Genomic DNA, 72,089 nt, shown 5'->3' with positions numbered 1-72,089 from the left:
TAGCTTAGTCATCCAGCGACCTCGGTGCAAATTTTAGGACTAAAAATAATATTGTGAGGTGTGAGGTATTCAGAATAGACTGAAAATGAGTGGAAATTATGGTTTTTGAGGTTAATAATACTTTGGGATCAAAATGACCCCCAAATTCTATGATTTAAGCTGTTTTTTAGTGTTTTTTGAAAAAACACCCGAATCCAAAACACACCCGAATCCGACAAAAAAAATTCGGTTAGGTTTTGCCAAAACGCGGTCGAACCCAAAACACGGCCGCGGAACCGAACCCAAAACCAAAACACAAAACCCGAAAAATTACAAGTGCACATCTCTACTTTTTACACATTGCGGCAGACAGGACCACTTTTTACACATTGCGGCAGACGGGACCCCTTTTTACACATTGCGGCAGCCAGGCCCCCTTTATACACATTGCGGCAGCCAGGACCCCTTTTTACACTTTGCGGCAGATGGGACCACTTTTTACGCATTGCGGCAGCCGGGACCCCTTTTTACACATTGCGGCAGCCAGGCCCCCTTTATACACATTGAGGCAGCCAGGACCCCTTTTTACACATTGCGGCAGATGGGACCCCTTTTTACACATTGCGGCAGCCAGGACCACTTTTAACACATTGCGGCAGACGGGACCCCTTTTTACACATTGCGGCAGATGGGACCACTTTTTACACATTGCGGCAGCCGGGACCGATTTTTACACATTGCGGCAGCCAGTCCCCCTTTTTACACATTGCGGCAGACAGGATCACTTTTTACACATTGCGGCAGACGGGACCCCTTTTTACACATTGCGGCAGCCAGGCCCCCTTCATACACATTGCGGCAGCCAGGACCCCTTTTTACACATTGCGGCAGATGGGACCACTTTTTACGCATTGCGGCAGCCGGGACCCCTTTTTACACATTGCGGCAGACGGGACCCCTTTTTACACATTGCGGCAGATGGGACCACTTTTTACGCATTGCGGCAGCCGGGACCCCTTTTTACACATTGCGGCAGCCAGGCCCCCTTTATACACATTGCGGCAGCCAGGACCCCTTTTTACACATTGCGGCAGATGGGACCCCTTTTTACACATTGCGGCAGATGGGACCCCTTTTTACACATTGCAGCAGACGGTGTCCGAGAGAGAGAGAGAGAGAGAGAGAGAGAGAGAGAGAGAGAGACATACTTACCTTCTCCCCGCTGACAGGCTCCTCGTGCAGCTTCCTCTCGGTGCAGGCAGGTGAGAAGGAGGAGGAGGGAGGGGGAGCAGAGAGCCACAGCAGCGCTATTTGATTGGTAGTAAGCGCCGCTGCAGCATCCCCCTCTCCTTCTGTATTGGCTGCCTGGCGCTGCTGTGGATGCTGGGATGCATCCCAGCATCCACAGCAGCGCCAGGCAGCCAATACAGAAGGAGAGGGGGATGCTGCAGCGGCGCTTCCCAGCATCCACAGCAGCGCCAGGCAGCCAATACAGAAGGAGAGGGGGATGCTGCAGCGGCGCTTACTACCAATCAAATAGCGCTGCTGCGGCTCTCTGCTCCCCCTCCCTCCTCCTCCGCTGCCCGGCGCTCCTGTCTTCTCTCTTTACAGTGCGGCGCACGGCGCAGTTCAGAGGCGGCATGTAATGAGTCAATTTGACTCATTACATGCCGCTGGCCGTGCGCCCCCAGGGCAACTGCGCTGTGTGCCAAGCCCCCTTGGCACACACGTAGTTACGGCCCTGATACCATAGGAGCAAAATTACCCCCAAATTCTGTTATTTTAGCCGAAAGGGCGGTTTTGGCAAAACCAATCCAGATCCAAAACACAAAACACGAAAAGTGCCCGCCCCACATCTCTAATAAATATGCTATAAACAGTGGAGCAACCTAACAAATATCTTAGAAAAGAAAATAGTTTAATTGAACTCACAGCGTTCTAAAATTAACTGAGAAATAAGAACATTATGCTGGAAACAATAAATGTTTAAATCCTAGTATTCAATTTTCATGATTAGGAAAGTTTTTTTTAAGTATATTGTATTTGATCTTGTATTTTTTGATGAAATTTATGCTTGTGATCATGATTTTCATTCTGCTCATATATGTTTTTTTATAGATGTGGCCTATTCTGTATTAGATGTGGCCTATTCTGTATTCGAATGGTTACCAGAAGAGAGAGAGAATATACCAGATTTGATGCTGAATGAACTTAATATTTCTTATAAGTCATATAGCACGTGTAGAATGTGCATGATCAAAGTGGGGAATTGTGGAATATCCAAGTGCATAAGGAATATCATTTATTTTATTAATACAATATACACGCATATTTCATAGGTATACAGCTATACCTATTATATTATAAACCCTAACCCACCATCTATTTTGTTTTCTAGGTGACCTTTATACAGACATTAGTCCACTTTTAAAATACATGTACTTTAACAGAGTTTAGCAGACTCATTGTGTGTAATAGAAATGGAATTAGCACCACATAAGGCTAACCAGCTACTAGCTGGTACCCAGGGATGGTGCTTGTGTGTTTTGCGCCCTCCCATACTTTACAAATGGACAGCGCATGTAATGCCCGCTGTAGCAGTGACGCTTACACATGTGATGCCCCCTGTAGTAGTGACACACACGTAACACCCCCTGTACCAGTGGTATCCGGACTCCAGATCGACAGCACAAAGGTCGACACACTTTAGGTCGACACCAATTGGTCGACACACATTAGGTCGACAGGGTCAAAAGGTCGACAGGGTCAAAAGGTCGACAGGAACAAGGTCGACGTGGAAAAAGGTCGACATGAGTTTTTCACGATTTTTTTCTTTTTTTGAACCTTTTCATACTTAACGATCCACGTGGACTACGATTGGAACGGTAAAGTGTGCCGAGCGAAGCGGTAGCGGAGCGAAGGCACCATGCCCGAAGCATGGCGAGTGAAACGAGCCATGCGAGGGGACGCGGTGCACTAATTCGGGTTCCCGGTCACTCTACGAAGAAAACGACACCAAAAAAACATAAAAAACTCATGTCGACCTTTTTCCATGTCGACCTTGTTCTTGTCGACCTTTGACCCTGTCGACATTTTGACCCTGTCGACCTAATGTGTGTCGACCAATTGGTGTCGATCTAAAGTGTGTCGACATTTGTGCTGTCGACACTGAGTCCCAGACCCGTACCAGTGACCCATACACACGTAATGCCCCTCTACCAGTGAGGCTTACACACGTAATGCCCCCATGTACCAGTGACTCTTACACATGTAACGCCTGCTTACCAATGACATAACACCTCCTGTAGCAGTGACACTTACATACGTAATGCTCTCTGTAGCAGTGACACTTACACATGTAATGCTCTCTGTAGCAGTGACACTTACACATGTAACACCCCCCTGTACCAGTGACACTTACACATGTAACACCCCCCTGTACCAGTGACACTTACACATGTAATGCTCTCTGTAGCAGTGACACTTACACATGTAATGCTCTCTGTAGCAGTGACACTTACACATGTAACACCCCCCTGTACCAGTGACACTTACACACGTAATGCTCTCTGTAGCAGTGACACTTACACATGTAATGCTCTCTGTAGCAGTGACACTTACACATGTAACACCCCCCTGTAGCAGTGACACTTACACATGTAATGCTCTCTGTAGCAGTGACACTTACACATGTAATGCTCTCTGTAGCAGTGACACTTACACATGTAACACCCCCCTGTACCAGTGACACTTACACATGTAATGCTCTCTGTAGCAGTGACACTTACACATGTAATGCTCTCTGTAGCAGTGACACTTACACATGTAACACCCCCCTGTACCAGTGACACTTACACACGTAATGCTCTCTGTAGCAGTGACACTTACACATGTAATGCTCTCTGTAGCAGTGACACTTACACATGTAACACCCCCCTGTACCAGTGACACTTACACATGTAATGCTCTCTGTAGCAGTGACACTTACACATGTAATGCTCTCTGTAGCAGTGACACTTACACATGTAACACCCCCCTGTACCAGTGACACTTACACATGTAATGCTCTCTGTAGCAGTGACACTTACACATGTAATGCTCTCTGTAGCAGTGACACTTACACATGTAACACCCCCCTGTACCAGTGACACTTACACACGTAATGCTCTCTGTAGCAGTGACACTTACACATGTAATGCTCTCTGTAGCAGTGACACTTACACATGTAATGCTCTCTGTAGCAGTGACACTTACACATGTAACACCCCCCTGTACCAGTGACACTTACACACGTAATGCTCTCTGTAGCAGTGACACTTACACATGTAATGCTCTCTGTAGCAGTGACACTTACACATGTAATGCTCTCTGTAGCAGTGACACTTACACATGTAACACCCCCCTGTACCAGTGACACTTACACACGTAATGCTCTCTGTAGCAGTGACACTTACACATGTAATGCTCTCTGTAGCAGTGACTCTTACACATGTAACACCCCCCTGTACAAGTGACACTTACACACGTAATGCTCTCTGTAGCAGTGACACTTACACATGTAACACCCCCCTGTACAAGTGACACTTACACACGTAATGCTCTCTGTAGCAGTGACACTTACACATGTAATGCTCTCTGTAGCAGTGACACTTACACATGTAATGCTCTCTGTAGCAGTGACACTTACACATGTAATGCTCTCTGTAGCAGTGACACTTACACATGTAATGCTCTCTGTAGCAGTGACACTTACACATGTAATGCTCTCTGTAGCAGTGACACTTACACACGTAATGCTCTCTGTAGCAGTGACACTTACACATGTAACACCCCCCTGTACCAGTGACACTTACACATGTAATGCTCTCTGTAGCAGTGACACTTACACATGTAATGCTCTCTGTAGCAGTGACACTTACACATGTAACACCCCCCTGTACCAGTGACACTTACACACGTAATGCTCTCTGTAGCAGTGACACTTACACATGTAATGCTCTCTGTAGCAGTGACACTTACACATGTAATGCTCTCTGTAGCAGTGACACTTACACATGTAATGCTCTCTGTAGCAGTGACACTTACACATGTAATGCTCTCTGTAGCAGTGACACTTACACACGTAATGCTCTCTGTAGCAGTGACACTTACACACGTAATGCTCTCTGTAGCAGTGACACTTACACATGTAACACCCCCCTGTACCAGTGACACTTACACACGTAATGCTCTCTGTAGCAGTGACACTTACACATGTAATGCTCTCTGTAGCAGTGACACTTACACATGTAATGCTCTCTGTAGCAGTGACACTTACACATGTAATGCTCTCTGTAGCAGTGACACTTACACATGTAATGCTCTCTGTAGCAGTGACACTTACACATGTAATGCTCTCTGTAGCAGTGACACTTACACATGTAATGCTCTCTGTAGCAGTGACACTTACACATGTAATGCTCTCTGTAGCAGTGACACTTACACATGTAACACCCCCCTGTACCAGTGACACTTACACATGTAATGCTCTCTGTAGCAGTGACACTTACACATGTAATGCTCTCTGTAGCAGTGACACTTACACATGTAATGCTCTCTGTAGCAGTGACACTTACACATGTAATGCTCTCTGTAGCAGTGACACTTACACATGTAATGCTCTCTGTAGCAGTGACACTTACACATGTAATGCTCTCTGTAGCAGTGACACTTACACATGTAATGCTCTCTGTAGCAGTGACACTTACACATGTAACACCCCCCTGTACCAGTGACACTTACACACGTAATGCTCTCTGTAGCAGTGACACTTACACATGTAATGCTCTCTGTAGCAGTGACACTTACACATGTAATGCTCTCTGTAGCAGTGACACTTACACATGTAATGCTCTCTGTAGCAGTGACACTTACACATGTAATGCTCTCTGTAGCAGTGACACTTACACATGTAATGCTCTCTGTAGCAGTGACACTTACACATGTAATGCTCTCTGTAGCAGTGACACTTACACATGTAATGCTCTCTGTAGCAGTGACACTTACACATGTAATGCTCTCTGTAGCAGTGACACTTACACACGTAATGCTCTCTGTAGCAGTGACACTTACACATGTAACACCCCCCTGTACCAGTGACACTTACACACGTAATGCTCTCTGTAGCAGTGACACTTACACATGTAAAGCCCCCTGTACCAGTGACTCTTACACATGTAACACCCCCCTGTACAAGTGACACTTACACACGTAATGCTCTCTGTAGCAGTGACACTTACACATGTAATGCTCTCTGTAGCAGTGACACTTACACATGTAACACCCCCCTGTACCAGTGACACTTACACACGTAATGCTCTCTGTAGCAGTGACACTTACACACGTAATGCTCTCTGTAGCAGTGACACTTACACATGTAAAGCCCCCTGTACCAGTGACTCTTACACATGTAACACCCCCCTGTACAAGTGACACTTACACACGTAATGCTCTCTGTAGCAGTGACACTTACACATGTAAAGCCCCCTGTACCAGTGACACTTACACATGTAACACCCCCCTGTACCAGTGACACTTACACATGTAAAGCCCCCTGTACCAGTGACACTTACACATGTAAAGCCCCCTGTACCAGTGACACTTACACATGTAACACCCCCCTGTACCAGTGACACTTACACATGTAAAGCCCCCTGTACCAGTGACACTTACACATGTAACACCCCCCTGTACCAGTGACACTTACACACGTAACACCCACCCTGTACCAGTGACACTTACACACGTAACACCCACCCTGTACCAGTGACACTTACACACGTAACACCCACCCTGTACCAGTGATGCTGCTTACACACGTAATGCCTCCTGTGCAAGTGGCGCTTACACACATAGCGCCCCCTATAGTAGTGATGCTTACACATGTAATGCCCCAGTACCAGTAACGCTTACACACGCAATGCCCCCTGTCAGGACTGGTTCCCCCCATATTTGAAATAGGGAAGGCAAGTGTGCCAAAAAAGGGGCGTGACACTCAATAGTACCCCAATTCAAATGACACCACGATAGTGTGCCTTACTCACATTACACAGCACAGTAATATACAGTACATTATTCACGTTATGCTACACAGTAGTACCAGGGGCGTCTGTAGAGAGGAGGGGACCCGTGGGCAGACTGCATGTTTGGGCCCCCTCCTCTCTCGTAGCTGTCACAGCTGCTGCTAGCGCTCTGAGCGCTGTAGACTCTGGCACAGTGCACAGGGGCCCGTGTGCACCGCACACACTGCACCCATTATAGATATGCCACTGAGTACTACCCCTTATACACATTATGCCACACAGTAGTGCCCTTATATATGGGAAGACGTGCACGCTCCTGGGAAAGTGGGTGTGGCCTCACAAATTTTATATTCGGATAGCAAACTATAAATATATAATCACACCCCCTACACATGCACAAACACAATTAACAGCCTTACACACAATGGGGGTCATTCCGAGTTGATTGCTCGCTGGCTAGTTTTAGCAGCCGTGCAAACGCTATGCCGGCGCCCACTGGGGAGTGTATTTTAGCTTAGCAGAAGTGTGAACGCATGTGCAACCGAGCTCTGCAAAAACAGTTTGTGCAGTTTCAGAGTAGCTCAAAACTTACTCAGCGCTTACGATCACTTCAGCCTATTCGTGTCCGGATTTGATGTCACACACCTGGCCAGCGTTCGCCCAGCCATGCCTGCGTTTTCCCTGGCACGCCTGAGTTTTTACAAACACTCCCTGAAAACGGACAGTTTACACCCAGAAACGCCCACTTACTGTCAATCACTCTGCGGCTGTCAGTGCGACTTAAATCTTCGCTAGAGCCTGTGCAAAACCACATCGCTCAATGTACCCGTACGTCGCGCATGTGCATTGTGGGGCATACGCACTGCACTGTGGGAGCATATGTGTATTTGGCACTATACTCAGAGGCATTATGTGTATCTGGCACTGCACTACTGGGGTCATTATGTGTGACTGGCACTATACTGGGGGACATCATGTGCATCTGACACTATACTTGGGTCATTATGTGTAAGGAGATATACTGTGGATAGTGGGGGTCATTCCAAGTTGATCGCTCGCTGCCGATTTTCACAGCACAGCAATGAGTGCAAAAAAATGCATTTCTGTGCATGCTCATATGACACTCATATGCCCCAACATACACACATACTTTTACTCACTCTCTTTCCATGCACTTACCTAAGGAAGTCTGCAGGCCGTAGCTGGAGCAGATCATCCTCCTGTTCAGCCTGGTCCCGTCTAGCTCTGCCCCAGTTCTGTGTAGCTCCCCCCCCTTTTAGGTCCGCGCACTGCACTGACACAGGGGAGGGGAGAGGAGCCTTCATGCTGCCGGCGCCGCTGCCTGTCAGAGAGTGATAGGCGCAGCAGCAGCCGCCAGCAGCAGTGGGACATCAGCGCAGCACAGGGATGTAGTGCAGGGAGAGTGCCTCTCCAGCCTGTCGCCTCCCTGCTCTGCATCCCTTTGCTGAGCGGCTTGTGTTGGCTCTGCTAGTACCCTGTCCTAATATGAGCGTAACATTGTACTCCAAGATGCATGAAATCAGTGGGAGTGTTATAAGAATTGGGTGTAACCATGTATTATAAACCTAAGTGAATTGCCATGTTTTCTCTGTTGATGTCTTTGACCCGGGCTGAAAGGATGCTGCCTCTCAGCCTGTATGCGGGCGTGGTCTTCTAAATAAATAATGGTTTTATAAATCTAACTTCAATTCAATCTTTTACTTAGATGCAACAAGGAAACAAATGGTTAATTATTTGGTATTTAACACTTGATATACTAAAAATGATATTCATTCAAATGAATACAGGTTCACTTACCCATAAATCCAAGGGCACAACAGAGAATGATGATGACAATGACTAGGACTGTGATGACAATGACATAGCGTGACTTCTGCACTGGGTTTTTGGTGACTTCTGTAAACATAAAATTTAAAACATTTTACATAAAATAAAAAAGACAGACAGACTTCATTGACTTTTAAAGGAAAGCTTCAGAATTGTATTCTCAGACAGTATTCATTTGGAGCATGCTCCTCTGTTTCACTAAAATTAATTTTACGGTAATAGCAGTAATCCTCATCTGAGTTTAATCTCAACTTTAACATGAAAGAAAATCAAAGTGCATAAATTAGCTCTGTAGCTATAATTTAAAACATGTTACTTTTACTGAGTGATCCAATACATAAATTAATATATGAAAACATTTTTATTCACTTTCAGTGATATCAGTGATATCAGATATTGGTATGTTTACTGAATTTAAAGCTAAAAAAATCCTAAAAAAACATTCATACTGTACCTGGTGTTGAATCTATTGCTGGCAGTTGAGTCTGAGACCGACAATTTGCTATTTCTGCATAGAGAACTGTGGATGTGCCTGGTCAAAATGACATTAAATCATTATAATTGAACATTATAACATACTGTACCTTAAAGAACATATTATACCCCTTTCACACTGACAGAGGCGGGTCACACCCTGGAATGTGTTCCGGACGCATTCCGGTACACAACCCGGGAATGTCCCCTTTCACACTACACTTAGACCTGAGATCGACCCAGCAAAGCCCTGTTTACACTGATCCTGGGAAATCGTTGCAAATACATATGTATGTCATTAGAAATGGCCTTTTTCTGGCTCACATAGATGAGGTCACAATAGTCAACAAAGGGAGGGGTGGGGCCTGCTCACAGCATTGCTGCATTCATGACCTATGGAGTACCAGTGTGTATGCCTGAGCTCGTGATTCTTTCTGCTTTGCAGATGTTTCATACAGCCAGTGACAGCATGATGCAGCTTGTCACACTGTGCAGTGTACTGCACATATATTTTATGAGGAGGAGGAGGGCGCAATGTATGGTGTAGAAGGCTGCTAGTCGTCGCCAATATTTGCGCAGGAGGAGGGCCCTCATATCATCCAGAATAAGTACCATCCTGAGACTGAACACAGGGACCAACTGATCATTTTGGTCCAGAGATCGCCGGTACGGAGTAGCCTTTATGAGGACAGTGGAAGCTTACCAGGATGATGAGTGGATGGCTAACTTCCGTGTGTCTCGTGCAACCTTTGATTACATCCTGGGCTTACTTACCCCAGCACTTGACATGCAGACCACCAGGCTTAGGAGACCCATTGGGGCACGCCGGAGGCTAGCCATTGCATTGTGATGGTATGCTACCCCAGGAGAGTACCGCACAATCTCGTGCTTGTTCGGTGTTGGGATCTCCACAGTCTGTGTCATAGTCCACCAGGTGACTCAAGCAATGGTGTCTACCTTATACAAGCGCTTCATATCTTTACCACAAGGACAGCGCTTACAGGATACCATAAAAGGATTTGTGAAGTGAGGCTATCCGCAGTGTGCAGGAGCGATGGATGGGATATACATCTCCATTATTGCCCCAAGTGACAACCATACAGACTATTTTAACAGGAAAGGCTGGCACTCCATCATATTACAGGCTGTTGTGGACCACAAATATTGGTAAGTGTTTTTTGTTTTTTTTTGGGTGGTGGGATGAGTTGCATGAGTTGTTTACAGTATAACTTTTTTAAATTTAACTCTATTTTAGTTTCCTAGATGTGTTTATTGGCTGGCCAGGACGATCTCATGACTCCCGAGTTCTTGCCAATTCTGACCTGTTCAACATCGTAGAGGAGAAGCAGGATGGCTGGCTGTACCACAAAGAGGTAAATATTTTTTTAATTATCTCCTATGTGCTGTATTTTAGCTGTAATGGTTGCATATAATTGCCTAAATAATTTTTTATCGCCATCTTATTATAGTTTTGACTGACTCCTCTGCAAAATATTCTTTTCCCCATTTTAAAACGGTATTCTAAGATCATGAATGGGGTGGAGATCCCCATTCACATCATCGGAGATGCAGCATTTACGCCACTGGATTATGATGGGCTACAACCAACAGGACCAGTTGAGCCCTGAAAAAGTAACATATACACACACCCTGAGTTTGGCAAGGATGATGGTAGAGAACGCCTTTGGCAGGTTAAAAGGAAGATGGCGTTGTTTGCGGAAGCAAAATGATGTTGACCTAAAGATCATGCCTAATGTAGTAGCTGCGTGATGTATATTGCACAACATCTGCAAACTTAAAAATTAACACTATTTCTACCTGAGTGGACTGTGCAGGACCCTGATGTTGGAAACCCTTCTGTTGGATGTGCATTCTTTGGTGCTGATGCAAACTCCACAGCAGAACAAATCTGTGACACTATTACAGCAAACCTTGCAGCACTGTTACAATAGTAGTTAAGTATTAGAAAAGTTGAGTATTAGAAAAGTCATCACAACATGTTTGGTTAATCATATTTTGTTTATTTTGTTTACCACCTTTGTGTTTTAGGTGCAATTTGTATCTCAAAAAATAAACACATTAACAGCATGTGTATATATGGTGAAACAATAGTTTCTATTTGTTCACAAACAAGGAAAACATGGGGGTATATTTACTAAGGTCCCGATTTTGACCGAGATGCCGTTTTTTCTTCAAAGTGTCATCTCGGTAATTTACTAAGCAAAAATCACGGCAGTGATGAGGGCATTCGTAATATTTTGGAAGTCCTAGGAAAAAATCACGAATCAATACACCATCGGTCAAATACGCCTGCAATTTGGTAGAAATCGGTCATTTACTAAAAAGTGCAAAACACAAAAACTGCCGACAATAGCCAAACACTGCCGTGCTGAAATACAAATCGTGAAAAAGTGCTAAAAAAAACCAGACCTGCTTTTTTATCCCGTGTTTGTATAGGCATGCAGGGATCTATGAGATCTGTGCATGTTTTTCAGTGGGAAGGGGTGGGAAATGTTTTAATTTTAAAAAAAAAAATGCGTGGGGTCCCCCCTCCTAAGCCTAACCAGCCTCGGGCTCTTTGAGCCGGCCCTGGTTGCAAAAATATGGGAAAAAAATTGACAGGGGTTCCCCCATATTTAAGCAACCAGCACCGGGCTCTGCGCCTGGTCCTGGTTCCAAAAATACGGGGGACAAAAAGCGTAGGGGTCCCCCGTATTTTTGAAACCAGCACCGGGCTCCACTAGCTGGACAGATAATGCCACAGCCGGGGGTCACTTTTATACAGTGCCTTGCGGCCGTGGCATCAAATATCCAACTAGTCACCCCTGGCCGGGGTACCCTGGGGGAGTGGAGACACCTTCAATCAAGGGGTCCCCCCCCCCAGCCACCCAAGGGCCAGGGGTGAAGCCCGAGGCTGTCCCCCACATCCAATGGGCTGCGGATGGGGGGCTGATAGCCTTTGGTGAAAGTAATGAATATTGTTTTTAGTAGAAGTACTACAAGTCCCAGCAAGCCTCCCCCGCAAGCTGGTACTTGGAGAACCACAAGTACCAGCATGCGGCGGAAAACCGGGCCCGCTGGTACCTCTAGTACTACTACTAAAAAAATACCCCAATAAAGACATTACACACACACCTTGAAAGTATAACTTTAATGCATACATACACACCACCATATACACATACTTACCTTATGTTCACACGAGGGTCGGTCCTCTTCTCCAGTAGAATCCATGGTGTACCTGTTGAAAAAATCCTACTCACCAAATCCAGTGTAGAGGGCTCCTCGGATAATCCATTTGTAATCCACGTACTTGTAAAAATAAAAAAACGGGACACCCGACCACGAACTGAAAGGGGCCCCATGTTTTCACATGGGACCCCTTTCCCCGAATGCCAGAAACCCCCTCTGACTGATGTCTAAGTGGGTTTCTTCAGCCAATCAGGGAGTGCCACGTTGTGGCACCCTCCTGATCGGCTGTGTGCTCCTGTACTGTCTGACAGGCGGCACACGGCAGTGTTACAATGTAGCGCCTATGCGCTCCATTGTAACCAATGGTGGGAACTTTGTGGTCAGCGGTGAGGTCACTTTCGGACAACCGCTGACCTCAAAGTTCCCACCATTGGTTACAATGGAGCGCATAGGCGCTACATTGTAACACTGCCGTGTGCCGCCTGTCAGACAGTACAGGAGCACACAGCCGATCAGGAGGGTGCCACAACGTGGCGCTCCCTGATTGGCTGAAGAAACCCACTTAGACATCAGTCAGAGGGGGTTTCTGGCATTCGGGGAAAGGGGTCCCATGTGAAAACATGGTGCCCCTTTCAGTTCTTGGTCGGGTGTCCCGTTTTTTTATTTTTACAAGTACGTGGATTACAAATGGATTATCCGAGGGGCCCTCTACACTGGATTTGGTGAGTAGGATTTTTTCAACAGGTACACCATGGATTCTACTGGAGAAGAGGACCGACCCTCGTGTGAACATAAGGTAAGTATGTGTATATGGTGGTGTGTATGTATGCATTAAAGTTATACTTTCAAGGTGTGTGTGTAATGTCTTTATTGGGGTATTTTTTTTAGTAGTAGTACTACAGGTACCAGCGGGCCCGGTTTTCCGCCGCATGCTTGTACTTGTGGTTCTCCAAGTACCAGCTTGCGGGGGAGGCTTGCTGGGACTTGTAGTACTGCTACTAAAAACAATATTCATTACTTTCAACAAAGGCTATCAGCCCCCCATCCGCAGCCCATTGGATGGGGGGGACAGCCTCGGGCTTCACCCCTGGCCCTTGGGTGGCTGGGGGGGGACCCCTTGATTGAAGGGGTCCCCACTCCCCCAGGGTACCCCGGCCAGGGGTGACTAGTTGGATATTTGATGCCACGGCCGCAAGGCACTGTATAAAAGTGACCCCCGGCTGTGGCATTATCTGTCCAGCTAGTTGAGCCCGGTGCTGGTTTCAAAAATACGGGGGACCCCTACGCTTTTTGTCCCCCGTATTTTTGGAACCAGGACCAGGCGCAGAGCCCGTTGCTGGTTGCTTAAATATGGGAGAACCCCTGTCAATTTTTCCCCCATATTTTTGCAACCAGGGCCGGCTCAAAGAGCCCGAGGCTGGTTTGGCTTAGGAGGGGGGACCCCCACGCAATTTTTTTTTAAAGTTTAAACATTTTTTATTTTTTTTACAAGGTGAACAATGAAGCCCTGCACGGATCTCTCAGATCCGGCTGAGATTCATTGTATTAAAGTCGGCAGTGTTTTACAAATCACTCACGTAAAACACTGCCTAAAAAAACGAATGACATCGACATCGGAAAAACCGAAAATGCAGAATACGGCAGCTTAGTAAATTAGTCGTAATCAATTCAAAAAGTTGCATATTTACACTTTCGATGTCATTCGTGATTGAACTTTGACCTCAAACGGGAAAATACGATTCTTAGTAAATTTACCCCAAGGTCTACTTATGGGGGGTAATTCCAAGTTGATCGCAGCAGGATTTTTTATAGCAATTGGGCAAAACCATGTGCACTGCAGGGGAGGCAGATATAACATGTGTAGAGAGAGTTAGATTTGGGTGGGTTATTTTGTTTCTGTGCAGGGTAAATACTGGCTGCTTTATTTTTACACTGCAAATTAGATTGCAGATTGAACACACTCCACCCAAATCTAACTCTCTCTGCACATGTTATACCTGCCTCCCCTGCAGTGCACATGGTTTTGCCCAATTGCTAACAAAAATCCTGCTGCAATCAACTTGGAATTACCCCCATGATACGCACATTTGGGTACAATGGCCCTCATTCCGAGTTGTTCGCTCGTTATTTTTCATCGCATCGCAGTGAACTTTGCTTAGTGCGCATGCGCAATATTCGCACTGCGACTGCGCCAAGTAACTTTGCTATGAAGATAGTATTTTTACTCACGGCTTTTTCTTCGCTCCGGCGATCGTAGTGTGATTGACAGGAAATGGGTGTTACTGGGCGGAAACACGGCGTTTTAGGGGCGTGTGGATGAAAACGCTACAGTTTCCGGAAAAAAACGCAGGAGTGGCTGGAGAAACGGGGGAGTGTCTGTGCGAACGCTGGGAGTGTTTATGACGTCAAACCAGGAACGACAAGCACTGAACTGATCGCACAGGCAGAGTAAGTGTGGAGCTACTCTAAAACTGCTAAGTAGTTTGTGATCGCAATATTGCGAATACTTCGGTCGCAATTTTAAGATGCTAAGATTCACTCCCAGTAGGCGTAGGCTTAGCGTGTGTAACTCTGCTAAATTCGCCTTGCGACCGATCAACTCGGAATGAGGGCCAATATGCATATAGTTTCATATAACCTTTGAATTACCAAAAAAAAAAAAAAAGCACACTGGTAGGCTTGTAGATACAATTACACCAATGTGTAGCCACAGTATTCCTGCAGTATATTACAGTATAAAATACAAAAATAAGTTTGTTTTGAGGTTTGTAGTCACTATACAAAATAAACACAACAGCCATAAGAAACCCTCACTTATCCCATACCACCTCCATCCCAAACAAAAATTGCAATAAAGTAAACCATTAGAATTAAACATAATGCACAGTTGCGCATAAACACTTTGTTATTAACCACACTGTGGTTATTTATCAACAAGTGATACATTTCACTGTGAGTGATAATTTGCTCCAGCCAATCAGCTCTCTGAGAACCGAACGCCCCCGAACTTCACTACCCGAGCCCGGATCTGAGCCCAGCTTGGGTTTTCCAGCCTGACTCGGAAACCAAAATGAGGCAAAACGTCATCAACCCACTGTTGGATTCTCGCGGGTTTTGGATTCCATATAAGGAGCTGTGCATCACCGCCATTTTCACTCCGGAATTGGAGAGTGTAACATGAGGACGTTTCTCCATCCTCCGTGTCTGTGTGGGAGGGAAAGTGGGGTGGCAATTCCAGCAGGGGCGGATCCAGGAAAAAATGACAGGGGGAGCACCTTGTGCATGCCGAAGGCGTGCGGCCCCATGAAGGTGTGCGTGGCCTCACAAGAGTGCTCCTTCTTTTTTAAATGATTACAGAGTATCTATATATATATATATATATATATATATATATATACATATATATACATCTATATATACATATATATATATATATATATATATATACATATATATATATATATATATATATACATACATATATATATATATATGAACATATGACCAAGAATAAAATATATTAAAATATTAAAATTTAGCCAGCCTTCCATTTGTGGTTATGCTGCTGGCGGGCAGTACTGTTCAATTGGAGACCGAGAGCTGGCTTCTCTCTGCCTCTCCTCCAAGGACGCAAACATAGCTACAGCCTCCGGGGCTCCACGCATCTCTCCTCCTTCTTCAGTGCAGCCTGCGGCGCGCCAATGACTGAGCCGCAGGCTTGCTGAGCCGGACAGCAATTGGACAGCTGAGCCGCCGCTCAGCTGCCCTGACTACCGCTCTTAGAGCACTCTTAGTCAGGGCAGTTGAGCGACGGCTCAGCTGTCCAATTGCTGTCCGGCTCAGCAAGCCTGCGGCTCAGTCATTGGCGTGTCGCAGGCTGCACTGAAGAAGGAGGAGGACGTCAGGGACAGGGCAGCGGTGCTGGGGAGCCGGGACACATAAGCGCAGTGCCGCAGATCGGAGTGAAGAGAGATCCGATCTGCGGCGGGGGGCCCTTTTAGATTGGGCGGCCCGGGGTACTTACCCCCAGGCCCCCCCCTTCCCCTTAATCCGGCTCTGCCGCCGCCGCTGCCAGACCCTTCATCGCGGCGGGCGCCGTCTGCGCCGTCGCTTCTTTTTAAAAGGGACTGCTATGTTGTTGTTTTTTAAAGTGCAGGACATGACAGGTGGGGCACAGGCCCGCGTGCCCCCCCTCTGGATCCGCCACTGAATTCCAGTACTGTCTTGTGCTGTCTAGTCTAGTGTAGTGTTTTATACTCCATCAGTCCAGTCACAGTGGTGGTGTTCCTCTGCTGCCATATGTCCAGTGTAGCTGTATAAGTCCAGACCAGTGGTGCTGTGTTGTGCTGCATCAGTCCAGTGGTGGTGTCTTGTGCTGCATCAGTCCAGTCACAGTGGTGGTGTCCTCTGCTGCCATATGTCCAGTGCTATTGTATAAGTCCAGTCCATTGTAGTGGTGCTGTGTTGTCCTGCATCAGTCCAGCGGTGGTGTCCCTGTGCTGCTGTATATGTCCAGTGATACTGCCGTAGAGGACCAGTGATGCTGCCGTATAAATCCAGTTGTACTGGCGTATAAATCTAGTCCAGTGATACTGCCGTATATGTCCAATAATACTGCCGTATATGTTCAGTGGTACTGCCGTGTAAATTCAGTGATACTGCCATATATGTCCAGTGGTACTGCCGTATTTATCCAGTCCTGTGGTACTGCCATAAAATTCTAGTGATGCTCCCGTATATGTCCAGTTGTACTGCAATATAAATCCAGTGGTACTGGTGTATAAATACAGTCCAGTGATACTGCTGTATATGTCCAGTGATACTGCTGTATATGTCCAGTGGTACTGCCATATAATACCAGTAATACTGCCGTATATGTCCAGTGGTACTGACGTATAAGTTCAGTGATACTGCCGTATAAATCCAGTCCAGTGGTACTGCCGTATTAGTCCAGTGGTACTGCCGTATAATTCCAGTGATACTGACATATAAATCCTGTGGTACTGCCGTATATGTCCAGTGGTACTTTTGTATAATTCCAGTGATACTGACGTATAAATCCAGTGATACTGCCGTATAAATCCAGTGGTACTGGCGTATAAATCCAATCCAGTGATACTGCCATATATGTCCAATGATACTGCCGTATATGTCCAGTGGTACTGCCGTATAAATCCAGTCCAGTGATACTGACGTACATGTCTAGTGGTACTGCCATATAATTCTAATGAAACTGCCGTATATGTCCAGTTTTACTGCCGTATAATTCTAGTGATACTGCCGTACACAGTATGTCCAGTTGTACTGTCGTATAAATCCAGTGGTACTAGTGTATAAATCCAGTCCAGTGATACTGCCAGATAAATCCAGTGGTACTGCCGTATATGTCCAGTGGTACTGCCATATAAATCCAGTCCAGTGATACTGCCATATATTTCCAGTGGTACTGACATATAATTCCAGTGGTACTGGCGTATAAATCCAGTCCAGTAATACTACCGTATATGTCCAGTGATACTGCCATATAAATCCGGTCCAGTGGTACTAACATATTAGTCCAGTGATACTGACATATAAATCCAGTGGTACTGCTGTATATGTCCAGTGGTACTGTCGTATAATTCCAGTGATACTGCCATATAATTCCAGTTGTACTGGCATATAAATTCAGTGATACTGCCATATAAATCCAGTCCAGTGCTGCTGCCATATATTTCCAGTGATACTGTCGTATAAAGCCATTCCAGTGGTACTTTCGTATAATTCCAGTGATACTGCAATATAATTCCAGTGATACTGCAGTATAATTCCAGTGGTACTGCCATATAATTCCAGTGGTACTGGCGCATAAATCCACTGGTACTGCCGTATAATTTCAGTGATAATGCCGTATGAATCCAGTGATACTGCGTATAATTGCAGTGGTACTGGCGTATAACTCCAGTGGTACTGCCGTATAAATCCAGTCCAGTGGTACTGCCGTATAAGTCCAGTGATACTGCCGTATATATCCAGTCCAGTGGTACTGCTGTATAAGTCCAGTGTTACTATCCTGTGGTGTATATTATTTACTCCAAATAAAGGGGTTATTAATATTGAATCCAACTCATTTTTACAGAGTTTGCCCTGTGTGGTGTAGGGGTATGCTCGCCTGTGCTGCATATTACTATAATAGCTCCAAATAAAAGGGTTATTATTATCCAAATTAATTTTACAGGCTTTGCCATGTGTGTGTTGGTTTAGAGGTATGCTCTCCTGTGTCACCAATATTGTGCGTGTATTACATATGGGCAAATTCCAGCACGTCCCATGTTGTTTGTGTCGCACACTTGTGTTGCTTAGCTTAGTCACACAGCAACCTTGGTGCACCTCTTTTTTTCTTTGCATCATGTGCTGTTTGGGGACTATTTTTTAAATCTGCCATCCTGTCTGACACTGCAGTGCTACTCCTAGATGCGCCAGGTGTTTGTGCCGCACACGTGTGTCGCTTAGCTTAGCCATCCAGTGACCTTGGTGCTAGTGATGAGCGAGGTTCGGTTTTACTCGGTTTTACTCGGTTCTCAAAACGGCATCTTATTGGCTATCCAAAACACGTGACATCCGTGAGCCAATAAGATGCCGTTTTGAGAACCGAGTAAAACCGAGTAAAACCGAGTAAAACCGAATCCGCTCATCACTACTTGGTGCACCTCTTTTTTTTCTTTGAATTATGTGCTGATTGGGGACTAGTTTTTGAATAGTGCTAACCTGTCTGACACTGCAGTGACACTCCTAGATGGGCCAGGTGTTTGTGCCGCACACTTGTGTCGCTTAGCTTAGTCATACAGCTATCTCAGTGCAACCTTTTGGCCTAAAACAATATTGTGAGGTGTGAGGTGTTCAGAATAGACTGGAAATGAGTGAAAATTAATGTTATTGAGGTTAATAATAATGTAGGATCAAAATTACCCCCAAATTCAGTGATCTTAGCTGTTTTTATGTTTTTTTCAAAAATCATCCAAAACCAAAACACGAAAGGGTGGTTTTGGCAAAACCAATCCAGATCCAAAACACGAGCAATGATCCAGAACCAAAACCAAAACACAAAACACGAAAAGTGTCCGTCGCACATCTCTAGTCCAAAGACATTTGCACAGATATCATAGTATTGCCACTCGATCCGGCCAGCCCCACTCTTTTCATGGTTGTTGTCATACACCTTCAAGAACTGCTTTTTCAGAGTCTTCATATTATTAACAACTTGCTGTTGCATACGGATAATTCCTCTGGCTTCAAGCAGCTTTGCAATGTTTTTATAAATAATAGCATCCTTCACTGTGGCTGTTATCTGTCTCTTTATTTCCTCCTCCCCCCTTATGCTGAGCAGCTCTCTGATCTCCTGATCTGTCCAGGTCGCCATATGTCCTGTCTCCTCTGCTTCCAGGGCTTCTCATCTTTTCTGAGCGCAAGAAAGCTCCAATGAGAGGCCTTTTAACAGTCCCATGTACTAAATACTGGGTAGGGCCCATTCACACTGCACTGCATCCCGGGACGATTCTGGATTCAACCCAGGTTTGATGCGCGTTCATGTGCAATAACCCGGGAAATATTTGTCAGTCTGAAAGGGGTATTAGAGACATACATTATAACTTGTAGAAAGAGATGAGCAGGTTCGATTCCCAGAGAACCGAATTCCCCCAAACTTCAAGTTCTGAGTCCGGATCCGAGTCCTGCTCGGGACTTCCCACGAGACTTGGAAGCCAGAACGAGGCAAAACGTCATCAACCCGCTGTCAGAATTTTTGCAGGTTTTGGATCATATAACCAGCCACACATCACTGCCATTTTCACTTTGGGCTTAGAGAGTGAGGGAGGGAGACATCTGTCCCTCTGTGGGTGGTGGCATCAGGTGGGTGGGTGGTGGCATCGGGTGTGTGCTCTGTAGGGGTGCTGCTCCTGTCACTGTGGTGTACCTGTGCTGTGTTAAGGGTGCTGTCCTGACTGTCACTGGTTTTTCATGTGCTGTTACAGCCAGGGCTGCAGCTGTACATGGGTGTTGCTGTCCTGGCTGTTACTTTGTTGTACAGGGGGCAGGAGCACTGTCCTCCTGTATGCTGTAAAAATTCATAGGTGCTGCTGTTGTTAAAATAAAAGCACACTGGTCCTGTATGCTGTGAAAATACAGGGGTGCTGGCCCAATCTTGTATGCTGTAAAAATTCAGGGGTGCTTCTGTTGTTAAAATAAATGCACACTGGTCCTGTATGCTGTAAAAATGTAGGGGTGCAGTTGTTAAAATAATATTACAATGGCCATGTATGCTGTAAAAATTCAGGGTAGCACTTGTAAAAATAAAAGCACACTGCTCCTGTATGCTGTGAAAATACAGGGGTGCTGTCTTGTATGCTGTAAACATTCAGGGGTGCAGTTGTTAAAATAAAAGCACACTGGTCCTGCATGCTGTCACAATACAGGAATGCTGGCCCAGTCTTGTATGCTGTAAAAATTCAAGGGTGCATCTATTGTTAAAATAATATTACACTGGCCCTGTATGTTGTAAAAATTCAGGGGTGCTTCTGTTGTTAAAATAATATTACACTGGTCCTGTATGCTGTAAAAATTCAGGGTTGCAGTTGTTAAAATAAAAACACACCGGTCCTGTATACTGTAAAAATACAGGGGTGCTGGCCCAGACTTGTATGCTGTAAAAATTCAGGGGTGCAGTTGTTAAAATAAAAGCACACTGGTCCTGTATGCTGTAAAAATTCAGGGGTGCTGGTACAATCTTGTATGCTGTAAAAATGTAGGGGTCCAGTTGTTAAAATAATATTACACTGGTCATGTATGCTGTAAAAATTCAGGGGTGCAGTTGTTAAAATAAAAGTACACTGGTTCAGTATGCTGTAAAAATACAGGGGTGCTGTAGTTAAAATAAAAGTACACTGGTCCTGTATGCTGTAAAAATACAGAGGTGCTGTTGTTAAAATAAAAGTACACTGGCCCTGTCTTATATGATGCAAAAATTCTGGGGTGCAGTAAAATAAATGTGCACTGGCCCTGTCTTGAATGCTGTAATAATTCTAGGGTGCAGTGAAAATCAATGTACACTGCCCCTGTCTTATATGCTGTAATAATTATAGGGTGCAGTGAAAATCAATGTACTGTATAATATGTTAAACATTAGTGGTCTGAGTATGGACCCTTGTGGTATTCCGTTGACTACTGGGGACCAGGTTGAGGACTTCCTGTTGACCACTACTTGCTGTAACCTGCTATCCAACCAGTTGCTTATCCATGTGCAAATAGTTTTTCCTAGGCCAAGCTCCTTTAATTTGATGATCAGTCTCCTGTGAAGCACTGTATCGAAGGCTTTTGCAAAATCTAGGAAGATTACATCCACTGCTTTTCCCTGGCCAAGATTATTGCTTACTTCCTCATAGAAGCTAATTAAGTTAGTCTGACATGACCTGTCCCTCACAAACCCATGCTGGTTCTTGCTAATAATCCTAGTGGTCTGTTGATACTCCTGTATGCTGTCCCTTAGAATTCCTTCCAATATTTTCCCCACTATAGACGTCAAACTAACTGGTCTGTGGTTACCCGGAAGATTTCTGGATCCCTTTTTAAATAATGGCACTACCTCAGCTATACGTTAATCCTTCGGTACCATGCCTTATCTAATTGAACTATTGAAAATCAAGTATAGGGGTAGTGCTAGTTGTGAACTAAGTTCCATAAGAACCCTCGGGTGAAGTCCATCAGGACCAGGTGATTTATTAACCTTAATTTTGCTTAGTCTCTCTCAGATTACTTCTTCATTTAAACAAGTATCTAACCATGGATCATTACTGTCACAATTGTTATGCTCTACTCCCACCATCAGTTCTTCTCTGGTGAAAACTGATTTTTTTTCAGTATTTGCGCTTTTATTTCGTCATCAGTTATCAATTCTCCAAATTCATCTTTTAATGGACCTATATTCTCCCTTTTTAACCTTTTACCATTTATGTATTTAAAAAAAAAATAGGATTGGTTTTACTCTCTGTAGCAATTTGCTTTTCATTTTCCATTTTAGATGCTCTTATTGCTTTTAAGCATTTATTAAGTGGCAGCTCAAAACAACAGCAGTGTTATACCTGTATGTCATTAGTTACATCTTCAACTGATATTCAAAATTGACTCCTGTCTCTCCTTCTCGTCAACAGGTAATTATTGCAGACCATTGCTACTTTTTTAGTAAAGATCTACTTGGTAATTATTGCAGACCATTGCTACTTTTTTAGTAAAGATCTACTTGGTAATTATTGCAGACCATTGCTACTTTTTTAGTAAAGATCTACTTGGTAATTATTGCAGACATCCCCATTGCTTCTGAGTATGCCCCCCACATTCTCCTACCCACCCGTACTAAGATCTGATCAAAATGTTATCCCAATCCTACTTCTGCCACTAGTTGCCTGCAATTGTCTTTTTTTTTTCCTTCTTCATTGCTTGCTTCCACTCCACCATGTGTTTTTCCTGTAATGTTTACCTCCACTGATTGCACACCTTTCCATTGTGCCCTACATGCAGGGTACATCATACTACTACATAAGCGTCAGTCTTCCCATATATGAACTTGGCCCTTGTATGGCTCACCTCCCACAGTGTAACCTTCAAAGTGCGCCCAACATGGCTGCCCCATATGGTACACTTGTGGATGGGATGAAAAATACATAGGCCTGATGGTTTTGATGGAACCCTACTCTGAACTGTAGGACTCTGAAATCACCTCCATTTTGTGTCATCTCTTCTAGGGGTGGACTATTCCACCCTGGGTAATCCTACGCTGAGCGCCCAAGATGGCTGCCGCACCTGGTACCTTGTGAGGGTGGAATACACAACCCTTGGAAGTTATTACCCAAAATGCCTACACCAATCCTGCATTATGCTTTCTGTGTGCTTAAGGTTTTCTTTTATGTCTGTGTGGCTGGTCTATTGCTGTATTATTTAAATCCTCTGTATCATGTGCATTGTTTTTGATATCTGTAAAGCGCCTTGAGTCTTGTTGGAGAAAGAGCGCTATATAAATAAAATTATTATTATTATTATTATTATTATTATTATTACATTCCTTGTAATACTTGAAAGACTCTTCCTTTCCATTAGATTTAAATGCTTTGAAAGCCCGCTTTTTTTATCAATTTCTGCCTTAACCTTCTTGTTAAGCCACATCGGTTTGATTTTAATACTCCTGCGTTTACTGCCCATGGGAATAAATTTATGAATATCGCTATCCAGCAGCCCCTTTAAAACATCCCACATTTCCGAAGTGTTCTTGTTATTAAACAGATCTCCCACTCTATGTCGTTAAGTGCACATCTCAGCATACTGAAATTAGCCTACCTAAAATTAAAAGTTTTGGTGGAACCCCTGTAGCTACGTTTCCTGAAACTGATGTCGAATGTGATCATATAGTGATCACTGTTACCCAAAGTCTCCCCAACTTGTAATATCCACATTATTAGTAATTACTAGATCCAAGGTAGTTTTACCCCTAGTTGGGTCCTCCACTAATTGAGACAAGTAGTGATCCTTTAACATATTTAAGAACCTGTTGCCCCTCGTTTTAGCACATAAATCATTACTCCAGTTTATATCCGGGTAATTAAAATCCCCAATCACAAGGGTGTCCCCCAATCCCGCAGCCATTTTGATTTGCTGCAAGAGTTGTTCTTCCTCATGTATGCTAATATCCAGCTGTTTGTAGCACGTGCCTATGACTAGTTTTTTTGCATCAATACCCCCACTTGAGATTTCAACCCATAGTGACTCCACATTATCACCAGTTTCCTCATAGATAACCTCCTTTAAGTATGGTTTAAGTGATGGTATAACATAAAGACATGCACCCCCTCCTCTTTTGCTTGCCCTGTCCCTCCTGAAAAGAGAATACCCTTCCAAGTTTGCAACCCAGTCGTGAGAGTCGTCCCACCATGTTTCCGTAATACTTATAATGTCATACTCAGCCTTTGATGCTAACAATTCCAATTCCCTCATTTTACCTGCTAGACTTCTGGCGTTTGCAAGCCTACATTTTAGTTTAGCGGTTCCTTTATTCATTTGTTTTTTTAAAGATATCCTATCTTTTACTAGTGCATCTCTAGAGTTACTGATACAGACTTCTCGCTCCCACTCCAACCCCACCGTACTTAGAATTGCCCACCTTACTTTTCTCTTTGATCAGCCCAATATTCCCGTCTAAATTTACCACCCTGACATAAGTATTTTCCCTTATGTCCCGTACAACGGCCCTCATTCCGAGTTGTTCGCTCGCAAGGCGATTTCAGCAGAGTTACACACGCTAAGCCGCCGCCTACTGGGAGTGAATCTAAACTACTTAAATGTGCGACCGATGTATGCGCATTATTGCGATCAAAAACGAGTTAGCAGTTTTAGAGTAACTCCAGACTTACTCTGCCTGTGCGATCAATTCAGTGCTTTTCGGCCCCGGCTGACGTCACAAACACACCCAGCGTTTGCCCAAGCACTCCCACCGTTTCTCCAGACACGCCTGCGTTTTTTCCGGAAACGGTAGCGTTTCCAGCCACACGCCCCTAAAACGCCGTTCATCCGCCCAGTAACACCCATTTCCTGTCAATCACAATGCGATCGCCGGAGCGATGAAAAAGCCGTGAGTAAAAATACTTTCTTCTTAGTAAAGTTACTTGGCGCATGCGCAGTGCGAACATTACGCATGCGCACTAAGAGAATTCTCACTGCGATGCGATGAAAAATACCGAGCGAACAACTCGGAATGAGGGCCAACATTTTCTATAGGCTGTAAAGATAACACATAATTGTTATTAATGCTTTGGTAATACCTTTCTTGATAACCTTGTTAGAACCCATGTAAATACCCTTAACGGCTGCACTTTCCCTACCCCCTTTCTCCACTCCAGTTCACATATAGCAGCAGCGTATATTGTCACTGGAATTACTGATGAGACAGGACACTACCACTGGTCTGATGCAGCACAACAGGTTGTTGTTGTTGTTGTTATAATTATTATACTGCAGCAGTGGACATATAGCAGTAGCGTATATATCGTCACTGGAATTACTGATGAGACAGGACACTACCACTGGTTTGATGCAGCACAACAGGTTGTTGTTGTGGTTGTTATTATTATACTGCAGCAGTGGACATATAGCAGCAGCGTATATATCGTCACTGGAATTACTGATGAGACAGGACACTACCACTGGTTTGATGCAGCACAACAGGTTGTTGTTATAATTATTATACTGGCGCAGTGGACGTATAGCAGCAGCGTATATCGTCACTTGTATTACTGATGAGAGAGGACACTACCACTGGTCTGCACAACACAGCACCACTTTATACAGCTACACTGGATATATGGCAGCAGAGTACACCAACACTGTGACCTGCTGGACTGATGCAGCACAATACACTGACTACACTGGACTGGTCTGCACAACACAGCACCACATTATACAGCTACCCTGGATATATGGCAGCAGAGAACACCAACACTGTGACTGACTGGCTGGACTGATGCAGCACAATACACTGACTACACTGGACTGATCTGCACAACACAGCACCACTTTATACAGCTACACTGGATATATGGCAGCAGAGAACACCGACACTGTGACTGGCTGGACTGATGCAGCACAATACACTGAGTGACTACACTGGACTGGACTGAGCCACCCCACTTTCCCGCGCCCACACAGACACTGAACACTGAGGACACGTCCTCTCTATACACTCTCTGGGACTGGAGTGAAAATGGCCGCGACGCTCGGCTCCTTATATGGAATCCAAATCCCGCGAGAATCCGACAGTGGGATGATGACGTTTTGCCGCGTTCGTGTTTCCGAGTCAGGCGGGAAAACCTGAGCCTGACTCGGATCCGAGCTCAGAAGGCAAAGTTCGGTAGGGTATGGTTCTCTGAGAACCTAACCCGCTCATCTCTAATATCTCCTATATAATAGCCCAGATCTGTGACTTTGTGATTCATTTGCTAACGCTGGGCGGAGTCACAACAGTGGGCGGAGTTAGTCAAATGAGTCACAGATCTGGCCAAATCTACAGGAGACTAGGAGCAGAAGCAGATAGTATGGGCATGGCACAGGCAGGGGTGCATACCTCCCAGCTTTCTGCAGAAGCTTTCTTCAGACAGGAGGGACACACACTCTGCGAAAAGGGGGCGTGGCTTCACGGGAGGGCACCATTTTCGTCAATGAGGGGGCATGCCCAGCGCTCTGTGAGCTGCTGGCATGCCCCCAGTGGCTGATTATGAGTCCGGGGGGGCCAGGGCACTTAAGACAGGGGAGCCCTATCTCATTGCTGTGCCTGCTGTGGGTTGGGGCGTGGCCTAATCGCGGGACGCGAGGCCACGCCCCCTTACACAAATTCCGTTGTGTTTTTTTTAATGGGATTTTGGCCCCTCAGCTAGGGGTAAATCCAGAGGAGGTGGTCGCTCCCACCTACACAGGCAGAAGAAAGCAGGGAGACTGCTGCCTCCCTGCAACACCGCAGACCTGCCAATACGCAGCAGCGTGTGCTGACTGTAGCACAATGCTGCCGTTGTTGCTGGCAGGACGGGGGGGGGGGGCTTCTGAGCTGGGACAGAGCTACTCGAGCCGGGGGGCCCCCTAAAACTGTGGGGCCAACGGTATGTACCCCCTGCCCCCCCCCCCCTTAATCCAGCTCTGCTGCTGGAACCCCTCCTTAATCCATACCCCCTGATGCCCCCTCTCCCTCTGTCTCCACTATTCACCGCTGCTCTGCTAAGCAGAACAGCGAGTACAGGAGCTTTCCAACTGACCCCCCCGTTACCGCGGGACACTGCGACCCGCGGGTGGGACAGCGGGACAGACCCAAAAAAATGGGACTGTCCCGCGAAAATCGGGGCATTTGGGAGGTATGGTGGTGTGTGAGGGGGTATGCTGTACAGACAGACGGGCACCGGCTCACTGTGTGCTTGACCCCCCCCCTCTGGCGCGGAGGAGCGTCACTTTCTGGCACACTCCACGCTTCTTATCTGCAGTTTTGAGGGGCACCTGCCGCTGTGCAGGTTCCGTACTGCCTCTGTTATCTCCAGCCCCGGCAACCCCACCGCTAGCTGCAGCGCTGCCACCCACAGTGAGGTGCGCTCAGCTCCTTCACACACTTTAGCCGGCAGGTAACGCTACAGAAGTCCGAGCTGCTTGCAGGCTCCGACCCCCTCCTCCGTCCAGCCGCAGCATCTCCTGGGGGCTAACCAGTCACTCCCAGTCTCCCCTTACCACAGTGCCCGGCAGCTGCGCGAGGTCTGCGGTGTGTGACTGAGGACGGGGGGAGGGATGCGGACGGGCAGAGGAAGCAGGACTCCAGCCTAAGAGAGTCAGCCATGCCAAGTCTCCACCAGCAGCAGATCCCAACAGGTTGGAGTGGAACAGCAACAGCCAGCAGCAGTGACTCCGGTAAGACACATCTGTCTGTCACCACTGTTTTGTCCCTAATACCAATCTCTCCCGTGCCCTGTGTTCTGTCATGTCCCTGTCACCCCTGGCCTTGCCCTGCCACCCTTATCCTGGCCCTTTCACCCTTATCCTGGCCCTGTCACCCTTATCCTGGCCCTGTCACCCTTATCCTGGCCCTTTCACCCTTATCCTGGCCCTTTCACCCTTATGCTGGCCCTGTCACCCTTATGCTGGCCCTGTTACCCTTATGCTGGCCCTGTTACCCCTATCCAGGCCCTGTTACCCCTGTGCTTGCCCTGTCAACCCTATACTGGCCCTGTCACCCCTGTCCTGTTCCTGCCACCCCTACCCTGGCCTGTCACCCCTATCCTGTCCCTGTCATTTCTGTCCTGGCCCCGTCGCCCCTGTCCTGGCCCCGTCACCCCTTTTCTGACCCTGTCACCCCTGTCCTGGCCCCGTCAACCCTGTTCTGACCCTGTCACCCCTGTCCTGGCCCTGTTACTGCATACCCTCCAACTACCTTTTTGGCAGGTACAGTACCCGCAGCGCCTCCAGACCTCTCCCCAATGCACCACACCTCCGCACCTTCCCCTCCACCCCTCCCCCACACGCTGTGCCTCCAGACCCCCTACACCACCCGCGGCTCCCACTCTTCCGCCCCTTCACCACCCACAGCACCTCCAGGCCCCCTCCACCATCCACCCCCTTTATATGTCTCCCCCCACACCTGCCCCCCTCCACCCGCAGCATCTGCAGACACCCTCCTCCATCCGCGGTCCCCCCCTCCCCCACCCCTCCCCCACCAATGGCACCACCGCACCTGCCCCTCCACCACCAGCAACACCTTCGGACCTCCTTCCCTATGCGCCGCACCACCCGTACCTGCCCCTCCCCTACCCACGGCGCCTGCGGACCCCTACCCCACCCCCGGCACTCCCGCCCCTTCCCATCCCACAGCACCTCCGGAACCCTTCACCCATCCACAACATCCCCACACCTGCCCCTCTCCCACCCATGGCACCCCTGCCCCTCCCCCACCTGCAGTGCCTCCGGACCCCTCCCCAATCTGCATCCCCCACTCCTCTGCCCCTCCCCCACCCGCAGCACCTCCCGACTCTTCCCCATCCGGGCCCCACCCCCACTTCTGCCCCCCCTCCACCTGCAGCATCTACAGACACCATCCGCAGTCCCCCCCGCACCCGCTACATTCTGTACATCGTGCCCTGCAGGTGCTGTTAACGCCGTCGCAAGGGGCTGCACCTCCTTCACCATCGCACGCCCTTTCATTGTGCAATATTTAACCACTAACAAAGGAATGCAGGTAATACTTTATATAATACAAATATTGAACCCCAGAAAGGCATGCAAGGGTTAAGGGGGCGTAGCCCCTTGCGACAGTGTGAAGAGCGCCCGTAGGGCGCGATGAAGCACCTAGTATATATATATATATATATATATATATATATATAGGGATACCGGATAGGGGTTCTAAGCGACCTTTGGTGTTTATATATGGTTAAATATAATAAATATATAAGAAGGTATGTATAATATAATATAAATTTATTTCACAACACTAAAAATAGGCTAAAATACAATGCCAATAAGAATATATTAAAAAAGCAGTTCCTAAAAATATTCTCTAAAAAATGACCAATTTCATAAAAAAGCGGATAATGTAAAATTTCTCAATAAAGTGCAAAATATCTGTGCAAATACGCTGCTTAGATATATGAAAAATAATGAGAGTCTTAACTGATATATCAGGAGGTCTCTGGGTGAAGGCCCAACGCGTTTCGTCTCTAGGACTTCTTCTCCCCATGAAGAAGTCCTAGAGACGAAATTATATTATATTATACATACCTTCTTATATTTTTATTATATTTAACCATATATAAACACCAAAGGTCGCTTAGAACCCCTATCCGGTATCCCTATTCTTTTTTTTGCGGCAAACCTACCATTGCCGCTTTCTTAGGGGACAGCTGACGCCCAAATAACTGGGAGTGTTTTTTATTTGGGAATTAGTGATACCACAAGTGGCGCGGCATTCTCTTGCTATCATATATATATATATATACTAAAGAAGTGCACCAGACACTTTTGGAGTTTTGTGTTTTGGATCTGGATGTCCGTTCATGTTTTGGATCTGGATTGGTTTTGCCAAAAGCACCCTTTTCAGGTTCTGGGTTTGAATCTGGATTTTTTGGGAAAAAAACAACAACATACAACAGCTAAAATAACAGAATTTGTTTTCTTTTTGTTCATACAGTATTACTGTATTAACGTCAAAAACATTCATTTCCACTCATTTCCAGTCTATTCTGAACACCTCACACTTCACAATATTGTTTTTAGGCTAAAAGGTTGCTGAATGACTAAGATAAGTGACAAAAGTGGGCGGCACAAACACCTGGCCCATCTAGGAGTGTCACTGCAGTGGCAGACAGGAGGGCAGATATAAAAACTAGGCCCCAAAGAGCACATGATGCAAAGAAAAAAAAGAGGTGCAAGATGGAATTGCATACCTTCCAACTTTGTCCTCCCATGAAGAGGGACACACGCTCGGCGAAGCCGCTCGCGCTCCCGAAAAGGGGCATGGCCTATGAAAAGGGGGTGTGGCTTCACGGAGGATCGCAATTGCTAGCCACGCCCCATTTTGTCACTGAGGGGGCATCCCTGCGCTCTGTGAACTGCTGGCATGCCCTCTCTCTCTCTGTCCGCACTGAATAGACGCTGTGCTCATGAGCAATGTGTCTATTCACAGCTGCTCTGCTAAGCAGGGCAGCGAGAGACAGAGCCTCCCAAATGACCCCCAGGTTGTTGTTATAATTATTATACTGGAGCAGTGGACGTATAGCAGCAGCGTATATCGTCACTGGAATTATTGATGAGACAGGACACTACCACTGGTCTGATGCAGCACAGCAGGTTGTTATAATTATTATACTGCAGCAGTGGACATATAGCAGCAGCCGCGCGCGCTCCCGAAAAGGGGCATGGCCTAAGAAAAGGGGGTGTGGCTTCACGGAGGACCCACAATTGTGAGCCACGCCCCATTTTCGGCACTGAAGGGGCGTGCCCAGCGCTATGTGAACTGCTGGCATGCCCTCTCTCTCTCTGTCCGCACTGAATAGATGCTGTGCTCATGCACAAAGCGTCTATTCACAGCTGCTCTGCTAAGCAGGCCAGCGAGAGACAGAGCCTCCCAAATGACCCCCGCGGCCCGCAGGTGGGACAGCGGGACAGTACCCAAAAAACGGGACTGTTCCGCGAAAATCGGGACAGTTGGGAGTTATGCAATTGTTCTTGGGCTCTCCCACCCACCGTCTCCCACCCACCCTTATGTTGTATAAACAGGACGTACACACTTTAACAAACCCATCATTTCAACAACAGGGTCTGCCATATGACTGTGTCAGAAATGATTGGTATGTTTGGGCCCCCACCAAAAAGAAGCAATCAATCTCTCCTTGCACAAACTGCCGTCATTCCTGTTTGTGTTTTGACTATCTCCTAGCAACCTGGAAGCCGGTTGCTACTTATGCAGCACACCTGTTTTAAATGCTTTTGTTACCTGACTCCTCCTGTGATTGGTCTCTATACCTTTCATTAGGAATTCTGCCCTGTTCCTGGAGCCGTTGATATTAATAGTTTCTGCACCTAGTGAGCACATGGTCGCTGCATGCTGTGCAGTTCTCTTTTCCTGTAACCCTGGCCTGTTTGTCTGAACTCCACATCTATTCATGAGTCCCTGTCAGTATTATGACCCGTGGCCTGTTGGATCCTGCCCAGTACCTGCCATCCTGTGTTTGCTCTGTGTCACCATCCAGCCATAGCTCTCCAGTTATTCTTGCATGGTCCTGAGCCGCTGCCTCAGTACTCAGTGTGCTATTCCTGTCATTCCTGCTCCGGGGTCCTGCTGGATTCTGCCCTGCACCTGTGTCCTGTGATTATCCCAGCTCTGTGTCCTAGCCTTGCCAAGACCATCCAGCTTACCTTCTGTGTCACCTCCAGTCTGTGTCCAGTTACAGTACGTTCCTGTGGATTCACCTTGCTGGTTCAAGTCACACCTAGTCCTGTTTCTGTGCACATCCAGCTTATGTCATAACCTCCAACATTTTACACACAAAAATCGGTACAAATTAGAAAAAGGGGCGTGGTCATGGGTAAAGGGGTGTGACCACGCCCCCTTTCCTATACTTTCAATGGAAGTTTGGAGAGTCAAAAATAGGTACAGACCATAAAAAAAGGTACTGTACCTATTAAAAAGGTACAGTTGGAAGGTATGTTATGTGTCTGTGACCACCTACTGCAGCAAAGTATATTCACACCAACCTTACCTGCATTCACAAGCCTGCAACATTTCCTGGATATCTGTGTCAGTATTCAAACTACATCTCTGTCTCTGTGTGATATTACAGTCTAGTCACTATTCACCAAGCAAGTCTCTCTGTTCAAGCTGACAGAACTTTGCTTTTAATCAACTCACACACTCACCTGGTTACTCCCAGCAGTTATCACCTCATTCATTCAGTTCCCATTGTTCCGTTACCAGTGCATATTCAATCGTGTGGCTTCCAGTTATCATACCTTGTCAGCAGGGTCGGTGCTAGGGTGTTTGGCGCCCCCCTGCAAACTATAAATTTGTGCCCTCCCATACTTTACAAAGGGACAGCGCACATAATACCCCCTGTAGTAGTGATGCTTACACACGTAACGGGTATGGGTCGTTGGGTCGACACAACTTAGGTCGACAGTCATTAGGTCGACCTAGTCCATGTCAACCGAATGACCCTGTCGACCTAGTGACCCCGTCGAACCTAATGCATGCCGCCCAATAGTGGTCGACCTAATGACTGTTGACCTAAGTGGAGTTGACCTAATGACCGTATCCCCACGTAACGCCCCCTGCACCAGTGCCACTTATACACGTAACACCCCCTGTAGCAGTGCCGCTTACACACGTAACGCCCCCTGTAGCAGTGCCGCTTACACACGTAACGCCCCCTTGTAGCAGTGCCGCTTACACACGTAACGCCCCCTGTAGCAGTGCCGCTTACACACGTAACGCCCCCTGTACCAGTGACGCTTACACACGTAACGCCCCCTGTACCAGTGATGCTTACACACGTAACGCCCCCTGTACCAGTGCCGTCTAGACACATAACGCCCCCTGTAGCAGTGCCGCTTACACACGTAACGCCCCCTGTACCAGTGCCGTCTAGACACATAACGCCCCCTGTAGCAGTGCCGCTTACACACGTAACGCCCCCTGTACCAGTGCCGTCTAGACACATAACGCCCCCTGTAGCAGTGCCGCTTACACACGTAACGCCCCCTGTACCAGTGCCGTCTAGACACATAACGCCCCCTGTAGCAGTGCCGCTTACACACGTAACGCCCCCTGTACCAGTGCCGTCTAGACACATAACGCCCCCTGTAGCAGTGCCGCTTACACACGTAACGCCCCCTGTACCAGTGCCGTCTAGACACATAACGCCCCCTGTAGCAGTGCCGCTTACACACGTAACGCCCCCTGTACCAGTGCCGTCTAGACACATAACGCCCCCTGTAGCAGTGCCGCTTACACACGTAACGCCCCCTTGTAGCAGTGCCGCTTACACACGTAACGCCCCCTGTAGCAGTGCCGCTTACACACGTAACGCCCCCTGTACCAGTGACGCTTACACACGTAACGCCCCCTGTACCAGTGATGCTTACACACGTAACGCCCCCTGTACCAGTGCCGTCTAGACACATAACGCCCCCTGTAGCAGTGCCGCTTACACACGTAACGCCCCCTGTACCAGTGCCGTCTAGACACATAACGCCCCCTGTAGCAGTGCCGCTTACACACGTAACGCCCCCTGTACCAGTGCCGTCTAGACACATAACGCCCCCTGTAGCAGTGCCGCTTACACACGTAACGCACCCTGTACCAGTGCCGTCTAGACACATAACGCCCCCTGTAGCAGTGCCGCTTACACACGTAACGCCCCCTGTACCAGTGCCGTCTAGACACATAACGTCCCCTGTAGCAGTGCCGCTTACACACGTAACGCCCCCTGTACCAGTGCCGTCTAGACACATAACGCCCCCTGTAGCAGTGCCGCTTACACACGTAACGTCCCCTGTAGCAGTGCCGCTTACACACGCAACACCCCATGTACTAGTGCCGCTTATGCACGTAATGCCCCATGTACCATTGATGCTTACACGTGTAATGCCCCCTGTACCAGTGCCAATTACACACGTAATGCCCCCCTGTACCAATAGTGCTTACACACGTAACGCCCCCTGTACCAGTGACGCTTACACACGTAACGCCCCTTGTACCATTGCCGCTTACACATGTAACGCCCCCTGTACCATTGCCGCTTACACACGTAACGCCCCCTGTACCAGTGCCGCTTACGCAAATTATGCCGCAGTCACACATACACACAGATACACACACCACACACATATATTTATATATATATACATACATACACACACACATACATACTGTACATTACACACATACTAAAGCTAAGGTTGATTCCTGCACCAGAGTATTGAAAATATCAAGTTATAACCAGCTAGAAAAGGGTTCTACAGGAAAATCCTGTATATAATTTATTTAGGCTGGAGGTGCTCCTGGAATTATGAAAAAACTTCACATGAATATGCTTTTTTGGGGACTAGCCCCATAGAGAATTCCTTTTGGAGCACTCTTTTAAATAAATTTAAGAAAATATAATGTAAAGATATGATGTATATGATTAAAACGTAACCTTTATTTCTTATTAGTATAAAATATATAAGGAGGAAAAAGGGATTATTTGTACATTACAGAAATATATATTTTTTTCTCTTTCTCTCCTTACTGGGGTCAAATGCTTTCAAAGATTCTAGACCCTAACAACACATAAATAAAACCATATGTATCCTCCTAAGAAGGGGGGGGGCAAAAAAAGAGGGCTAATGGCTTGATGTTTAATGGGGTTCACAAAAGCATAGATATTAATGGTCGCTGTTTATAATAATTGTTATAATTGATGTTATCACATTTTTCCTTGTTGTATAAAAATGAGTCCTACAGCTAGAGCAAATGCAATAGGAAATATCAAGCAATCACTTTCTCTTATGCATGTAGTGCTCCTTCAAAGTTGCTACATTTAACCAGGGGTTAAAGTGGGGGGGAACGAGGTGGAACTGAGTTCCACCACCTGTAATGGTAGGGGGAACTAGTTCCACCTCCTCCTTTGCCCTGCACAGTAATTCCAACAGAGAAACCCACCCCATCATCTGCGTCAATCGATGATACAGGCGGCACTAGTGTTTCTGATGAGCTGCAGCCACCTACTCCTTCCTCAGGTCCTGGTGCCTCCATGGTCCTCCTCCAAGAGTTCCACCACCTCACCAGGAGCACTTTAAGCCCTGCATTTAACACAATTGTACACTTGCAGCAGTATGTAATGACATTGTCATATTTAAAATTATGTCTCTGTAAAGTAGCAGTATTGTTAAGCATCCGACCATAACCCATGAATTCAATTACCACTTCATTATTAATTAATAACCCACACTTAAACCTCTTATTAGGTATGAATTCAGCTTATAAGAGAGATAATCTTTTTATAGCCCTCAGGACAATTCTAAACAATTATAAAAGTATACAGGTGTCTCTTATGCTGCAATACAATGTATCCGCATCCTCTTAAAAGAGCATCAAATTTTTTTCTTGCAGAAGTATACAAAGTATCAATTCCATATCCACAGTTAAACACATCTTATTTGTAGAGTCTGTGCACAAGCATTGGCAGCATCAATGTTTCCATTATTCAAAAAAGGCATATAATTAGAATAATATTAGTGCATACAAGAATTAGTCTCAAATTCAAAGTGAACCTTTACAGCTAATAAAGCCTATTAATCAATGGAGTGTATAGAGAAAAAAGAAAAGAGAAAATCATAAAATTAGTACAGCATATATGGCAGATCTTCCCATCTGCTGCCCTCCCTCATCATATGAGCGGAGGAAGAGTGAGAGTGGAAATACTGCAATGCTGATAGAAAAAAAGACCCCAGAGTCCCCCGTGTCTCCGTGTTCGGTGTTAGAGAGGCCCTGTTACCAGGTGCATTGCAAGGCTTCAATACGCCGCGGAGATCGAAGGGACACTTGTGAAAAAACGAGGAAAAGAAAAAGAAAAAGAAGAGTGTGATATGTGGTCAGATTCTCGATCACAGCTGTTGTAATCAAGCTGTAGAGTTCAAATTCTCTTCAATTTGAATCGTTATGCTGATATAAATACGTTAAATACCAAGACAAACTCTCTTATAGAAATTAGTACAGCATATGTAGCAGCTATTCCCATCTGCTGCCCTCCCTCATCATATGAGCGGAGGAAGAGTGAGAGTAGGAGTACTGCTATGCTGATAGAAAAACAGACCCCAGTATCCCCCGTGTCTCCGTATTCGGTGTTAGAGAGGCCTTGTTACTAGTGCGTTGCAAGGCTTCAATACGCCGCGGGGACCGGAGGGACACTTGTGAAAAGAAGAGAAGAAAAAGAGGGAAAATGTAGTATATTACCAAATCTTCGATCACAATTGTTGTAACAAAATAACGAGGTTAAGATCCTCTTCACTATTTAGATCATTATACTGGTGCAAATATGTTAATTCAATTTAGATCATTGTAGGAAAAATTGATAAATAAATAATAGAAAAGTAAATGAGCAGATTCTCTAAGGCTGCACTTGTAGTTATAATCAAAAAGAACTGCTGCGTAAAGAGGGAACAGGAGGCGTGCCTGAAATATAGGAGAGTGAAAACAGGGAGAAGGGAAAAATACAGGGGACGTTTGGAATACAAGGCCGCCGACCGCGGCTAAACTGTCAGGTGCGTCCTCCCAGTTCTCATCACGTTCTCATGTCTGGCAGCTATGTCCTTCTGATACCCAGAAAATATAGTAGTCACAGCAGCATAACTAGTCCAAGAATCAGGTGTAGATTCACCAGCCCGAAAGTACAGCGTCCTTCTGCAGAAAGGAGCTGTATGGTGATTTAGAGCAACTCCGCTAGCAGCTGGACGTACGTTTCACCTACTGGGCTTGATCACCAGGCTGGGTATCAGGAGGACATAGCTGCCAGACATGAGAACATGATGAGAACTGGGAGGACGCACCTGACAGTTTAGCCGCGGTCGGCGGCCTTGTATTCCAAACGTCCCCTGTATTTTTCCCTTCTCCCTGTTTTCACTCTCCTATATTTCAGGCACGCCTCCTGTTCCCTCTTTACGCAGCAGTTCTTTTTGATTATAACTACAAGTGCAGCCTTAGAGAATCTGCTCATTTACTTTTCTATTATTTATTTATCAATTTTTCCTACAATGATCTAAATTGAATTAACATATTTGCACCAGTATAATGATCTAAATAGTGAAGAGGATCTTAACCTCGTTATTTTGTTACAACAATTGTGATCGAAGATTTGGTAATATATTTACATTTTCCCTCTTTTTCTTCTCTTCTTTTCACAAGTGTCCCTTCGGTCCCCGCGGCGTATTGAAGCCTTGCAACGCACTAGTAACAAGGCCTCTCTAACACCGAATACGGAGACACGGGGGATACTGGGGTCTGTTTTTCTATCAGCATAGCAGTACTCCTACTCTCACTCTTCCTCCGCTCATATGATGAGGGAGGGCAGCAGATGGGAATAGCTGCTACATATGCTGTACTAATTTCTATAAGAGAGTTTGTCTTGGTATTTAACGTATTTATATCAGCATAACGATTCAAATTGAAGAGAATTTGAACTCTACAGCTTGATTACAACAGCTGTGATCGAGAATCTGACCACATATCACACTCTTCTTTTTCTTTTTCTTTTCCTCGTTTTTTCACAAGTGTCCCTTCGATCTCCGCGGCGTATTGAAGCCTTGCAATGCACCTGGTAACAGGGCCTCTCTAACACCGAACACTGAGACACGGGGGACTCTGGGGTCTTTTTTTCTATCAGCGTTGCTGTATTTCCACTCTCACTCTTCCTCCGCTCATATGATGAGGGAGGGCAGCAGATGGGAAGATCTGCCATATATGCTGTACTAATTTAATGATTTTCTCTTTTCTTTTTTCTCTATACACTCCATTGATTAATAGGCTTTATTAGCTGTAAAGGTTCACTTTGAATTTGAGACTAATTCTTGTATGCACTAATATTATTCTAATTATATGCCTTTTTTGAATAATGGAAACATTGATGCTGCCAATGCTTGTGCACAGACTCTACAAATAAGATGTGTTTGACTGTGGATATGGAATTGATACTTTGTATACTTCTGCAAGAAAAAAATTTGATGCTCTTTTAAGAGGATGCGGATACATTGTATTGCAGCATAAGAGACACCTGTATACTTTTATAATTGTTTAGAATTGTCCTGAGGGCTATAAAAAGATTATCTCTCTTATAAGCTGAATTCATACCTAATGAGAGGTTTAAGTGTGGGTTATTAATTAATAATGAAGTGGTAATTTAATTCATGGGTTATGGTCGGATGCTTAACAATACTGCTACTTTACAGAGACATAATTTTAAATATGACAATGTCATTACATACTGCTGCAAGTGTACAATTGTGTTAAATGTAGCAACTTTGAAGGAGCACTACATGCATAAGAGAAAGTGATTGCTTGATATTTCCTATTGCATTTGCTCTAGCTGTAGGACTCATTTTTATACAACAAGGAAAAATGTGATAACATCAATTATAACAATTATTATAAACAGCGACCATTAATATCTATGCTTTTGTGAACCCCATTAAACATCAAGCCATTAGCCCTCTTTTTTTGCCCTCCCCCCCCCCCCTTCTTAGGAGGATACATATGGTTTTATTTATGTGTTGTTAGGGTCTAGAATCTTTGAAAGCATTTGACCCCAGTAAGGAGAGAAAGAGAAAAAAATATATATTTCTGTAGTGTACAAATAATCCCTTTTTCCTCCTTATATATTTTATACTAATAAGAAATAAAGGTTACGTTTTAATCATATACATCATATCTTTACATTATATTTTCTTAAATTTATTTAAAAGAGTGCTCCAAAAAGGAATTCTCTATGGGGCTAGTCCACAAAAAAGCATATTCATTACACACATACACAGTCACACATATATACAGTATACACACACACTCACTCTCTTTCCAGACACTTACCTAAGGAAGTCTGGCGAGCAGGCTCTGTATCAGCTCTTTCTCCTGCTGCATCCTGGTCCCGTTTTGCTCCGCCCCTTAGTCCCTTCTAGATCTGTCCCCTTTTGACCCCTTGCATTGCCACACAGGGTAGGGGAGGGGGAGAGGAGGCTTCTATGTGCTGCCAGCACCGAGGGGGAGAGGAGGGAGCTTTGTGCTGCCGGCGCCGCTGCATATCCTAGAGTGTGACAGCAGCAGCCGCCGGCAGCAGTAGCAGGGACATAAGCAGCAGCAGCTCAGCACAGGGATGCAGAGCAGGAAGAGCGCCTCTCCCACCTGGTGCCTACCTGCACTGCATCCCTTTGCTGAGCGGCTACCGCCGGGCCTACTTGTCAGGAATGTCTGCAGTAACCATTTCAGTGTTCTGTTAGCCTAAACTGCAATAAACTCATGATTTGCTATCTGATTTAAACAACCCTTGATGTCTTCACTTGCATCGCCTTGCCAATATCACCTAGCCAAAGTGTACAAATAATCCTAGCCTTGCCAAGTCATCTTGCATCCAGTTGATCTGCAATAAACCCTTGCCATGCCAGTTGATATACTACAGGTAAATTAACCTAGTGGATCTCTGCCAATCCTGGACTTGGCTCATGCTTATCCTCACAGGCTCTACAGAGGCAAGATGTCATCCTCATCCTCACCCCTTTCAGTGGTGACATCCTCATCCTCCAGAGTATTAATTCCTCCCCACTGGAATCCCCCATCACAGGTCCCTGTGTACTTTCAGGAGGCAATTGCTGGTAAAGGTCTTCCTGGAGGAATTTATAATTCATTTTGATGAACATCACCTTCTCCACATTTTGTGGAAGTAACCTCCTACGCCGATCGCTGACTAGGTGAGCGGCTGCACTAAACACTTTCAGAGTACACAATGGAGGGGGGCAACTTAGGTAAAATAAAGCCAGTTTGTGCAAGGGCATCCAAATTGCCTCTTTTTCCTGCAAGTATACATACGGACTGTCTGACGTGCCTACTTGGATGCTGTCACTGATAAAATCCTCCACCATTCTTTCAATAATGACAGAATCATATGCAGTGACAATAGACATGTCAGTAATTGTTGGCAACTCCTTCAGTCCGGACCAGATATCAACACTTGCTCCTGACTGCCCTGCATAACTGCCAGCGGGTGGGCTAGGAAATTTCTCGCTGCCCTATTTGCGGGAGAAAATTAAGGCCGAGCTGTTGACGTGTCACATTATGCTTGAGCTGACAATTTTTTCACCAGCAGGTCTTTGCACCTCTGCGGACTTGTGTCTGCTGGAAAGAGATATACATCATAGGCTTTAAACCTAGGATCGAGCACGGTGGCCAAAATGTAGTGCTCTGATTTCAACAGATTGACCACCCTTAAATCCTGGCAAAGTGAATGAAGGGCACCATGCACAAGTCCCACATACTTAGCGGAATCGCTCTGTCTTAGCTCATCTTTCAATTTCTCGAGCTGCTTCTGCAAAAGCCTGATGAGAGGAATGACTAGACCCAAGCTGACAGTGTCTGAACTGACTTCATGTGTGGCAAGTTCGAAGGGTTGGAGAACCTTGCACAACACGGAAATCATTCTCCACTGCACTTGAGTCAGGTGCATTCCCCCTCCTTTGCCTATATCATAGTTGAATGTATAGGCTTGAATGGCCTTTTGCTCCTCCTCCATCCTCCAAAGCATATAGAGGGTTGAATTCCACATCATTACTACCGTTTGCTTCAGGTGATGGCAGGGCAGGTTCAGGAGTGTTTGCTGGCACTCCAATCTTCGGCACGCAGTCACTGAATGTCGAAAGTGGCCCACAATTTTTTGGGGCCACTGACAGCATCTCCTTCACGCCCATGCTGGAATTTGCCCAGATGTAATGCCCTCACAATATTGGTGGCGTTGTCAGATATCACAAATCCCCAGCAGAGCCTAAGTGGGGTAAGCCATTTTGCGATGATGTCCATCATTTTCCATAAGAGGTTGTCAGCTGTGTGCCTCTTATGGAAACCGGTGATACAAAGTGTAGCCTGCCTAGGAACGAGTTGGCGTTTGTGAGATGCTGGTGTCGCTGCTGTTGTTGCTGCGGAAGGCAATACATCTACCCAGTGGTCTGTCAGTCATGTAGTCCTTAATTTGCCCTGCTCCACTTGTCCACATGTCCATGGTTAAGTGGACAGTGAGTACAACTGCATTTTTTAGGACACTGAGGACACTTTTCTGAATGTCCTTGTACAGTCCGGGAATCGCTTGCCTAGTGAAATGGAATCTAGACATGATTTGGTACCGGGAAACAGTACGTCCATCAACTGTCTAAACAACAGCATAGTTAATATGGCCTCAGTAATTCGTTTTGCAACATGGTGACTATTGTCATATTTCATCTTACTCGCAAAGGACTGTTGGACAGTCAATTACAAGTGGTACAAGTGGTGCTATCATGCTGAGGCTTCTAATACTATGCAGCATGACAGCACCTCTTGATATCTTTAGTAATAGGATGTGCAATCCAGGTTCCCCCCCTTTTTCCACTATATGTGTGTATATATTGTACACTGGAAGGCCGGCTTCCTTCCTCTGGTATTGGCACTCCTCCCATTCACCCTCAGGTGTTTTAATTAGCTGGGTTCCTGCATTTTAGATCACACACTGATAAGCCCCTATTTAGAGGTAAGTCCTGAATAAATTTATATAATGTGATAGTATTATGAATGTTAGGGACCCATGTGATGAAGTCACCTGGCCGCGGTACATGGGCCCGCATATTTGCGCAAATGTGTGCTAAGAACTTCAATTATACTTCATGTTAATTGTGAGGGTTTATTTAAATTATTTTTACTATCAGTGTTCTTAGTGCTAGGAGTGTGCATCTGCATCTCTCTTCCTCCAGCATAGTATTAGAAGCCTCAGCATGAGAGCACCTCTTGATATCTTTAGTAATAGGATGTGCAGTCCAGGTCCCCCCCTTCATCTCTAATATATATAAGCATGGCCTCACATCAAGGCATGGCTTTACAGCATAGGGGCATAGTCATGTGTCACTTCCCAAATTTTCTTACTCAGGGCATGTCCAGTATTCCCCAAGCTGCTTGATTGCACCCAGGCTCTGTTGTCACAGCTCTCCCTCCCCCCTCCTACATCCACCACAGGACACTTTGATTCTCTGTTGAGATAGTGGAACAGTGCCTGAAAAGAAGGACTTACCTGTCTAGTTCAGGACAGTTGATGGGTATGGATCCTGTTTAATGCCTGATATCAGCTGGAATCTTGTGCTCTACATAAGAGCTAAGCTACACGTATAATTTTTTTTCCTGATTGTCCTGCTTTGAACTTTATGTCTTGAGTAAGACTTTAGCCTGAAACCTTGTTTCTCTGCTCCAAAGCAAGCACTCAAAAATAACCAGACACAATTCCCCAGCAAAAGGTTCTGCTGCGACTATACAAACCACAGAAATTTAAGTGGTTCAAGATGGTGAAGGCGCAAGATGATGGCATCAACTACTTTCCTAAAATTGGTGCACAGTTGGCACTTAGCCAGGGAGTGTCTAATGACCAGGCAACACCTTTAAGAGGAGTCAGTGATGGCAGGTTATTGGCAGTAAAATGGACAAATAAAAAAGATAGGTGGACATTGTAAGCCTAACAAATAGCTTGCATATAAATTAGCATCAGCTGTATGTGGTATTATGTTTGTTACCACTCACCATCTGATGTTGTTGCTGCTGGACATCCAAGTGTGCTCTTCATGGTAAGTTTGGAATATGTAACTTCATCCATGTTTTTCACAAGTATCTGTATAATGCACACTTTGCGGTTACCAAAAATCTCTCTGGTTGTTCTTGTACTTCTGTAACAGGCCGGGATCTTGTTAGGGTACAACTTCCACAAACCCAAATATAGCAAACTACAGTAAACCAAAATACTATGTCAAGGTTGCTTACTTTCAATTTTAAATACTAGCCATATGAGCTAACAGTCTTCTGCTTTACTCTTCATGAAGGAGGATGACTCACACTGTTATTCTAAAGCACACTTAATCTGTAGGGAGTGGGGTTTCCATGTGTCAAAAACTGTTTCATCAGGTCTTCTAAATTTGGCAAAGGAACAACACAGACCAGTCCTTTCATAATGTATTATGTTGGGCATATTATGAAATAGTTTTAATATTTGACTAATTCTTTCCCTAATTAAGGCAGCATGGCTGCATCGGCCGGGGCAACGCCGCCATGTTTCTTATCACAGGAAATGCAGACAATGTCATCAGCTGGCCCCGAAGATAGCCATGACATGCCTGTGTTTCCTATACCTCCTCCCACCCCCCACTGCTGACACCCATCACCTGTCAATCACTATGCGACTGCATCCTTCCGGGAAGGGTCGCACACGGCCCTGCATGTGAACGCAGTGGCTGCTTCTATCTCTGCATAAGACCCATAATCCATAGGGCATTACAGAAACCACAGCATTCCAAAAGGAAAAAGGGCATTCTAAATCAAATGATGAGCCTGATTCACAGTTGAGCAATTTTTTGCAATGATCTCTATTATTTTTATTACTTTCCCTCTGGAGGTCTGGGGCGCAGCAGCTGCTGCAGAAATCGTGGCACAATTTTCCCGGTGTCAGGCGCATGCACAGTAGGGAAATCACTTGGAAAATGGCCGCCACACCATTTTCCCGGAGACCTGCGCATGCGCTCAAGACTCCGGGACAGCGCTAGGCTCCCCTAGGGACCCTAGTGCCCAGAGCTACAGTGCTACCTGCTAGAGAGGCGGAGGCCCAGGCAGATCCTGCACACGGGCCTCCTCCTCTCTAGATACGCCCCTTGGTCATGTGAGTGTCTCAGACCTTGCACATTCATATGCTCAGATGTACACCAGGGAGGGCTATGTAACATCGTGTTTATAAAGTCACAGATGGGCGACCACTAACGGATGCAGCCAGGGCCTTTTCTGCATCCACCTAGGGCAAAAATGTTGTGTGTAGGTTAAAATTACAATTTTATTAGCTGGGGATGACTAAATACATCTTCCCCTATTCCAGGGGTGGGGAACCTTTTTACTATCAAGGACCATTTGGATATTTATAAAATAATTCGGGGGCCATTCAAAAAGTCTCAATGTAAAAAATTACCCTGCCCCCCAGTAGGTCTGCCCCTTAGAGGTACTGTGTGGGTGCGCCGGAGGCGCGCGTGCCCAAAAAATGGGTGTGGCCAATTAAAATGGGACGTGATACACATATGACCCCAATAGTGCAGTGCCAGATCCACAAATACCCCCACAGCACCAGATCCACAATTGCCCCCACAGTGCCAGGTATACAAATTCCCCCACAGTGTCAGGTATACAAATGCCACCACAGTGCCAGGTATTCAAATGCCCCCACAGTGCCAGATCCACAAATGCCCCCACAGTGCCTGGTATACAAATGCCCCCACAGTGCCCCCCCACCCCACAGGTGATGCTTACCACTGCTGCTGCTGCTCCATCCGGTGGCGTGTCTCGGCTGTCAGGGGTTCAGGACAGGGAGGAGAGTACAGCTATGTCTGGCGGCGGCCTGTAGGACTTCAAAACAGCCGCCGGATCGTGAGCCAATCAGAGCTCGCGGACCGGCAACGGCGGCTCCTGATTGACTGCCGGTCCGCGAGCTACTGATTGGCTCACGAACCAGCAGCTGGTTTGAAGTCCTACACGCCGCTGCCCGACATAGCCGCACTCTCCTCCCTGCCCTGACAGCTGAGACACGCTGCCGCCGGACTGAGCGGCGGCGTGTCTCACTGACACAAGCGGGTGGGCTGGAGCAACCGGCTTCGCGGGCCTTATGCGGCCTGCGGGCCGGAGATTCCCCACCCCTTCCCTAGAATAGATAAATAAACCGTAAACTTAAAATATGAATAAGAATAAAAGACAACATGTAGCATGTATTTTAAGAGCGTTGGGTATGGTTGACCGTAAAAAAGAGGTTCATTTATCTTAATCCAAGGTATTGGCAATTAGCTCTTGATCACATTTGGGCCACTATTATTAATGTCTCTCAAAATTAGGGCATCTGGACTGTGCCATGTATTTATACACTGTGTATAGGATCATATGATAATGGATGAGTAATCACAATATGTAATAGATATTCTTCTATGTATAATGTAAGCTCTCTATCTTTAGGTAATAGTGAGCATATAACAAACCAACAAATCATCAAATCTACTGGCATGCATAAGTTTCATAAAACAGGTACAGTACTTAAATTATCGATGCAGTTAATTGGATAACTTTATGTGGGAGACTTAAAGTGTAGATGTGAGTAGCAGATGTTGAATGACTATTAAAGTTATAATTAACGATAGTATAATCATGTAAAAAGATCTTAACTGTCTAATTCAACTATTATATTCAATAACAGGAGATGATCAATATATTCAGCTATGCTACTGTTACTTAATACTGTAGCTGAAGGTTCTGATAAGGAGACAAGGTAAGAGAAGCCTTGTGGATACACACAATGTTGTATATTCAAATGTTATATCACGCCTGATATCACGTCTGAAGTGACGTAAGATTGCAGGGCGAAATTCAATTGATCTATTTAATTGTGCTGAGCGTGTCCATAGAGGTTGGGTTTAGCCATGTAAAGCAGCTAAAACAAACCAAACTAATTGAAGTGGCACAAAATGTCCCCAATGCCTGGTCAGAAGGGGTAACTTTTTTCACCTTTCAGCTCACCGCTCATGAGGGGTGCGAGCTGAAATGCAAGTGCCAGCAGCCATCACGCCTGAATGGAGCAACAATTCAATTGCTCCATTGGGTGCCATCTAGTGGCTGCCGGCGTGAAAACATTTTATTATCGCCCAATGAATAATACTGTATGTATTGTACTGTAACTGTCGGGTATGAATCTGAAATTTGGTTTGAATAATTATATTTATGTTATTTATTTATATTATTGATTACTTGCATTATTTTTGGGGTTTTATTGGTATGATATTTAGAGTTTTATATAGTTTACACTTACTGTAATGATATGGTATACTGTAGTACGTTTTCATACTACATAATGATACTGTACATTTCTATTTCATCATTGAACTTGTAAGAGTATATACTTGGGCAGCATGGATGTTGTATTGGTAAGTATTACTGCCTCACAGAACTGATATCAGTTCCCATCAAGCCCCTAACTGTGTGGAGCTTCTATGTTCTCATGAGTTTCTTCCAAGTGCTACAGATTACTCCCACAATCCAAATATATAACAGATTCTGACAAAAAATGAACCGTAGCATACTGTATGGGACTATAGATAAAATGTCAGACTGGGACATGAAGGGCCTACTGGGGTGAAGCAGTGGTAGGGCCTATTCTTAGGGGGGTGGCCAGCCACCACAGAGGCTTGGCTAACAATTAGAGAGTGCATGGTCAGGGCCCCTTGACAAATATATATCTTCAGCGGTGGAAATTCCGGAGGCAATGGAGTCAGTAGCCGCCGGGCATCAGTTCCGAAGGGGGACACCACTACCTCCTCCATTGCCTCTGGTCTGTCATGTGCACTGCATCAAACACTTTACTGTACTGTAAATAAAAATACGTATTGCAGAGCATATACGAAATATAAAAAAAGAACGTGGAAACACACAGTGTCCCAGTTCATTTCACAAATTTCCACAACAGCGATCCTGCAGGTCTGAAATTTGTGGGTATCAAGAAAATAAGGAACAACTGGAGAAGTGGCGATAAGATAATGGAGATATAAGGAAGAAGCAAAATGGATTTATCAGATCGACACAATTACACCAAAGGGTCTAAATATAGATTTTGATTTAGCAGCCTTCTTGTGAATCAATGATTACACGATTTAGTATAAAAATGATTCATTATAAATATGAACATCAATGCCCCTGTATCACCTTGATCTTTCCCTTCTTTTTCCCCTTTTTTTTTTTTTTTCCCTTTCTTCTCTTTTTTATTTTATGCCAGACTGAATTTGTTTTAATTAATGGAACAACCATATAATTGATTGAATGATTAAGTTCAATCAAGGCTTGGACTTAGCATATATAAAGTACTTAGATTGGGATTGCAGCTATCCCTGACGAAGCCCCTGAGGGGGGGAAACGCGTTGGAGCTGCATCGAGAGTCAATCACCCGAGTGAACGCTGATCGCTCACACCCCCGGAAGCCACGGACCGCGAAACCGGAAGCCAGAATGGTGCGTTCCACAGCCCACCGGCAGTGCAGGACGAAGGAGCACTGAGGCTCTGGGAGGCGGCGGCTGGCCAGATAACCGAGGAGGGAGTCTGAACGGAGACGGAGGCGGAGAGCCGGCAGATGGAGTAAAGGACAGAAGGTACACCTGTAATACGTCTTGCTAACAGGAAATTTAAATAGTACCTACTGCGATCCGGAATAACTCTGTCAACATATCAGGTGTATATGGTCCTATTTTTATTGCCTTAGATACAAATGATGGGACCTTAGTGTGACGTTTTAGAGTACACCACTTTTTTATCCATAAAGAACACTTGGGTAGATGTATTAACCTGGAGACGGCATAAGGAAGTGATAAACCAGTGATATGTGCAAGGTGATAAAGGCACCAGCCAATCAGATCCTAACTGTTAATTTACATAGCGGAGCTGATTGGCTGCTGCCTTTATCACCTTGCACATATCACTGGTTTATCACTTCCTTATGCCTTCTCCAGGTTAATACATCTGCCCCTCTGTTTTATATACCGGAAGCCCTTGTGGCCAAGGAAATCAGGTCCCAGGACAATTTAAGCCGATCAGGCTGTAACTGTGTGGATCAATTTATACTTAGATGGATTAACATGGGAAAAAGATTCTAGATATGATTTATTGTGTTCATAAAGAATTTTAATTTAATTTTTGTGGTAAATAAATGTGCTATTATTATTCAGTCTGGTATTTCTCTATATTCTGTCTTTCTCCTTTCTCTAATTTCTAATTTAAATGCTGCGCCTGGATTTTACATTCTGTACTGTAAATGAGCAGCAGTGCTTAGAACTGGGCTGCACAAATAGGAGGAGGATGGACAGGGACAGAGAGTGAGAGAGGGCAGGAACAGTGAATGTGTGAGCCCATGGTGCTGGCAGCAGCAGATAAAATCTCTCACTCTCTTTCATTCTTCCAGCTTGCAGTGATATTGTTCTGCTGCATGTGAACCACTTGCTAATCTTACTGACATCTGTAAGTAAGACCTCTGCTGGTCAGCTGCTTGTTATACCCCTTTCACATTGCAAATGTTGGGTCCCACCTGGGAATTGGAAATGGGTCTTTGCCAGGTGGGACCCGGCATTGGACCCTAACAACTGGCTGCTTGACCCGGCAATATGCTGGGTCCGGTAGCCATAGTGACAGGGAGCAGAGCCAACATCGAGGCGGCGGTGGCACTGGGAGATGAACTCATTTCCGCGCCGCCCCTCCCTATGTAGTGAACGGGTCATGGGTGTCATCGACCTGGCAATCCGTTCACACTTCCACTGAACCGGTATTAAACCTGGGAATAACATTGCTTTATTTCCGGGTTGAATTACCGGGAATTCGCCATGGGCCCTTTCACACAGCCCAGCGAACCGTGTTGACCTGGCAATATAGGTTTCTCGGCACCCTAGGCAAACAGCCTACTCACTTCCCAGCTCTTCAGATGAAAGTATGACTTATAAGTTCCACAGCCACCACGTGCATTAAGTACAACAAGGATATTTTTTTCAGAGACATCCTTAATTTTGTGATAGGCACATTCAGTGGTGACCCCCACATCCCGGCACCCTAGCCAGCTGCCTGAAACTGCCTAATGGTAGAGCTGGCCCTGGTGAAAGGGGTATTATTAGGCAGAGTATGTTGCTGGGGAATCTGTAACTGCAAGTCTTTTGTTTTACAGGAAGATACTGTAGAGAAGTATTTAGGTCTGTGATACCCTTTTATTTTGTAGAAAATACACCATAGTCCTGTGCAGTATAATTTCACTTATGTATAATGTATAATTCGAATGCACAGCCTGGATACAGATCCCTAGAGGATGGAGTAGGTCCTCAGGCAGTGGACCCCATCGGGGTTTCCCCTGTACCCATGTGGACTAGTCAGACCCTGAATAGACTGTAAGCTCAACTGATCCAGGCTCTGATGTGAATGGCTGAATATTCTCTGTATAGCACTGTGGTACATGTGTGCGCTATATAAATAACTATTTAAGACCTCACCGCTGATGTGCGTTTTTGCACAGCGGGTGAACAGGTCCTAACTGCGCATACATATGCACCGCAATGCGCAGTCGGATCCGTTCGCATGGTCGATTGCAAGGAGATTGACAGGAAGAAGGCATTTGTGGGTGTCAACTGACAGTTTTCAGGGAATGTCTGGAATGTCAGGTGTGTCCAAGCATTAGCAGGGAGGGTTCCTGACGTCAATTCCGGTCCCGGACAGGCTGATGTGATCGCAGCGGCTGAGTAAGTCCTGGGCTGCGCAGAGACTGCACAAAATCAGTTTGTACAGCTCGGCTGCACAAGCGGTCCCACACTTGCAAAGCGAAAATACACTCCCCCAGTAGGCGGCGACTATCTGATCGCAGCAGTGCAAAAATCGCTTGCTAGCGATCAGGTCTGAATTACGCCCTTAATACTTAAAAATATGCTTGTGCCAATGTTTAAAAATGCATTTGTTGTTTTGTATTTAAAATACTGCAGAGAAAAATAACTAATGGGTGTGTTCGCTGTAGACTGGGGTTTTACCTATCTGTTAAAGGCTACCTTTATGCTATTGATGGCAATAGACCTTTCTGGTAAACATATTTATTTTATGTATTTTAAAACTTTTTTATTTTCTTCAACATATGGATCTGAAAGTTTATGTTAGGGCTTCTACTAATACTGCTTTCAGGGGGTTATTCAGACTCAGTAGTAGTTTTGCTAAAAATGCAAAACTGCTACTGACAATATTGCATGCTTGGAGCTGCCCGCAACAGGCCAAGGCCGCCGTGCATGTGTAGCACCGCCCTGCGTTGAGATTGTATTTCAAATACAATCGTAATGCAGACATCGGGAAATAGTGGTACACCCATATATACGCAGCCAATCTGCGCATGCAGGCGCACCACCACCAATTTTTCCATCACAGGAAATGTAGGTGACGTCATCCAGCCACCCTGAAAACTGCCATGACATGCCTGCCTTTCTCGCACCACTCCCCACCAACGCCGTCCCCGAACACCTGCTTTCTGTCAATCACATTGCGATTGCATCAGTCCGGAATGCGATCGCATTGTTACCGCCCGCACATGCATAATAGACGGCCGATAACTTGCTGTCTGCGATTTTAGTAAAACTGTGATCAGGTCTGAATAGCCCCCTCAGACATAAGCCAAAAAAACATTTTTTCATGCTGACTGTACATCGTCCCAAGTCCTGCTTATGTCTAAAAAAGGGTTTGACTCGGGGTGACAGTCCCAGGTCCATGACTTGCAACAGACCAGGGTTATTCCCAGGACTTGCAACCTGGGTCAGAGCTCTGACTTGTGTGAAAGGTAGGACCTGGGTTATGCCTAAAAGGAGTTCATTGGTGGGGACAGTAGCACTTGTATATGACCAAACATCCACTGCGTGACAGAAGACCCTCGTCACTGGAAGACCCAGGTCCAGGGTGAAGGGTAACAACCATAGGCGTGCGCATGGGGGGGTGCCTGGCGCATACAGGCACCCCCTAATGTCCCCCCACAACACCATGCCTGCTGCAGCACAGTGGTGATCGCCGTGGCCCACCACCGAGCTCAGCTTGGTGCTCATTCCTGGCTGTCACTGTGACTCATTCCCCCCTCCGCTGCGGCCGCCGCCAGGAAAGGATGATATATAGTAAGCTGAGTCCTTCCACTGAGTATACTTTACAGTCTGATGGCCGCACAGGGGGGACTGACGTCATGTCAAAACATCCTCCCCACTCACACCATGTGCCCGCTGCACTCTCTCTTCAGCCAGCCATGCTCTCCTGCCGCACCGCGCTTTCAATCATCGTGTGCCACTGAACACCACACCAACGCCACAGGCCCAGGCAGTATTCCTCTCAGGACTTCGCGGAGGGCATATGTGATATCCCATAACAACAAGGACATTTTTGACAACAGTGTAGTTGCCTGTGTCATTTTAAATAAAGTTTATTTAAAAGAAAATTGAACAGCAGTTTGAGAAGTCAGTTGGAGCCATGGTGAGGAAAGAGCTGGCGACGCCATTACGCAGAGATGAGCAGCTGAGGGGAGACAAATAAGCTGAAAATTGCATGAGAGAGTAAGCAGTAGTGCAAAATACAGCAGTGGAAGTGCAGCAATTAACAAGTAAGAACGCCATGACACTCTCAGCCAAGAGAGTGCACAGCAAGTGTCAGAGACAGGAGAGCATAAAGCCTTTATACAGTGGCGTAACTAGAAGTTTTTCTCCCCCAAGCCAAAAAATTCTTCGGTGCCCCCCCCATCCCCCATCGCCCATAATTGTCACTATTAAAGGGAGAAACATGTGCGCGCGCCACAAAAAAGGGGGCGGGCTACGTTGGGATGGGCGTGTCTTTGTATAAAGGGGCGTGGCATTGCAGGAAAAGACTTCCTTATACCCCAGTTTTGCAACCTGCACGCCCAGACGTTGGCCACCACAGGAAAGAAAAATAATCCTGATTCATGCCCCTTACATTATTTGTCATTTTTCCTCCTTATAGTAATGCCCAGTATACATTATTCCACATACTGCAATGGCCCTTAGACATTATTCCACACACAATTATGCACATGACACAATATGCACACACCATAATGCCCCCGACACATTATGCCACACACCGTAATGCCTGTGACACATGACGACAGGAATCGCAATGCCCGTTATACATTATGCTACACACTGCAATGCCCCTGATACATTATAGCACATACAATGTCTGGGACACATTATGCCACACACTGCAATGACCCTGAGACATTATACCACATATCACAATGTCCGTGATATAGTATACCATACACCGTAATGCCTGTGACACATACCGCAATGCCAGTTATATCCTATGCCACACTGCAATGCCCCTGAGATATTATACCACATACCACAATGCCCATGATATAGTATATCACACACCGTAATGCCTGTGAGACATACCGCAATGCCCGTTATACATTATGCCACACTGCAATGCCAGTTATACCCTATGCCACACTGCAATGCCCCTGAGACATTATACCACATCCCACAATATAGAACCAGGGAATAAAATAACTTTTCCGTGCGCAAAAGCAGCCTGTCAGTGGTAAACTCCTGAAGGTATCCTTAACCCTTCACCAATAGTGCAAACATCTACAGAAAAAATGGAAAAAAACCACTTAATTAGCGCTTCTGTTCATTCAATAATTTACTCGATTCTCATCAGATCATCCCCATCAAATGTATATGTAACAAAAAATATGGGATAGAGAATATAGTGTAACACAATTTTTAATATACAAACAACATAAAAATAATATTAAAATCCAGTTGGGGGAGGAAACGCGTTGGTGGAGGAGGCATTCCAGTTCTGGCACTGTTGGAGATAAAACCTGTTGAATCCAGCGATAAGGACGGATGTGAGTGATGTTCCCGGGATCCCCACTTCATTACTTAAGCTGATTTGAACTGTCTAAAACACAGTTCCACCCTAGCCGGTAAACCTCCATTACATAAGCTAACTGGATTACCTACCTTGTCAAAAATATGCCATTTGTACAGACGTTTGGATTTTAATATTATTTTTATGTTGTTTGTATATTAAAAATTGTGTTACACTATATTCTCTATCCCATATTTTTTGTTACATATACATTTGATGGGGATGATCTGATGAGAATCGAGTGAATTATTGAATGAACAGAAGCACATCCCACAATGCCCGTGATATAGTATGCCACACACCGTAATGCCTGTGACACATACCGCAATGCCCGTTATACATTATGCCACACTGCAATGCCCCTGAGACATTATACCACATACCACAATGCCCGTGATATAGTATACCATACACCGTAATGCCTTTGACACATTATGACACACACCGCACTGTCCGTGATACATTATGCCACACACCGTAATGCCCATTACACATTAAGTCCTACATTAAGGCTTCTAATTTCTTTTAAATTACCTGCTCGTTGCCAGGGGTTTCATGCTCTTGGTTCCATGCACGGTGCCAGGGGTTTTCATGCTCAGGGTGTCATGCTCATTGCCAGGGGTTTCATGCACTGGGTGTCATGCTCATTGCTAGGGGGTAGTGCTTGTTGCTAGGGCTGTGCTCCCAGTGCCACATATGTCCCCAATGCCAGATATTCCCCCATGGTGCCAGGTACTCACATGCCCCCAGTGCCAAATATACCCCCCCCTACCCCAGTGCCACATATGCCCCCAGTGCCAGATATTCCTCCACAGTGCCAGGTGCTCACGTGCTCCCAGTGCCAAATATAGCCCCCCCATGTGCCAGGTACACATATAGTGCCATATATGCCCCCTCAGTACCCCCCCAGTGCCATATATGCCCCCTCAGTGCCATGTATGCCCCCTTAGTGCCCCCCAGTGCCATATATGCCCCCTCAGTGCCATATATGCCCCCTCAGTGCCACCCCGTGCCATACATGCCCCCTCAGTGCCCCCCCAGTGCCATATATGCCCCCTCAGTGCCCCTCCCAGTGCCATATATGTCCCCTCAGTGCCCCCCCCACCCCCGTGCGCTCCTCCACTGCTGTGAAGGAGGGATAAGGAGGGCACAGCGTGTGCCTCTTCCGTGTCCCTCCTGCATCTCCGTCTGGTCTAATAATGGAAGTGCCGGTTCGTGAGCCAATCAGAGCTCACGAATGGCACTTCCTTTACCAGACGGAGATGCAGGAGGGACACGGGAGAGGCGCGCGCTGAGAGGGAGAGGACACGGGAGAGGAGACAGCAGATTGACATGCGGACGCTCGTCCGCATGTCAATCTGCCCTAAATCAGTGGCGGCGCCCCCGCAGCCCCTCGCCCCCAAACCACCGCGAGGGCTGCGGGGGCAGTAGTTACGCCACTGCCTTTATACCAATGCTGACTGGCCTACATCTGAGGGGAAACTGCCTCAGCAACATCTATTGACTGGGTGAGATAAATCCATATTTATACTGAAACCTACTCCACTGCAAAGGACATTATCCTATATTTACTATACCTATGCAGCGATTTACATGGGAAGCAGCTCCAGTTTGTTTTAAACAATCATCTTTACTACACAGAGCTACAATATTTTGTTCACAGCTAAAGGAGACAATAGCTGCATATAACTATGTAACAACATAGGCCCTCATTCCGAGTTGATCGGTCGCAAGGCGAATTTAGCAGAGTTACACACGCTAAGCCTACGCCTACTGGGAGTGTATCTTAGCTTCTTAAAATTGCGACCGATGTATTCGCAATATTGCGATCACAAACTACTTAGCAGTTTTAGAGTAGCTCCACACTTACTCTGCCTGTGCGATCAGTTCAGTGCTTGTCATTCCTGGTTTGACGTCATAAACACACCCAGCGTTCGCCCAACCACTCCCCCGTTTCTCCGGCCACTCCTGCGTTTTTTCCGGAAACGGTAGCGTTTTCAACCACACGCCCATAAAACGCTGTGTTTCCGCCCAGTAACACCCATTTCCTGTCAATCACATTACGATCGCCGGAGCGATGAAAAAGCCGTGAGTAAAAATACTATCTTCATAGCAAAGATACTTGGCGCAGTCGCAGTGCGAAAATTGCGCATGCGCACTAAGCGGAATTTCACTGCGATGCGATGAAAAATACTGAGCGAACAACTCGGAATGAGGGCCATAACTGGGCCCCAACGTGCACATAGAGACTCCCTGCAGTGACACCAAAGTTATCTGGGACTTAAATATTGTCTGCATAAGTTGATTTCTATTACTAAGCAACATAGTATTAAATTAATCTCAGATTTAGTTATATTGCCATTTGTGTAATGACTTAAAAATGTATATGGTGTCTGTGTTTAAGTTGCTTGAATCAAATCTTTACCTTCCCTACAGAAATCAGTTCCTTTTCTGAGTTATGTGGTAAACCATTTATTCTTTCATATAAAGCCCTGACTGCCTTTCTTTGTGTCTGGGGAAACCTTGCCTCTCTGCCAGGAATAGAGAAGAGCTGCTGCTGAAGGAAGGAATAGTCCATCAAGGTATCCCTGACCTGTTCCACATAGTTTACACACTTGTTATACCGGGGTGTTACACATTTAGCAGAGACTGTAACTGAGAAAGTAAGTCACTGCTCAGAGTGCTGCAGGTGAAAGAGGGGGTAAGGCCAGCCAGGGGGAATAAGATTATGTATATACTTTCAGTACATCCATGAAGTGACATTAGTTACCCCCCCCCCCCCAAAAAAAAAAAAAAAAAAGGTGCACATACTGTATATACTGGCTCATTCTGTTATGTGTAATGTGAATTTTGGCTCATACCGTGTGGCATAATGTGAATAGGAGGCACTACTGTCAGTAGCTAGTGAGCAAGGGGACATGTGTGACAAATGCTGGTGTCCATCAGAGGAGGGGTCTGAGGGCAAAAAAAGAGGCAAATGTGACTGTAATGGCAACCAATCAAATTCTAGCCATCATTTCTGTATTACATTCCAGAAAATGATAGCTAGAATTTGATTGGTTACTATGGGCAACACCAAAATTGTCTGTTTTAATACCTTTAATAAATCTGTTGCTTTAACTGTGATTTCCAGCAGTCTCTGGTACAGTAAACAGGATTAATTGTCTAGTCTAGTGTTTTGTCTAAACCACAATTTTTTAAATTAATAAGTAATTAAGGGTTCTATTCATAAAGCAGAGAAAAGCCGTTTCCTGCTATTCATGGAGCAGGTTACCGTGGAGAAGCCCCTGACTTCTCCAGTGGCCTCCAGCTCCCCGGTTGAATCGCATCACCATATTTCAGTATGATGAGTGCGAATTATGAAGGTGCGGAAAGGTCAGCTTTCCGCTTCTCCATGAAGTTCAGGTTCGCCATCTCAGGATGGGGTAACCTGAACTGCGGTGAGGTAACTGCAGGGAAGCTCAGTGCTTCCTTGCTCTCTGTTCGCACCCGGCACTGGCTCTGCCCCCTGACCTCCCATCAGCCTCTGCAGGACTTCCGGGAAGTCAGCTAGTGGCGCATGCACAGAAGGACCCGATGGCTGGGTGGGGTATGTTCAATCTGCAATCTAATTTGCAGTGTAAAAATAAATCAGCCAGTATTTACCCTGCACAGAAATAAAATAACCCACCCAAATCTTACTCTCTCTGCACATGTTATATCTGCCCCCCCTGCAGTGTACATGGTTTTGCCCAACTGCTAAAAAAAATTCCTGCTGCGATCAATTTGGAATTACCCCCCTTATTTAGATTAATTTATAAATATGTATACTGAGATTAAATATCACATGCAGTCTGTATTCTGAGAAGCAAGACTGTAATACAAGACAAAGCTTTGCCCTCTTATGTCTTTGTATCCATGTCCAAGGATTGGTGTCTAGATACAATTACCACTTAAAACAGCAAATATCTGTATATACAATTCCAATGTGCATTTTTTCATAGCCCAGATTCTCAGGATAAGGGAAATGCGCCTCTTACCTGTATATCCAGCACAGGCTCCTCTGTTTATAGATGCAAATGTCAACGTCTCTGGACCTACTTAAGAGGATGACCCTGTACCCTTACAAGATGAATAGCTATGTACTGTAAGGAAAGAAGCCTCGTGTATGCATTACGCTATTTATTCTGATGTTCCAGCCCTGCTTCCTGTGTGGTTTTAACAAATGAGTGGGGTGACACTATTTGTGAGTGACCCATTCGCAAATGCCAAGAACACTAGATATTTAAGGTTAAGCTACAGTATCTGTAATGTTGTTTGTTTCAGATAAAAACATTCTGCTCATTTAGCATTTGACCTGACAGGGTCACTATTGATATTACACACTTAAGATACAAACTAAGCATATCATGACGTGGTTGCATACCAGAGACGCCAATCATTTTAACCAACCTCACTGGCATCTAAATATATTTTAAAAGAGTAAGGAATAAAAAAAAAAGCTTTTGACGCACCTTACAGTGAGCCATGCACCAGTGCTCATAGCCTGGGCTGATTCACGGTAATCTGGAGGACTAACAGCATTGGGGACGATGTATCAAGCAGTAAAAAGAGTGCAGAAGTGCACAAGTGGGGAAGTTGTCGATAACAACCAATCGGCTTTGAGGTTTCATGTATAAAGTAGAGCCTATAAAATGAGAGGTAGAAGCTGATTGGTTCCCCCTTTGTTCCCCTGCAAAAGCTTCAATCAGTCCCAGGTTATGAAAAGCTGATCCCAATATAAAAGGCAAAACCGCAGCGTGGGGTCTCCCTAGGACACATATCCCGCCTATGCAGGCTGAATCATCTTTGGAAATTGGATGATGACACCATGCTCTGTAGTTTGTTTTTTACATTGTGTTGAGGTGATTGGTAAATTGTTTTATCTGCATTACAGTATAAATATACACAATGTTAATGTGATGTAAATAAAATTCCCATTAACGTTTCTTCTTTTTTTTTTTTACTTTTGCCTTTCCCTTCCTCTTTTTCATTACTGACACAATATTAACACCCAGGCTTGGACTGGCCCACAGGGGTACAGGCGAAACCACTGGTAGGCCCCACTGCCTGGGGGCCCACCTGCTGCTTTAAGGATCAGGTTCCAGACTGTGCACGTGAATTATACATTATACTAGAGGTTCCCAAACTCGGTCCTCAAGGCACCCCAATGGTCCTGGTTTTAAATGTATCCATGCCTGGACACAAGTGACTTAATTAGCACCTTAGTCAATTTGATTGAACCTTCTGTGCTGAGCCATGGATATAGCTAAAACCTGGACTGTGGGGGTGCCTTGAGGACCACGTTTGGGAACCTCTGCATTATACATATGTTACCATATACAGGACTATGGTGTATTTTCTGCAGTGCATTGCTGTTATTAATCTGGTACATTATCATGCATGCAGCAGCAGCTGAATTTACTGAATTTAATGAAGGGGCCCAGATGTTGCACTCTCTAATGCAGGGGTGGGGAGCCTTTTCTCTATGAAGGGCCATTTGGATATTTATAAAATCCTTCAGGGGCCATATAAAAATTATCAACTTAAAAATTAGCCTGCCCCTAGTCACTTGTTATGCCCCATTAGATATACCCCCAGTCACTTGTTATACCCCATTAGATATACTCCCAGTCAGTTGTTATGTTCCATTAGATATGCTCCCAGTCAGTTGTTATGTTCCATTAGATATGCTCCCAGTCAGTTGTTATGTTCCATTAGATATGCTCCCAGTCAGTTGTTATGCCCCATTAGATATGCTCCCAGTCAGTTGTTATGTTCCATTAGATATGCTCCCAGTCAGTTGTTATGTTCCATTAGATATGCCCCCAGTCAGTTGTTATGTTCCATTAGATATGCCCCCAGTCAGTTGTTATGACCCATTAGATATACTCCCAGTCAGTTGTTATGTTCCATTAGATATGCCCCCAGTCAGTTGTTATGCCCCATTAGATATGCTCCCAGTCAGTTGTTATGTTCCATTAGATATGCCCCCAGTCAGTTGTTATGCTCCATTAGATATGCTCCCAGTCAGTTGTTATGTTCCATTAGATATGCTCCCAGTCAGTTGTTATGTTCCATTAGATATGCCCCCAGTCAGTTGTTATGCCCCATTAGATATGCTCCCAGTCAGTTGTTATGTTCCATTAGATATGCCCCCAGTCAGTTGTTATGCCCCATTAGATATGCTCCCAGTCAGTTGTTATGTTCCATTAGATATGCTCCCAGTCAGTTGTTATGTTCCATTAGATATACTCCCAGTCAGTTGTTATGTTCCATTAGATATGCTCCCAGTCAGTTGTTATGTTCCATTAGATATGCTCCCAGTCAGTTGTTATGTTCCATTAGATATGCCCCCAGTCAGTTGATATGCCCCATAGTAGCACCGCTTACACACACATTAAAAGAAAAAAAAACAACACAATACTCACTAGTCCCGGTCCTGTTTCCGGACCGCTGGCTGCCCGCCCCTCGGAACTATGGGAGCACCGCACATCTGGAGTTCAGGAGTGAGCTCCTGCCTCCGGCTGCTGCTAAGGAGAAGGAGCCAGGCGCCTGCTGGTAACAAAATCTCAGCAGGCGCCCAGCATCTCCCTCGGTTAGGTTAGCCTGGCCGTGCCTGATGAAGTGGCTTTGCGGGACTTATACGGCCCGCAGGCCTGAGGTTCCCCACCCCTGCTCTAATGGTTAGTCAAACCAATGTGGTGGCAGGCCACACCCCTCTGCAGACTGGCCACACCCCTAAACGTGGGCCCCTACCACTGCATTCCCCCGGTGGGCCCTACATGCCCCATTCTTTATGAATTAAGTTTATGAAATCACCATCATTGTTAATTCAGTAGTTGTTCCTGCTATTACTATATGAGTTCTCATTTAATCTGGCTGCGTTGTAACCTCAATATTAATACATGAGATACAGTTTTAGCATATTACATATATTGATTAATACGTTTGTTTCAAGGGATTTAGTATGAAAAGCAAGCGTTTGGAATGCCGACAGTCAGTATACTGATAGTGGCATCCCGATCGTGGCAATGCAGACAGGGGTGTGTTAAGTACCATTACCTCCCTCCCCTACCCCCTAACCTTCCCTGTCCACAGCATAACCCTAACCTCACCTATTAGTGCCTAACCCTAACCTCCCCCCGGTGGTGCCTAAACCTAACACCCCCCTTCCTGTAGCCTAACCCTAACCCTCCTCCCTTAGTGCCTAACCCTCTCACTCCCCCGGTGGTGCCTAACCCTAACCCCCACCTCACTGCAGCCTAACCCTAACATCCCTGGAGTGAGCCTAAACCTAAGCCCCCTCCCTAAACCTAACCTGGCTGTTAATACTTACCATCTGGATCCTGACTGTCGGCATTCCGTCTTCTGGATCCTGATCTTTTTCGTGATGCCGTCGTCGTTTCTGACGGCTTCAGGAATCCGGTATCAGTATTACGGCTGCCAGGAACCCGACAGCCAGGATCCTGAACATACACCATTTCAAGTAATACAATTACATCTTATATTATCTCCATAGATCACAATTCAATATTGCGTTCAATTCATAGAATTTGTTATTATCAACAGTAATTTGATTTAAGACATATTTTTATCCATGTGTTCAGAAACTTTGCAATTTAAAGAAGGGGAATAGTCCTCCTATTCATGTTTATAAAAAATTGTATTTTTACTTTCTTGATCTTCACTTTCAGTATGCTGGAGGGTAGCATTAATTTTAACTTCCTTGCTTATCTGTATAAATACAGATTGTAATTAAATCTTGCATTAGCTAATTTACACTATCATCATCCCTTTGCAACCTATAACAAATCATAAATACAGTATATCTATATAATTTCATCTTGTCTCATAAGTCTATATTTTGCTAGAAGTTTTCTCCTTTCCATTGACCAATACAGAGGTTTTCCTATGAGGGGGCACATTTTGTGCCCATCACTGTTTCTTGGAATTGAATGAGGAATTCATCCCCAAACTTGAAAAAAAATGATGTTTCAATATATGGGGTAGAATGTAATAAAGTCCGAGATCGCCAGAGGTGCGGCATGCCGGAAGATATCAGGCATTGTTTTTAAAGGGGTAATCAATTACAAGGTATGGGTTTGCCTTGTAAGTGATAGCCCCTTTAAAAAAACATCAGAGATCATCCGGCATCCTGCACCTCCAGCAATCTTGGGCATCATTACATCACACCGATAGTCTATACTAGGGGTGTGCGCCACCGGCTCATTTTTAGGGTTTTGGGTTTTGGTTTTGGATCTGCATCTTCTTTGTGCTTTGGATCTACTGGTTTAGGCCAAAAGGTTGCACTGAGGTAGCTGGCTGACTAAGCTAAGCGACACAAGTAGGCAGCACAAACACGTGGCACATCTAGGAGTGGCACTGCAGTGGCAGATAGGATATCAGTTTTATAAACTATGACAAAATAAATGCTCCAAAGAGCACATAATGCAAAGAAAAGAGGTGCAAGATGAAATTGTCCTTATGCAGTGACAGTAGACATGTCAGTACTTGTAGGAAGCTCCTTTAGTGTGGACCAGATGTCAAAACTTGTTCCTGACTGATCTACATCACAGCCAGCGGGTCTCTTTGGAAAATTTAGTTTTTTTCATTGCAGCCGCAGTTGCCGGAATAAAATGAAGGATGAGATGTTGTTGTGTCACGTTCTGCTTGAGCTGACAATTTTCTCACCAACAGGTCTTTGCATCTCTGCAGATTTGTGCCCATTGGAAAGACACAATGTATGACTTAAACCTAGGATCAAGTACAGTCGCCAAAATATAGTGATCTGATTTCAAGAGATTGATGACCCTTGAATCCTGGCAAATAGAATGATGGGCTTCATCTACAAGTCCGACATACTTAGCGGAATTGCTCCATTTCAGCTCCTCCTTCACTTTCTCCAGTTGCTTTTGCAAACGCCTGATGAGGGGAATCACCTGACTCAAGCTGGCAGTGTCGGAACTAACTGCACATGTGGCAACTTCAAAGGGTTTGAGAACCTTGCACAACTTGGAAATTATTCTCCAGTATGCTTGACGCATATAAAGGGTCGAATTCCACCTCATTACTACCTATTTCTTCAGATGATGGCAGTGCAAATTGAAATGTGTTTGCTGGTGCTCCAGTCTTCGACATGCAGTTGCTGAATGTCGAAATTGTCCACAAATTTTTCAGGCCACCTACAGCATCTCCTGCACGCCCCTGTCATTTAAAAAAAATAATATTTTCATGAGCAAAATATGAGACGTGCTGGAATTCACCCAGATGTAATTAGAGATGAGCGGGTTCGGTTCCTCGGAATCCGAACCCGCCCGAACTTCATGTTTTTTTTCACGGGTCCGAGCGACTCGGATCTTCCCGCCTTGCTCGGTTAACCCGAGCGCGCCCGAACGTCATCATGACGCTGTCGGATTCTCGCGAGGCTCGGATTCTATCGCGAGACTCGGATTCTATATAAGGAGCCGCGCGTCGCCGCCATTTTCACTCGTGCATTGAGATTGATAGGGAGAGGACGTGTCTGGCGTCCTCTCCATTAGAATAGAGATAGATTAGATAGAGAGAGAGAGATTGTGCAGAGTCGCAGACAGAGTTAGTTTACCACAGTCAGTGACCAGTGCAGTTGCTAGTTAACTTTTATTTAATATAATATATCCGTTCACTTCTCTCTGCTATATCCGTTCTCTGCCTGAAAAAAAAAACGATACACAGCACAGTCAGTCACACAGTGTGACTCAGTCTGTGTGCACTCAGCTCAGCCCAGTGTGCTGCACAGTCATCAATGTATAAATTAAAAGCTTATAATTAATTGTGGGGGAGACTGGGGAGCACTGCAGGTTGTTAGCAGGAGCCAGGAGTACAATTATATTAATTAACAGTGCACACTTTTGCTGCAGGAGTGGTGACCAGTGCCTGACCACCAGTATAGTATTGTTGTATACTACTAATATCTCTTTAAATATCAACCAGTCTATATTAGCAGCAGACACAGTACAGTGCGGTAGTTCACGGCTGTGGCTACCTCTGTGTCGGCACACGGCAGGCAGTCCGTCCGACCAGAATTGTATTATTTATTATTATATACCTACCACCTAACCGTGGTTTTTTTTTCATTCTTTATACCGTCATAGTGTCATCCTAATTGTTACGAGTATACTACTATCTCTTTATCAACCAGTGTACAGTGCGGTAGTTCACGGCTGTGGCTACCTCTGTGTCGGCACACGGCAGGCAGTCCGTCCGACCAGAATTGTATTATTTATTATTATATACCTACCACCTAACCGTGGTTTTTTTTTTCATTCTTTATACCGTCATAGTGTCATCCTAATTGTTACGAGTATACTACTATCTCTTTATCAACCAGTGTACAGTGCGGTAGTTCACGGCTGTGGCTACCTCTGTGTCGGCACACGGCAGGCAGTCCGTCCGACCAGAATTGTATTATTTATTATTATATACCTACCACCTAACCGTGGTTTTTTTTTTCATTCTTTATACCGTCATAGTGTCATCCTAATTGTTACGAGTATACTACTATCTCTTTATCAACCAGTGTACAGTGCGGTAGTTCACGGCTGTGGCTACCTCTGTGTCGGCACACGGCAGGCAGTCCGTCCGACCAGAATTGTATTATTTATTATTATATACCTACCACCTAACCGTGGTTTTTTTTTCATTCTTTATACCGTCATAGTGTCATCCTAATTGTTACGAGTATACTACTATCTCTTTATCAACCAGTGTACAGTGCGGTAGTTCACGGCTGTGGCTACCTCTGTGTCGGCACACGGCAGGCAGTCCGTCCGACCAGAATTGTATTATTTATTATTATATACCTACCACCTAACCGTGGTTTTTTTTTCATTCTTTATACCGTCATAGTGTCATCCTAATTGTTACGAGTATACTACTATCTCTTTATCAACCAGTGTACAGTGCGGTAGTTCATGGCTGTGGCTACCTCTGTGTCGGCACACGGCAGGCAGTCCGTCCGACCAGAATTGTATTATTTATTATTATATACCTACCACCTAACCGTGGTTTTTTTTTTCATTCTTTATACCGTCATAGTGTCATCCTAATTGTTACGAGTATACTACTATCTCTTTATCAACCAGTGTACAGTGCGGTAGTTCACGGCTGTGGCTACCTCTGTGTCGGCACACGGCAGGCAGTCCGTCCATCCATAATTGTATTATTATTATAATATATACCACCTAACCGTGGTTTTTTTTTCATTCTTTATACCGTCGTCATAGTGTCATACTAGTTGTTACGAGTATACTACTATCTCTTTATCAACCAGTGTACAGTGCGGTAGTTCACGGCTGTGGCTACCTCTGTGTCGGCAGTCGGCAGGCAGTCCGTCCATCCATAATTGTATTATTATTATAATATATACCACCTAACCGTGGTTTTTTTATACCACCTAACCGTGGCAGTCCGTCCATAATTGTATACTAGTATCCAATCCATCCATCTCCATTGTTTACCTGAGGTGCCTTTTAGTTCTGCCTATAAAATATGGAGAACAAAAAAGTTGAGGTTCCAAAATTAGGGAAAGATCAAGATCCACTTCCACCTCGTGCTGAAGCTGCTGCCACTAGTCATGGCCGAGACGATGAAATGCCAGCAACGTCGTCTGCCAAGGCCGATGCCCAATGTCATAGTACAGAGCATGTCAAATCCAAAACACCAAATATCAGAAAAAAAAGGACTCCAAAACCTAAAATAAAATTGTCGGAGGAGAAGCGTAAACTTGCCAATATGCCATTTACCACACGGAGTGGCAAGGAACGGCTGAGGCCCTGGCCTATGTTCATGGCTAGTGGTTCAGCTTCACATGAGGATGGAAGCACTCAGCCTCTCGCTAGAAAACTGAAAAGACTCAAGCTGGCAAAAGCACCGCAAAGAACTGTGCGTTCTTTGAAATCCCAAATCCACAAGGAGAGTCCAATTGTGTCGTTTGCGATGCCTGACCTTCCCAACACTGGACGTGAAGAGCATGCGCCTTCCACTATTTGCATGCCCCCTGCAAGTGCTGGAAGGAGCACCCGCAGTCCAGTTCCTGATAGTCAGATTGAAGATGTCAGTGTTGAAGTACACCAGGATGAGGAGGATATGGGTGTTGCTGGCGCTGGGGAGGAAATTGACCAGGAGGATTCTGATGGTGAGGTGGTTTGTTTAAGTCAGGCACCCGGGGAGACACCTGTTGTCCGTGGGAGGAATATGGCCGTTGACATGCCAGGTGAAAATACCAAAAAAATCAGCTCTTCGGTGTGGAGGTATTTCACCAGAAATGCGGACAACAGGTGTCAAGCCGTGTGTTCCCTTTGTCAAGCTGTAATAAGTAGGGGTAAGGACGTTAACCACCTCGGAACATCCTCCCTTATACGTCACCTGCAGCGCATTCATAATAAGTCAGTGACAAGTTCAAAAACTTTGGGTGACAGCGGAAGCAGTCCACTGACCAGTAAATCCCTTCCTCTTGTAACCAAGCTCACGCAAACCACCCCACCAACTCCCTCAGTGTCAATTTCCTCCTTCCCCAGGAATGCCAATAGTCCTGCAGGCCATGTCACTGGCAAGTCTGACGAGTCCTTTCCTGCCTGGGATTCCTCCGATGCATCCTTGCGTGTAACGCCTACTGCTGCTGGCGCTGCTGTTGTTGCCGCTGGGAGTCGATGGTCATCCCAGAGGGGAAGTCGTAAGCCCACTTGTACTACTTCCAGTAAGCAATTGACTGTTCAACAGTCCTTTGCGAGGAAGATGAAATATCACAGCAGTCATCCTACTGCAAAGCGGATAACTGAGTCCTTGACAACTATGTTGGTGTTAGACGTGCGTCCGGTATCCGCCGTTAGTTCACAGGGAACTAGACAATTTATTGAGGCAGTGTGCCCCCGTTACCAAATACCATCTAGGTTCCACTTCTCTAGGCAGGCGATACCGAGAATGTACACGGACGTCAGAAAAAGACTCACCAGTGTCCTAAAAAATGCAGTTGTACCCAATGTCCACTTAACCACGGACATGTGGACAAGTGGAGCAGGGCAGGGTCAGGACTATATGACTGTGACAGCCCACTGGGTAGATGTATGGACTCCCGCCGCAAGAACAGCAGCGGCGGCACCAGTAGCAGCATCTCGCAAACGCCAACTCTTTCCTAGGCAGGCTACGCTTTGTATCACCGCTTTCCAGAATACGCACACAGCTGAAAACCTCTTACGGCAACTGAGGAAGATCATCGCGGAATGGCTTACCCCAATTGGACTCTCCTGTGGATTTGTGGCATCGGACAACGCCAGCAATATTGTGTGTGCATTAAATATGGGCAAATTCCAGCACGTCCCATGTTTTGCACATACCTTGAATTTGGTGGTGCAGAATTTTTTAAAAAACGACAGGGGCGTGCAAGAGATGCTGTCGGTGGCCAGAAAAATTGCGGGACACTTTCGGCGTACAGGCACCACGTACAGAAGACTGGAGCACCACCAAAAACTACTGAACCTGCCCTGCCATCATCTGAAGCAAGAAGTGGTAACGAGGTGGAATTCAACCCTCTATATGCTTCAGAGGTTGGAGGAGCAGCAAAAGGCCATTCAAGCCTATACAATTGAGCACGATATAGGAGATGGAATGCACCTGTCTCAAGTGCAGTGGAGAATGATTTCAACGTTGTGCAAGGTTCTGATGCCCTTTGAACTTGCCACACGTGAAGTCAGTTCAGACACTGCCAGCCTGAGTCAGGTCATTCCCCTCATCAGGCTTTTGCAGAAGAAGCTGGAGGCATTGAAGAAGGAGCTAACACGGAGCGATTCCGCTAGGCATGTGGGACTTGTGGATGCAGCCCTTAATTCGCTTAACAAGGATTCACGGGTGGTCAATCTGTTGAAATCAGAGCACTACATTTTGGCCACCGTGCTCGATCCTAGATTTAAAGCCTACCTTGGATCTCTCTTTCCGGCAGACACAGGTCTGCTGGGGTTGAAAGACCTGCTGGTGACAAAATTGTCAAGTCAAGCGGAACGCGACCTGTCAACATCTCCTCCTTCACATTCTCCCGCAACTGGGGGTGCGAGGAAAAGGCTCAGAATTCCGAGCCCACCCGCTGGCGGTGATGCAGGGCAGTCTGGAGCGACTGCTGATGCTGACATCTGGTCCGGACTGAAGGACCTGACAACGATTACGGACATGTCGTCTACTGTCACTGCATATGATTCTCTCAACATTGATAGAATGGTGGAGGATTATATGAGTGACCGCATCCAAGTAGGCACGTCACACAGTCCGTACTTATACTGGCAGGAAAAAGAGGCAATTTGGAGGCCCTTGCACAAACTGGCTTTATTCTACCTAAGTTGCCCTCCCACAAGTGTGTACTCCGAAAGAGTGTTTAGTGCCGCCGCTCACCTTGTCAGCAATCGGCGTACGAGGTTACATCCAGAAAATGTGGAGAAGATGATGTTCATTAAAATGAATTATAATCAATTCCTCCGCGGAGACATTGACCAGCAGCAATTGCCTCCACAAAGTACACAGGGAGCTGAGATGGTGGATTCCAGTGGGGACGAATTGATAATCTGTGAGGAGGGGGATGTACACGGTGATATATCGGAGGGTGAAGATGAGGTGGACATCTTGCCTCTGTAGAGCCAGTTTGTGCAAGGAGAGATTAATTGCTTCTTTTTTGGGGGGGGTCCAAACCAACCCGTCATATCAGTCACAGTCGTGTGGCAGACCCTGTCACTGAAATGATGGGTTGGTTAAAGTGTGCATGTCCTGTTTTGTTTATACAACATAAGGGTGGGTGGGAGGGCCCAAGGATAATTCCATCTTGCACCTCTTTTTTCTTTTCTTTTTCTTTGCATCATGTGCTGATTGGGGAGGGTTTTTTGGAAGGGACATCCTGCGTGACACTGCAGTGCCACTCCTAGATGGGCCCGGTGTTTGTGTCGGCCACTAGGGTCGCTAATCTTACTCACACAGTCAGCTACCTCATTGCGCCTCTTTTTTTCTTTGCGTCATGTGCTGTTTGGGGAGGGTTTTTTGGAAGGGACATCCTGCGTGACACTGCAGTGCCACTCCTAGATGTGCCCGGTGTTTGTGTCGGCCACTAGGGTCGCTAATCTTACTCACACAGTCAGCTACCTCATTGCGCCTCTTTTTTTCTTTGCGTCATGTGCTGTTTGGGGAGGGTTTTTTGGAAGGGCCATCCTGCGTGACACTGCAGTGCCACTCCTAGATGGGCCCGGTGTTTGTGTCGGCCACTAGGGTCGCTTATTTTACTCACACAGCGACCTCGGTGCAAATTTTAGGACTAAAAATAATATTGTGAGGTGTGATGTGTTCAGAATAGGCTGAAAATGAGTGTAAATTATGTTTTTTGAGGTTAATAATACTTTGGGATCAAAATGACCCCCAAATTCTATGATTTAAGCTGTTTTTTAGGGTTTTTTGAAAAAAACACCCGAATCCAAAACACACCCGAATCCGACAAAAAAAATTCGGTGAGGTTTTGCCAAAACGCGGTCGAACCCAAAACACGGCCGCGGAACCGAACCCAAAACCAAAACACAAAACCCGAAAAATTTCCGGCGCTCATCTCTAGATGTAATGCTCTCACAGTATTGGTGTCATTGTCAGATATCACAAATCCAGAGGAGAGTCCAAGTGGGGTAAGCCGTTGTGCAATGATTTCCCTGAGTTTTTCTAAGAGGTTCTCAGTGGTGTAAACCGGTGACACACAGTGTAGCCTGCCTTCGATTGAGTTGGCTTTTGTGAGATGCTGCTGCTGTTGGTGCTGCGGAAGGAAAAACATCTACCCAGTGGGATGTCACAGTCATGTAGTATTTAATTTGCCCTGATCCACTTGTCCACACATCCATGGTTAAGTGGACAGTGGGTACAAAGGCATTTCTGAGGACACTAATAACACTTTGTAATGTCCTTGTACAGGCTGGGAATTGCTTAACTAGCGAGGTGGAATTTAGATTAAATTTGGTACCGGGGACACAGTACGTCAATCAACTGTCTAAATCCCTCTGCACTATTGGCGGATTCTGGACGCACATCTTACACCAGACTAGTTGTTATGGCCTCAGTAATCCACTTTGCAACTGGTTGACAGCTGTCATACTTCATCTTCCTTGCAAAGGATTTTTGTACAGTCAATTGTTTTGTTAAACTACAAGTAGTCTTCCTGGTCCTCTTCTGGTCTCCCAGCAGTAACAGCAGCAGATGTAGCACTCAGGGATCCTCTGGAGGATAGCAGGTGCTTGGATACAACAGAGAAAAGAGAGCTAGGTGTCACTGGACGGGTTACATTCTTAGCCAAAGTTTCTGAATGTGTCAACAACTTTTTATGTATGCGCTGCAAGTGGCGTAACAGGGAGGACTTTACTAGGTGGTTATGGTCCTTCTCTCTACTTACAGCAACTTTACAAAGGCTACAGATGGCTAGACAGTAAATGTCTGGGTGTGTGAATAAATAATTCCACACTGAAGAGGTGGATTTTTTTTGGTCTTTTTTTTTACCCAGCCATGACAATGGGCTTTTTCATACCATGGGCAACAACTGTCTCCACTGGAGCCTTATTTAAACAAACCACATCCCCTTCATCAAAATCCTCATTGTCAACATTCTCATTAGCACCAGCTACAACAATATCCTCCTCATCCTGGTGTACTTCTACGGTGACATCCTCAATCTCAATGTCAGCATGTTGGCTGGTGCTGCTCCTCCCAACACTTGCAGAGAGCGTTCAAATGGTGGAAGGAGCCTCCTCTTCCTGTACAGCATTGGACAGGTCAGGCTAATACATCACAACCGTGGACACACTTGGACTCTCCTTGGGGATTGGTGATATTTCTAAATGCACAGTTGGTTCCTGTGCCTTAGCAAGTTTATTTTTTTTAACTCTTCTACAGGGAGGAGAGCTTACATCATCATTATGAGATGCAGTACCACCAGTTATAAACACAGACCATAGCCTTAGCCTTTCCTTGCCACTTTGTGTAGTGAATGGCATATTGCCAATTTTAAATTTCTTTTTAGCTAACTTTACTTTTATTTTATTTATCACTGTAAAATATTGCTTCTTTGATTTTACATGCTCTTTACGCCATTGAGCACCGGCCTTAGCAGATGACATTTACAAATTGGCATTACCAATTTCATTACTAGTGGCAGCAGCTTCAGCACTAGTAGTAGGAAGTGGTTCCTGATCTTTCAATTGCTGCAAAATATATATAATAATTGCACAATGCGGTTGACTTCACTGACAGCGTCGCACAAAAGAGTCAGAAATATGTAGAAGTATTTTTTATATCATACACCGGCATTTACAGTGTCGCACAAATTAGTTAGAAATATATATATAATTACACACTGCAGTTGTCCTTCACCAACAGCGTCGCACAAATTAGTCCAACATTTGTTGAAGAAATTTTTATATCACACATCGGGGGATACAGTGTCACACAAATGAGTCAGAAATATATATAATTGCACACTGCGGTTGACCTTCACCAACAGCTTTGCACAATATGTTTTTGTGTATGAATTAATATACTGCGGTCTGACCGGCAGCGTCGCAGTACTTATGAAAATAAAATAAAAATGATATAGCACACTGGGGTACAGCACAAAAAAAAATTATAATTATAATTTTAGGCTTTTTGTTTTCACCTTTTATTATTTTAATTTTACACTGGGGCAGAGCCCCTGGATGTATAGGCAAATCACCCCTTTCAGATACAGCAGTCCGAGAGATCACCCCTTTTTCAGATACAGCAGACAGAGAGAGCACCCCTTTTTCAGATACAGCAGACAGAGAGAGCTCCCCTTTTAGATACAGCAGACAGAGAGAGCACCACTTTCAGATACAGCAGACAGAGAGAGAGCACAGCTTTTTAAAATACAGCAGACAGAGAGAGAACCCCTTTTTCAGATAGAGCAGACAGAGAGCACCCCTTTCAGGTAAAGCAGACAGAGAGAGCACCCTTTTTTCAGATACAGCAGACAGAGAGAGAGAGCACCCCTTTTTCAGATACAGCAGACAGAGCATCACTTTCAGATACAGCAGACAGAGCACCTGCCCCACATCAGGCAACACAGTACTGGAGACAGATGTCCGTCCAGTACACTCTCCACAGCTGGAGTAAAGACAGAGTAGATGCATGGGACTTGTATAGAATCCAAAACCCATGAGAATCCGACAGCAAGAAGATGATGTTGGGCCTCTCTTTGGGATCTGAGTCAGGCGGGAAAACCCGAGCCGGCCTCAGATCCCATTTGGGATCACAATGTTCAGGTGTGTTTAGTTCCTCGAGAACCGAACCCGCTCATCCTTAGTCTATACTGTCTGTAATAAATCACTTTTGTTTAGTTTTTGATTTTGAGCCCTTATCCAATCTCTTTTTAATAATTTCATTATCCTATGTACATCTGTGAAATCTTTCAAACATGAATCCAGCAATTATATATAAGGCTGCAGTCTTAAATCAATAAAATGTGATACTCTAGAGATTTATTGTTAGAGATGATGGGTCTCCCTGGATGAGAGTCTCAATTTTTATGACATTGGTCATTTACATATAAATAAACTCCTCCTTCCAATTATTCTATTAATTTTGGCCATAGTGAATAATTTATACAATAAAATATCCACCTCCCCCTCAAAATTCTACACACAATACCCCATAATGACAATCAGAAAAAAAGTTTTTTGAGATTTTGGCAAATTTATTAAAAATAAAAAACTAAGACGTCACATGTACATAAGTATTCACAGCCTTTGTCATGAAGCTCACAATTGAGCTTCCACTGATCATCCTTGAAATGTTCCTATAGCTTAATTTGAGTCACCTTTGGTAGATTAGACATCATTTGGAAAGGCACACACCTGTCTATATAAGGTCCCACACTTGACAGTGCATGTCTGAGCACAAACCAAGCATGAAGTCAAAGGAATTGTCTATAGACCTCCGAGACAGTATTGTCTCGAGGCACACATCTGGGAAAGTGTATAAAAAAATCTGCTTTGAAGGTCCCAATGAGCACAGCGGCCTCCATCATCCGTAAATGGAAAAAGTTCGGAACCACCAGGACTTTTCCTAGAGCTGGCTAGCCATCTAAACTGAGCGATCGGGGGAGAAGGGCCCTAGTCAGGGAGGTGACCAAAAACCCGATGGTCACTCTGTCAGGGCTACTGCATTCC

The sequence above is a fragment of the Pseudophryne corroboree genome, chromosome 3 (genome assembly GCF_028390025.1).
Source record: "Pseudophryne corroboree isolate aPseCor3 chromosome 3, aPseCor3.hap2, whole genome shotgun sequence".
NCBI classification, from domain to species: domain Eukaryota; kingdom Metazoa; phylum Chordata; class Amphibia; order Anura; family Myobatrachidae; genus Pseudophryne; species Pseudophryne corroboree.
Note: the sequence above shows the minus strand (reverse complement) of the source record.